The 72089-nt window shown below is 38.2% G+C and overlaps 2 protein-coding genes across 2 annotated transcripts; one reads left to right on the top strand and one right to left on the bottom strand.

The window, feature by feature from the left end:
* The first annotated feature begins 12323 nt into the window (after window positions 1–12323).
* Window positions 12324–15022, top strand: LOC111887936 (cationic peroxidase 1). The gene is made up of 4 exons (XM_023884071.3): window positions 12324–12678; window positions 13673–13864; window positions 13962–14127; window positions 14509–15022. The coding sequence occupies exons 1-4, from the start codon at window positions 12457–12459 to the stop codon at window positions 14892–14894; spliced, it is 966 nt and encodes a 321-aa protein (XP_023739839.1). The 5' UTR covers window positions 12324–12456; the 3' UTR covers window positions 14895–15022.
* Window positions 15023–40037: 25015 nt separating this feature from the next.
* On the bottom strand, window positions 40038–42426 carry LOC111887994 (cationic peroxidase 1). Its single transcript, XM_023884118.3, has 4 exons — window positions 42152–42426; window positions 40985–41176; window positions 40699–40864; window positions 40038–40622 (listed from the first exon to the last, which is right to left on the bottom strand). Exons 1-4 carry the CDS (start codon window positions 42374–42376, stop codon window positions 40240–40242), a joined length of 966 nt encoding a protein of 321 aa, XP_023739886.1. The 5' UTR covers window positions 42377–42426; the 3' UTR covers window positions 40038–40239.
* Window positions 42427–72089: the final 29663 nt, after the last annotated feature.

The raw sequence follows: 72089 nt of genomic DNA, 5'->3' as shown, positions 1-72089 counted from the left end.
AAACTTTTACGTTTTTATTTATCGTGATAAAGGTAATCTCCACACCAAATTAGGTGGGATATCATCAGTATATATAAAGCATATATTACAATAACAGAATGCAACTAAGAGCTAATTACATAAAGGTATACAAACTATCATTTGTGTCTATTTTACTCCAACATCCCCCTTCAAGCGAAACGGTGGTGGTCCTAGTCGCAACAGGGCTCGAAAATGTTCAAACTGAGATCGTGGGAGACTCTTTATAAAGATATCCGCCGCCTGAAGCTTGGTTGTAAGAAATTTAGTGTAGAGTTTCCCGGAGGAAACCAGTTCATGAATAAAATGATAGTCTAAATCAATATGCTTTGCCCGTTTGTGAGAGACCGGATTTTATGTCATGAAAAGAGCACTGCGATTATCACATAATAAGGTAGGTCGATCCGATAGTAATGTATGAAGCTCTCGTAATAAATGTGTAATCCATACAATTTCTGCTACAGTGTTTAGATCCCCCAAATCTTTAATGGCAAACTCTTAGTGTAGCTGACGAGTGAAGGAAGTAAGAACATGTTCCTGATTACCTGTTAAAATGAGATCATCGGCATAGATTAGGAGATACATAATACACGAGTCTCGTTTAAAAATAAAAAGAGATGTATCAGCTCGACTACAACTAAAGCCATTAATAGTGAGAAACGTACTAAGGCGATGAAACCACGCTCTTGGAGCTTGTTTGAGATTGTAAAGTGCCTTTTTAAGCTGACAAACATGATTTGGATACTGGGGATCTAAAGATCCAGGCGGTTGTTCCATATAGACTGTCTCACTTAAATGTCCATGCAAAAATGCATTTTTGACATCTAGTTGATGAAGTTTCCATTGATTAATTACAGCGATGGATAAGACTATACGTATCGGGGAAGCTTTGACAACAGGACTAAAAGTATACAAATAATCAAGTCCCGGTACCTGAGTAAAACCCACTTTGAACCAACTAATCCGTCCGAATGATACTTCATACGGAAAACCCACTTTGAACCAACGACATTAGCAGTGGATGGTCGAGGCACTAAAATCCAAGTGTCGTTTTGTCGGAGTGCTGTCATCTTGTCATGCATGGCTTGCATCCATTTTGGGTTTTTGGCAGCAGATTTAAATCCCTTAGGATCAGTAGCCGCAAACAATGCAAAACATAATTTATGGTGATCTAGAAAAGAAAGATTAGCTTGATGTTTGGGCATAAATATACCTGCCTTTGCTCTTGTTATCATTGGATGAGAATTAGTTTCTGGAGATGATGGGATTGAAACTGAACTAGAACTGTGCTCATTTTGAGAATCATGCTCATTTTGAGAGTCATTAGTATTATCTTGAGCTGTGGAATGGGTCTCATCATGTTGTTGTTGAGATGACCCACTAGAACCTGTGGGACAAAGTGAAGATGTAGATGGAGTTAATGGTACTGGTGGTGGAATAATTGGATTAGGCATAGGAATATCGTCCAAGAAATTGGATAGTTTTAATTTTTGTGAATCAATGGAAGAATGAGCTCATTTAAAGGGAAAATAATCCTTAGCAAACCGAGCAGGTCGGGTAATGTAAATACGAGACGTTTGTAGATCTAAACAACGATATCCCTTGTATTGAGAAGAATAACTAATGAACACACAAGGGATACTTCTTGGTGATAATTTATGTGGCCCATAATCTCGAAGATATGGGAATACACGACAACCAAAAACTCTAAAATTGCTATAATTGGGCATGCATGAGTATAATATTTCAAAGGGAGTTATAGCATTTAAAACTAAACTAGGCAAGCGGTTGAAGATATAGGTTGTGGAACTAAAAGCTTTAACCTGATAAGAAGTAGAAACATTAGAATTGAAGAGCATGGATAACCTAGTTTCCATAATAGTTCGATGTTTTCGTTTAGCTCGGCCATTCTTTTGAGGTGTATAAGAGCACGAGATGCGATGAAAAGTACCATTGTCTTCAAATAACTTCTTAAAAACATAATTTAGAAATTCTTTTCCTCCATCACTCTGAAATATTTTAACTTTTCTAGAAAATTGAGTTTGAACGAACTTGAGAAAAACGGTTGGGATGGCATAAAAACCCAACTTAGCTTTAAGTGGATAAAACGAAGTAAATCTAGAGTGATTATCAACAAACACAACATAGTAACGGTAATCATCAATAGACAATATAGGGGAAGGACCCCATAGATCACAATGTATTAAATCCAAGGGATGATCATCATGTTTAAAATTCAATTCAAATGGTAAACGTTGTCCCTTTGCTAATTGACATGAATCACAAATAATAGTTTTAGGTAAAACAGAAGTAACAAATAAACACCCTAATTTGTTCAAAACAAAAATTGTGTCAAAAGAAACATGTCCTAAGCGTTGATGCCAAATCTCATAAGAAGCCTTGACAGATGAAACTGCTACGTAAACCTGATGATCAGCAGAAATCACATAGAGCCCATTTTCACATTTGCCCCGAGCCAGTGCCTATCACGTTTTCCTGTCCTGAATAGTAAAATATGGTTGAGAAAACAAAACATCAACTGAATTATCAGTAGTAAGCTTACTGATGGATAATAAATTCTTATTAAGATGTGGAGCAACCAAGACATCATGCAACTTAATATCTTTAGAAATTTGAGTATATCCCGTATGTGAAATATTAAGAGTATAACCATTACTAACAATGACATTTGCATTACCCTTATAAGGAGAAGCATTGGAGAGATTGTTAGGAGAAGCTTTCATATAGGTAGATGCTCCTGAATCTGCAACATACCAATCTGGAGTAGCATCGGTCACATGACATTGGGCATGAAAAGCATGTGCAAGATTGGCATCCGATGAAACAGCCTTGGTCGCATATGAGGCGAGATTAGGACAATAAGATGCATAATGCCCATCGATTCGACAGAGTTGGCAATGGGGGATGCGACGACCATAGCCTCGTCCTCCTCCACGGGATGATCTACCTCGACAGCGAAAAGAGGATCGAGATTGTGAATGTTCAGTAGTAAAAGCAATGGTGGGTGTGGAATCTGAACCATGTATCAAAGAAAGAGTTCATGAGTCACCGCTAGAGAAAGAAGATCACGAAATAATGGGGGCAATTTAGATGCCCGAATTGCTGTTGAAAAAGTCTCAAAAGTAGCACCGAGACCACATAAAAACCAATGAATCTTGTCCGATTCATCTACTGGTTGTCCAATTGCTGATAACCGTTCAAATAAAGCCTTAAACTTGTGTCCAAAATCAGAAACAAAAGATGACCCTTTAACTAAAAGACGTAACTGATCACGTAAGTTGTGTACCCGCTCAACCGAAGATTAACTATAAGCATTTTTTAGGGCGTCCCAGATCTGTACAGAAGAAGAAAGACCCATAACTTCGGAGGCTGCCTCTTCAGAAAGAGAGGAGTTTAAAATAATTACAACCCGTTGCTCCTTCTCGAACTGGGTTTCATACTCAGGGTTCGGAGATGTTTTGTTGTCGGGAACAATGGTGGCAGATGGAGGCACGGCGGAACCATCTATGTGTGCAAGAAGCTTTTGATAAGAGAGACGAGGTGTCATCTGATTACGCCATACTAAGTAGTTTCTTGAATTAAGTTTGATTGAAATCATATGAAAGATGGTTGCCATGGGTAGGGTTCCATCGGAGGGGTTAGAAGAAGAAGAAGGCATGATAAGCGGAAAAGTAAATACCGAGAAAAGAGGGAAAAAATTAGCTGGCTAATACCATGTGATAAAGGTAATCTCCACACCAAATTAGGTGGGATATCATCGGTATATATAAAGCATATATTACAATAACAGAATACAACTAAGAGTTAATTACATAAAGGTATACAAACTATCATTTGTGTCTATTTTACTCCAACATTTATAGTTAGAAATTGTCTCCCTTTCTCACGTTGTGGAGTCTGTTTATATCTATTTTCTGTTTTTCTGAAAGACATAAACTATAAGCTTTTGCTATAAAGGAAATTTTACATAAGGATTTTTTTAAATAAATTACGGTAACTATTTTATAATTTATTTTCTATGTAGAGATCAAAAGTTAACATAAATTTTATAGCAAAATTCTAAAAATTATATTATAGTGAAAATTTTAATTACAAAAATATACTATTCATACATAAATTTTTTTTATTACATATAATAATTATAAAATAATGATCAATAGTTTTTTTTATAACATATAAATAGTTAATATTTTTAAATTTAATTAATAAAATAATTTTTATATTTTTGAATCTATAAAATAAAAATTTATTTATATTTTATATCTATTTTTGATATACAATATATTAAAACTATTTTTATAGAAGATATACAAGTGTTAAAATATATTCATACCTAATCATTGATATGTATTTAAGGGGTTTTTAGATTTACGAAACCTAAGTTGATTATATAATTCAAAACACAACTAAACATAGTTTCTCATGCAAATGTAGACAAGTTTTTATGTGCATTCTAATACATTGTGGTAGGAGACATTGTATTTTTCCTTTCCAAGACACGAACATATAATGGTTTTCATTTACATGGGCCATTGTAATGGGTGATTGGTCATTTTAAATGTCAGGGGTTTGCATGAGCTGCAAATGGTTAGGACTCAGAGATCCTTCGAAAAGGGAAGTCGGGGTGAAGATCGTCGCTTCAAGCAGGGATATGGCTTTAGCCCCAGCATGAGAACTTAAGGAATTGGTGTAGAATTGTGGGAAGCGATTTAGGTTATCAGACAGCTTACGATTGCAAGGGTATTTCTCAGGGTTTCAAGGAGTTGGACGATCATGGAGATTGGCTAGTAGCAGAATGCTAGTACTACGAAAGATCAGATGCTAGCAAATTGATCATTGGATGGTAAGAAGGATTGGGAATCATTTCAATCTTGTATGCTATGAAGACATAGTCGAAACTAAGTGGGGGAGAATCGATCAAGATTTAGGAGAAGAAATATACGTGAAACTAGGATGAGTTTCACATCCCCACAGGGGGGAGAGGCAGCCCAAGTGGCTGTCTGAATGAAGGATTGTGTGAGTTGGGGGTTCAGAGAACTTCCATTCATTGAGATCGTACCATCGTGCTGATTAATAGCAGGTTGAGGGAACCAGGTTGGGGATTCCAGTCAGGACATGAGATTAGTTTGGGACATGAGACCGTGCAGGTGCTCAACCTTAGGATGTGTTCGGATTGTTGAATTAGCGGTAGGATCATGGGCACAGGTTGGTTCAACAGGAAGTGTTGTAAGTCTACGGGTGTAGCCGTAGCATTCACATGGTTGTCAGAGAGTGCTAGATTGTTGTAAGTCTATAGGGAGGCCGTAGCATTCACCGGGTTTGTCTCAGCGATGAAACTTCAGTGAATCTGTGACTTGATCATGGATTTCTTCAGATGGTTTAGGCAAAGGCGGATTGTTCGCAAGATTGTAGGAGGATCACAATGTGGTTGGGATCACGGATTGATAGGTCGTGAGAGACCAGGTATGAGGTAAGACCACAGTTGGTTCCATAGCATTCAAAGTAGTACTGGGATTGGTGCTGATAGGGTTGGGTAGCTATTACCGGCCGAGGATTTCATTCCAAGGTCGTGTGGGGCGACTAGGTGGGAGTATTTTGGCTTAGCAGCTGGGCAAGAATCCGGTATTTCAGATGATTAGCAGACGAATTGAGACCATGGAGGTCTCGATAAATTTTGGAAAGCAGCCAGGAGGCAACATGTTGTTTCGGACAACCATAGTGTTTTGGGCAATATCCGGTCGAGATAGACCGAAGGGGTAGGTCGAGCACCCAGATATGCTCGGCAATATCCGGTCGGGATAGACCGAAGGGGAGGCCAACACCCAGATATGCTTAGCAATATTAGTGTCTCAGGATTTCAGGTATAGATGGGTAACTGGTTGATTGGGTAATGTTAAGACCCTCAGAGCAGGATTAAATAATATCAGAGTAATTGATTTGATTCTTTTGCGCAGATCTCGTATGAGTTTAACCGTGGCAGGGATGAATCTTCTACTCGAAAGATTATCTTGTCCATACACTGAGTTGGGTGTGCGGTATCTGGACATGGTAAGTGAAATCATTCGGTGGGTAATACCGAGATGAATAACACTGGGAGTGACTGAGGATCAATTATGTACGGAGGGTTTTACATAGTATTGTTTTGACATGAGTGGTGTGTTGGAGAGACAGATCCAGGTAAGGTTTCAGAATCCCGCAAGGAAAAGGTGGTGGTGTGTCTGGGATGAAGAATTTATCCTTTATAGAGATAGAAGAGAGTCTTGTCGATTAGGTTCAGTTTCCTTGGGAAGGCCGTTGACTGCGCAGGGTAATGGTGGTACCCTCCGAAGGTCAAGTATAAGTACTTATTGGTTATAGGACAGGTTGTCGGCTGTTGATAAGAGCATACTCAGGGCTCAGCGTGATTGAAGTGTTTTCAAGATTTCATCTCCAAGGAGTGGCATTACACTCAAGAAGTAGGATTGTAGGCCAAGTATAATGGTTCTTTCAAGGAATGGACCAGTTGGGCGAAGTTATGCGTCGTAAAGGATTGTGTGAGATTTCAGACTAGTTCATAGTGTCTTCTGTGTCCCATGAGGAGCATCGGTAGGTGTGGCGCGTGAAAAGTTTCCGAGGTAGAGGAACGCAGAGGACTTTGAGGATGAAGTCTAGTTTAAGTAGGGTAGAGTTGTAACACCCGGAATCTAGAAATCTAATCAAGAAGAATAATCTTTCATTTAAAAAGGCAACTCATCGAGTTCAAGGAGGAAAACTTGATGAGTAGGAATCATTTGGCATGCAGGTGTTTAGACACCAACTCGACGAGTTGGTCGTGGTTTGGGAAACCCTAAAATCGGGATTTTGCACGCTATTTGAATAGCTTAAGCTCTAGGGTTTGATACCATTTCCAGCCTCCTTCGACCGAAACCCTAATCTCAAGATCCTAAGGCCATTTTTGAGTGTTGTGAGTCCATGGAGTGTGTTTCTTAGGTGCTTTCTTGAAGGAATTGAAATTGGTGGTGCTTGGTTCAAGGGATAAGCTTTGGATCCAGGGATTTCTATGTTGAGGCAGCCATATTAAGGTATAAATTCTATACCTTGACTATTAATTTGCTAGATCTCTTCATGGAGTAGTTTAGGACCTTTAGTAGCTCATTTTGGAACCCTTATTGGATTTGAGCATGTCCTGAAGTTATGACTTCAGATCTAGACGTTCATGGCCTTAAGAGACTTAAAGTTTCCAGCTTTATCATGTCTTAGCCCTCCTCCATGCCCTAGACCTCTCATGAAGCTTAGTTTTGGTGTTTTTAGCTTCTTGACACCATGCATGGACGTAAAGTTAGAAACCTTATGTGATATCTCAGCCCTAGGGGACCAGATCTATGATTTAGAAGCATTGAACTCGTTTGGAAGTGATTGAATGGATTAAGACTAAAGGAACTCAACGAGTTGTTCATCCAACTTGGCGAGTTGGATCGTGGTTCCCCGATCTTTCCTGGTTACTGAGCAAACTCGACGAGTCAATGAGATGACTCAGCGAGTTGGCTAAGGTTCTCTTGGTTTCTAAAGATTGAAGAACTCGACGAGTTTAAGGAAGGACTCAATGAGTTGTATTGAAAAGTCTCGATTCTCTTATAGGAAATAACTATGAGCGTTGACTTTGACTTTGACCTCTGACTTAGGATTTTGGCCAAGTTGCCGAAATGGGTGTCAGGGTGATCTAATTCGTATTAGAGGAGAATATGGGCTTAGGGTAAGATCCACATGGGTATTAGGGCCCAATTTGGAAAATTGGGTTATTAATTGGCTTTTTTGGACCTTGGAGTTTTGGGTTTGGGCGTTAGTTATGTATCTTGTCGGACAAGGGGTAAAATGGTTATTTTACCCCAAGTATGGATTATGGATTATGGTTTGGAACCTAATTGCTAATTGGGTGATATTTTGGTATTGATAGCACGAGGAGTTGTTAGGGCAGCAACTAAGGATTCTTGCAGAAAACTTCAGCAATGCGAGGTGAATTACCTTCCAGTAGGAGTGGGTCTAAGGCACCAATGCCGGCCTACTAGTAGGTGTATAGACTAGAGATGATTGTCTTTGTAATAATTGTCTGGTTTGCCACTATCTGTTGTGATTTACATGTTTATATGCTATGATATTATGTGATAGTGGTAGGAGGGTGAGATAGACCCAGGTTACCGATCGAAAGGACCAAAGGGGTAGGCCAACACCCAGATATGCTAGGCAGTATGTGATTTATGTGTTTATATGCTAGGATATTATATGGTAGCGGTAGGGGGTGAAATAGTCCCCATAACCGGTCGAAAGGACCAAAGGGGTAGGCAAGCACCCAGGTATGCTAGGCAGTATCCGGTTGAAAGAGACTGAAGGGGTACATCGGCACCCAGATATGCTCGGTGGTTACCGGTTGAAAGAAACCAAAGGGGTAGGCCAGCACCCGGATATGCTAGGCAGTATGTTTATTGTATGGTATGTGGTTTGATGGGGGAACTCACTAAGCTTCATGCTTACGGTTTACAGTTTTAGTTTCAGGTACTTGTTTTTCAAAAGGAAAGGAGTCGACATGATCACAGCGCATCACACTATGATTTCCGCATTATGAGATCTTTAAGAGTTGTACTCTGATATTACTTTTCTATGATATGTTTGGGTTATTTGAAATACTGGCTTTTGATTATGAAATGAGTTGATACTAATGATGTTTCAGATTACTGGTTTTATAATTACTTATTTAAAAATGAAAATTTGATCTTAAATTTTGGAACGTTACAAAATTATTTATATAAAATTATTTTATATGGTTAATTATGACTAGTTTTTACTTGGCTAACTTTTTTTTTTTGTAGAAAAAGTTTGATGTATATGGGATGTCTCGGGATCCAGACGCTGCTATGCCATTAGAGAGTTTTGAAGCGGCTTTGTTAAAATGTTATCGAGACCGTAAAGCTGTTGCAAAAGAATGTTTTTTTATAAGTCTGAGGGTATGAGGCTATCCCGGAAGCATTAGCCAACCCCCCACATGATATGGAGGTTGATAATTTAAGGAAAACAATCAAGTGTTTTCAAACACCTGAACACATAGTTGCTTTAGAAAGGAACAAAAAAAGTTCGTGAAATGCAAACGACCGTGAACCGTAGGGGGTCGAGTTCATATAGCAGTACTTGCTATAAGAAGGTAATGTACGGTATTTGTAATTATTTTTTTAAATATAATTTAATTTTTAATGTTAAACAGAACCTGAAGAGAGTGGAAATGTTTCGAAAGGCTCATGTCGATAGGAATGGTGTATTTGTTAGTGTCAGGGCAACAATACATAAGTATTTAATTACAGTTTTATCATATAATTAAGTGTTTATTTATATTTAATTGTTAATCACTTTTGGAAAACACATAATCGGTTAGTGGAAGAGCTCTTAGAACAAACGCTAGGGCCAGAAGGTGAAAGAGAGTTAACATCCGCTCAAGAAAGAGATACTTTTGAGAGAGTATTAGTTGAACGACGTGGCCATATTAGATGCATCGGCCGAACACCATCTGCTATCCCGCCGATTGCACAACCATCACAGCCAACACCACAGTCATCACAAGTAAATCAAGATTATTTAATTTCGATAGATGCATGTTGATTTGGTAATTTTGGTTTGTAGTGATTATTTGCTAAAAGCTTTGGTAATTGGTTTATTGTCCCAAGTGCAAGAAATAGCAATGCATTTTGGTTTTTTGTTTTAGTTTAAAAATAACAATATACTTTGGCATCAATAAATGCATGTTGATTTAGTAATTGTTTTTTATCCAAAGTGCAATAAATAGCAATGTACTATTGGAATTTCTTGCATTTAAGTGCAAGAAATAGCAATGTACTTTGGTATTTCTTGTATTTAAGGTTCTTTAGCACAAAAAGGGCAGATTATTTAATTTCAAAGTTTCATGTATCTATTTAAAGATCAATAAATGCATATTGATTTGATAATTATGTTTGTAATTGTGTTTATGTTTTAAGTACAAAAAATAGCAATGTATTTTGGTTTTTGTCCATAATTTAAAAATAGCAATGTATTTTGGTTTTTGTCCATAATTTAAAAATAGCAATGTACTTTGGCATCAATAGGTGCATATTGATTTGGTAATTGTGTTTATGTTTTAAGTGCAAGATATAGCAATGTACTTTGGTTTTTTGTCCCTAGTTTAAAAATAGCAATGTAATTGGTAGTTTTTTTTTGTTTATGTTTGATAATTTAACTTATAAGTTTATATATGTTGTTATTTATTATGTAGTTGGAAAATCTTCGGGCAATACTCAACGATCCGACATGTAGGGATGAGCTTTGTGCGTTTTTTCAATCGAGAAAAAAGATCAATGCGGAAACGATAGGAACGAATGTGATGGTAAGTCGAATAATAGTTGTGTTTTGTATGTTAGACTTTTCGTAACACTTTAGTATTAGCTTGTTGTAATTACAAAACTTTGGTTGTTTATTTTGATATGAAAATAATTATATATAAGGTCGTTACACTATTTCGTACCTAATCCGATATTATGTAATTTTTTTTGTATTTAATGTCGTTATGTATCAGTTCTTTTGCCCCAAAATCATTGATTAAAAAAAATTTAGAAAAATGAAAAATGTTATTACTGGCGACGTTATTACGAGAGAATTAGCAGCGACAATAACATTAGCAGCGACGACCAGTGACATTTTGATTAATAGCGACGACTTTTTACCGGCAATATATCGCCGTTGTTACTTTACCGGTGATTTTTCTAACTTTTTTCGCCACTAATTCTATTTTTTCTTACAGTGAATCATGAAGTCCACTAGCAAAAAGATGATGGCATCCCGTTGCATGTCTTTTACTTTTTTTGAATTTAGGAATATTCGTATGTGACATGTCATACAAAATCTTTGAAATATGCTTAAGATGACATCAATATTAATACTAAATTAGATGCCGACAAAATATAAATGATATACGAAAGGTGTCCAAATGTGATCCAAAAAAAGTAGAAATCTCCCGACCCATAAGGAGATGGGTCTCATCCCTAGTTCAAAATAAATAATAATGCTCATTTGGATAAAGATGTGTGATGAGTACCTGATCGTCGTATACAAATAGATATATAAATACACTAAGGCAAGTATGACGTAGCATGCATCGAAACTTTGAAATCATTATATATTTTGACGAAATCATGACAAGCTTTTCAAAACATGCATGACACTTAAACACTTCGATAATATTTTGATATATTTATTGGAATTAATTGATTTCTATTAGGTCATCCGTTATACCTACCACATATTATATATGTGATAGGTGCCACATCAGCACCACATTCCCCTACCATTAACATGTGATACCTACCACTAACACACCACTCCACCTCATTTTTTTTAATTAAATTTAATTCAAAAATACATTAAATATATATATATATATATATATATATTAAAATACTAATTATAAAAATAAGTTATTTAATAAGAATAATAAGAATAATATTTTAAATAAATCATATTACTTAAATAATTAGGAAATATAAATCCAAGGTTTATTTTGTTATTTTAGAAACTATTTATGTTAAAGGATTTCTGATCAGGGGTATTTTCCATCAATTTACTATATCTCAGGGGTAAAAGTTGCCAAGACATACAAACTATGTCTTCTTCACCAACCAAAATACCCGGCTCGCATGCTCATTTTTTCTCTGTTTCAGTTCTTCAAATGAGCAATCCAACCTCATTGGTTGTTTTGATTCGTAATGCCCACCACTGAAGACCACGAGCGTAGAGAACCACGGTGGTTCGGGCTAGTGTGTATGGACCACGGTCGTGGCCAGCTAGACCACGAGACCCACCGTGGTCTGCATACCAGTAGGCTTTATTTTCTAGAAACATAGCATGTTTTCAAAGGTATGAATAGACAAAGTTTTTCTAAGTAAACCCTAATATAAGTATAAGTTTGTTGAATAATTATAGATAATATAAAGTTAGATACCACCTATTATTATTATTATTATTATTATTATTATTATTATTATTATTATTATTATTAAGTAACTTAAATTAACCCAGTCAACAATTTATTATAACGCTTGGCCTTGGGTAACTTTAAACCAAAACTTTTTATTATACTACAAAATAAATGAATAGTAAAAGAATATTTAATTTCTATTGAAGAAACATCTATAACTTTTAGTAACATTAATAAGAGACAAATTCAAAACCTTTTCTTCTATTTTCTAGGATTACAGCTGTAAATGTGTTCTACCCAGTTTGCTTGAGTTATATACAAAATCACCCTCTTCAATCGGCTCCCTATATATAGACTAACCATAAACACCGAAGAAACACAACCAATCTTCTCTCTTGTTCCTTAATCACCTTTCTAAACATTTTTTGCATGTTAGCGTTGAACTAATGGCTCAATCATCTTTTTATTTCTATAGCCTACCAACGTGTATATTCTCATTATGTGTTTTGGTTGGGACAGCAACGGGTCAACTTTCGGCCAACTTTTATGCAAGCTCATGCCCTAACTTTAGCTCCATTATATCAAGTGCTGTGAACTCTGCGGTTTCAAATGAAGCTCGAATGGGTGCTTCTTTACTTCGTCTTCATTTCCATGACTGCTTTGTTAATGCAAGTTTTCAATCACTAACTCTTCTTTGTTTGACACATTATCCATTATATCACCTGCTTTATTTGTTCATATTCTATATATTAGCATCAATTATGCTTTTACAATTTACTATACATAATGAATTTACAGCCTAGAATATGGAACATTAATGGCATATACGTTCAAACAATGAAAGTAGACCAAGCTTCGATTAAAATTTAGAATAATGTTTAATTTGTATCAAACATAAGAATTTAAATGGTTAGTCAAGCGTATATCAATCTAGTTCTTAAATGTAATTAGTTAGTTCTCATTGTTGAAGCCAGGACCACAAATGATTGGAGGGGTAGTTGTAATAAAGATGGATCTTATAATTTCCACGTAATAGGGAAGATAGCACTTCATTAGCTAAACTGCTAAAGTCTTTGGCTGGTAACCTCCTGTCCAATAAAAATTAAGCACTATTGTTTTTCATGTTATCTTTGACTTTGAAGCACAGATACAACGCGGTGTTTAGTTGTTGACTTTAACAGACCAGCCAAAATATATATGACAAATGATGTCATTTGTTTGGTTATAATAATTGTCAGCAAAAGAAGACGTAGACAGTTTTTCCTAAACATCGATATCTAGAAGTAGGATCATGATTCATGTATCATGTGTCGATGCAATATATATATATATATATATATATATATATATATATATATATATATATATATATATATATATATATATATATATATATATATATTTGCTTTTTTATGTGTGATTTAAAATCAAGAATACACATGTATAAAATCGTATTATACATATTGATATAGTATCATGTATATATCTGAAGATGTGTACATCATACAGATGGATAATTAATTATGCTTGATGTCATATGAATTGCATGTAAGCGAATTTGGAGGTCTACCATGAAAAATTACACTGCATGTTTTAAGATTACAGATTAAAAACTTTTGTCCCATACTAATTGTTTTGTATTTCATTTATAATTATATGTAGGGATGTGATGCATCGGTGCTACTCGATGATACAGCAAATTTTACGGGAGAAAAAACAGCCATACCTAATAACAATTCATTGAGAGGATTTGATGTAATTGACACCATCAAAAGTCAATTAGAAAGTTCATGCCCTGGTGTTGTCTCTTGTGCCGATATAGTAGCAAAGGCTGCTCTTGATTCTGTTGTAGCAGTAAGAACTAGGAACAATCCTTGTTAATTCAGCTTGATTATGCAAACTATATATAAACCATTGTTTAATTAATTATCTAAATTTGATTGGTTTTCAGCTTGGTGGCCCAAGTTGGAACCTCGTGTTTGGTCGGAGGGACTCAACTACGGCTAGTTTGAGTGCAGCTAATTCGAACATTCCTGCACCTACTTTGAACCTTAGTGGTCTTATCACCTCCTTTTCAAACCAAGGTTTTACTAGTAATGAAATGGTTGCTCTATCAGGTATTCAATGTCAAAATCTCTCTCTCTCTCTCTCTCTCTCTCTCTCTCTCTCTCATGAAAAATCTAACACGTGGAAAATTTTACAATCTTATAACTTACTTTAGTGGAATAACCTTGAGCCTTAATTGGTTTCTCTATGTCATAATTTGAATGCTATCATGTTGTGCCTCTTCGGGGCATTCTTGCTAGCAGTGAGCCTTAAAATTAGGAAAGGTATTGCAAAAGACATTTTATATAGACTCCTAATGGATAAGTTATGTCAACACTTCATGGTATTAGCAAAAAATAATTATTAAGAATTGTTGCTACTTTGCCATTAATTATCTTACATAATTGTTCTCATTTATTGACATATATGGCTCCGAATTTTTGGGGTTATAGGATCTCATACAATTGGGCAAGCAAGATGTACTATATTTCGAGCTCGCCTTTATAACGAGAACAACATAAACTCATCATTTGCCACATCACTAAGGGCCAATTGTCCTTCAAGTGGCGGCGACAATAACTTATCTCCCTTAGATGTTGCTTCACCTACGTCATTCGACAATGCATACTTCAATAATTTGTTGAACCAAAATGGTCTATTGCATTCGGATCAACAACTTTTCAATGGTGGTTCAACTGATGCTCAAGTGAGAACTTACAATTCGAATTCCGCAACCTTTTTGACAGACTTTGCAAATGGAATGCTCAAGATGAGTAATCTTAACCCCTTGACAGGATCAAGTGGTGAGGTTCGGACCAATTGTAGAAGAACCAATTGATTACTCTAAGCATTTGTAAGATGAAATTTATTTTTCCAAAAATAATGTTAATCTTAAATTATATTTGTCTTGTTGTACTTTATTTTGTATTGTCATATTCAATGTAGAAGCTCATAAGTTTTTCTTTGTGTTCTCTTTTGTGCCTTCAAATATGTGAAGTTGGAAAAACAGGGACGTTTACCTATTTTCTAAAAACCGTGTTTTCTCATTTTGAACACACATTCATGACCTAGTATAATATTAAAACTGATAAATGGTTATGCAGTTGTATACTCCTCTTTGATGCCTTTGCTTTTTAGTATGTTACACGTTTAAAACAAACTTTGGATAAATATATTGAAGTGAGGTAGTTGCCTAGTTGGATATCAAATAAAGAGGTTTAATGGGTTCTATGTCATCTTGCATTGGCAAGATAATGAAAACAAGTGAAAATATGAGTAAATGGATTCCTAGTCTTGTAAAACTTATAGCATCAATGCTCTTTATTGGATGTGCACGTGAGGGGGAGGGGTCACAAAAAGTGTCTTATTTGGTAGTGACGTACAGGCCTATTGGAACAAGACATTAAAGATAACTTACCTCATTCGTTGGCCTATGGAAATAAGTATACATAAACAATTAGGGATCAATGATTAAAAAAAAAGAAGTTCAATTCCCAAGGATCGTGGATCTATTTAAAGCATAATTAGATCAACAATTTACAATTCATTTAAGAACATACACTACTACAAAAAATCGCATAAAGCCTGATATATACGACACGTTTTTTAGAAAATATAGGTTATATTATAAAGAAACCGGGTTCTATAAAGGAAAATCTGATATGAGCCTGTTAAAAGTTGAGGATGAGGCTATATATATAGTCAAATGAAATAACTAGCTTACACCCATACAACCATGTCATTTAACCATACAGATATAAGACCCCTTTTATCAAATAGAACCGAATTCTATGCTTTATGCCTCACCATCCGCAAAGGGTTATAATTTATAACACAAATTATTAACATCCAATTTATTTTGGTTATTTTCAAATCACTGGTAACCACAACACTTTATTTTCAAGTGTATTAAACACAAACCTAGATTCACATGCAAGGAAACCACCATATTTAATTGATTTTATATAATTATTCATTCAAACTCTCATCATCCTTTTATACTAACATACTCTCTTTATTACATATTAAAAGTCTTATTCATCAGGTTTTTCACATTTATGAAGATATTTATTACTAATTATAAAAACTCCATTATTAATATCTACATCAATATTTGTGTCATACTTCATCGACAAGAAGCATGACTACATAGCAATGTTTGATCGATCAATTTATTGTGAAATTCTTAACTACATAGATACCATGAACGCATATGTGTCACTCTTCAACAACAAGAAGCATGACAATATAGTAATGTTTGATTGGTCAACATATTGTGAAAGTCTTAACTACAACAAAAATGACCTGCGATCATACTTTTTTATGAATCGCTTTGCAACATTTCAAAAAAAAAAAATGTGACGATTTTTTTCGAAAGTGTTGCAAATTATCATTGGTAAAATCCTGGATTATTTTCGCAATATTTTAAAATCGTAATGGTTATCGATGAGATCATTAGTATATATATTGTCACATGTAGAAATCTAATGTGGCGAAAATGTAATACCTATGGACACATGAATTGCTTTTATGATCATATGTATTATTTAGCGACACATATAGAAATCTAATGCGACTAACAGTAATATCTATGTCTACATGAATTGTTTGTATGACTATATGTATCATTTAGCGACATATAATAGACGTGAAAAACCGTGTGGCTGTAAGCATATTATGGTGATGTTTATTTTTAATTGAACGTGTGTGCAAATATATCGTTTAGCCTCAGTAAAAATAATGTGATCAAATATGACCATCTACAACATATTTGTGTTCCCTTTATCGGAAATCATGTGCAATGGATTCTAATGTGGCTAAAGGTAATATATATGGTGACATGAATTATTTATATGTTCATGTGTACCATTTAACCACATATAATAAACATGAAGAACAATTTGGCTGTAAATATTTTATGGTGACATTTTTTTTTAAAGTTTATGTGTCCATATGTATCGTTTAGCCTTAGTCGAAAAGTGTGGCTAAATACGACCATCTGCCATATATTTGAGTTCGTTTTATTAGAAATAATGTTCATTGGGTTCTAATGTGGCTAAAGGTAATACATATTGTCACATGAATTGTTTTTATGACCATATGTATCATTTAGCCACATATAATAAATGTGACAAACCATGTGGTTGTAAGCATTTTATGGTGGCATTTTTTTTAACGTTTATGTGTCCATATGTATCGTTTAGCTTAAGTCGTAAAATGTGGCCAAATATGAACATCTGCCATATATGTGTTCGTTTTATCGAAAATAATGTGCAATGGTTTCTAATGTGGCTAAATGTAATACTTATGGTCACATGAATTGTTTGTATGGCCATATGTACCATTTAGCCACACATAATAAATATGACAAACCATATGGCTGTAAACATTTTATGGTGGCAATTTCTTTTAAGTTTGTGTCTCTATATATATCGTTTAGCCTCAGTTGAACAATGGGCCAAATATGACCATCTGACCCATAAGAATTAATGTCAAAAACCCTAACTCATAAAACCTAATTAAATGACAAGCATTTTTACTATAATAAGAAAATTACCTTCATTGAAGCATTACTTAATACATATAGTTTGGTGTCTAATAACCAAACATCCAAAAAAATCCAAAAGATTGAATTTACAACAATTACCGCCTAGTGATACCATACTTATGAAAATGACGTAATGCACTGTACTCCCTATACCAACGACAAACAGGGCAATGATTCAATTCGAAACATAAACTGAAAACTATAAGCACAAAGCTTAGTGTGAGCTATCTCAAAATACCGCATACCATACATATATAACAGTCAAAACATAACTAGGTCTATTTCACCCCTTCAGTCTCTTTCAAATGGTACTAGGTATATTTCACCACCTTTAGTCTTTTTCAGCAGGTACTGGGTCTATTTCACCGCCGTTCGGTTGAATGATCATCATCTTCACATTGCCAGATGATATCATTTTTTGTTGGCTTATAAGCATGTAACATCCCAAAATTTTCAGATAAAAATTTATTTTTAAATCATTCTCAAACACCCAATAATCATATCAAACCATCCAAAAGTGTAACATAATAAAAATATGATTAGAGTAAAAATATCCCATAATCACATAATGAGGAAAACATGGGTGGCCGCGGTGTGATCATGACTGGGCCTTCCATTTCGAGCTGGAAGTACCTGAAACATAAACTGAATCTATAAGCACAAAGCTTAGTAAGCTACCTCAAAATACCCCATACCATACATATATAACAATCAAAACATAACTAGGTCTATTTCACCCCCCTTCGATCTCTTTCAACTGCTATTGCATATATTTCACCCCCTGCAGTCTTTTTTAACCGATAATGGGTCTATTTCACCCCCTTCGATCTCTTTCAATCGGTACTGGGTATATTTCACCCCATTTGGTATCTTTTAATTGGTATTGGGTCTATTTCACCCCTATAGTTATCATATAATCATAACAGCAAGAGTCACAGAGACAATAAGCATAAACATGCCCAACAACAAATTATCATGAAGACATTTTCATCCTATAAATATAAATCAGTGGGCCGACATTGGTTCCTTCAACCCACGAGTATAGTGAAAAGCCCCATACTAAATAACAAATAAAACAACCCTAATTAGTAATTAGGTCATTAACCTAAACTGAGGGTGCAAGTTCTAAGTCTCGACTCCTAGGGTAAAAAGGTTGCTTTACCCTTCTCTTATTGGGCCTAACATTTTGTTGTCAAAATCCAAACTAGCCCAAAGTCCAAAAGACACTCAAGGCCTAATATGGGATCAAATCCATAAAGGCCCAACTCAAAAAGACTTGTGGCCCAACAACGGCCCAAAACCATAAAGTCCAAGGTAGCCCAAAAACAAAACACTCAAAATGGGTGTTCTGAGAGAGTACGCCCGCGTACTCTATCCTACGCCCCGTGTACTATATATTTACAAAGGGAAGGTTACGGGCCGAGATGCAGTACGTACAGCGTACCTAGACTTATGCCCGACGTATGGATCAATGACACAATCTTTCTATTATGGTCTTAATGCTTTAAGACCCAATGTCTAACTTCATATCTAAGTCCAATAAAATGTATTAAGCCATAAAGTTTCAATCCTTATGCATTTACATGGCTTAATAAGTTTCAAAACCCAACTTAAACACTTTATCCACATGGAATGAACACCAAACTTTGCATGGATCATCATAACCTATCAAGATGCCATTTCTATGTACTAACAACATCATATATGCTAAGATCTAACACTCTAAGCTCCTGATGTAACTTATACTCATAAGGATGAATCAAGGGACCATAATATGCTCAATACAAGCTCTATACTAGATCTAACACATAGAGTCATCAAGATAGAAGCTTTATACCTCCAATAAGTTGGAAAGAGTGAATAACCTCTGGATCTATAAGCTTCCACTTGATCAATGCTCCTCTACATGGCTTCTTCTTCTTCTAAGTGTACCATACATACACCAAAACACACACAAGGGTCAATATCTTTTGAAATGGGTTGGGGTTTCGAGATATAGCACAAAAGAGTCAATGTAGGCTAATAAGGTGAAAGCTTGAGGGATATAAGGTGTTTAAATATGGTGAAAACCCTAAAAATTAAGGTTTTCCCCAAACTGACGTACGCCAAGCATACCAGGGCGCCTACCCCATCTCATTTACTCGACAAAGTACATGTAGTACGGTCTTAAGTCGAAATACAAGAAAATAAATTGCTAAGGTGTGACCTGGCATATCGGGTGTTACAACTTGTGACATCCCCAAAATCACGGCCAGAAAAGACCGATTTTGTTTATACTTTATTTCAAAATCAGAGTAATCTTTTAATAAAAGAATTGCAGAATTTGTCCCAAAACAATATTATGATAAAGATTTATCAAAAGCATTTCCTTAGAAATGTATTTCATTAAAAGACTCGGGATGTCATGTTCGATACAGTACATAAGTATAAACAATACAGTATAAGCCTTACTACATTATTTCATATCTACAGGCCTATATCCGTAATCCCTCGTCTAAAACATCACATCTATGCTCATGCGCCACTACCTGTAATACAAGAAACTGAGTGGGCCAGGCTTGGGAGCCTGGTGAGCACATAGGGTTTTCAACCCACAATAAATAAGTTTATTTATTTCATCAATCAACAATAACCCGATTACCTGTTCCCGTTATCCTCACTTTACGTCCCTAAACACCTATCATAAGGGACCTAGCCTAAGGATCATCATCGGGACGGACACTACTGCTAAGGGGATTCCTCAGCAATAAATGTCCTAAAGGCAACCATGTGGGGGATGGAGTACACCGGTGAACACATCGTTCACAAACACCTACAGGTTGCGAGCCTGCTAGTGTTCCACTGGACTGTCTAGAAGAGTCCGTGGTCGTCATCCATACTCCGCTAGATGACAGAGTCAACAACATCAACATCGAGGCCTCTCATCATTTTATCACACATCACCTATTACATCTACCCATGTTTTACCCCAACATTTTCGTAGATATAAAATACATATACAGTTTAAATTATTGAAAATATGTATAACAATGTTCATCCAGCATAGATAGCAAGTATTCAGATAATATGCACACACAACACGTAATTTATATAAAATACTTCATATCTATGTGTAAACTGAAAGTAACCATGCACTCACCTGAAAGGTGGTGACTCAGCACTCGGACAGCGCTTCGATACTCTCAAAACGATTTTCCTTCGATAAAACCTAGTATCGATACCACTAGGGTTTAGTCTAAATAACCGCGACAAATTAATTGTCTGACTATTATTATTATTATTATATAAGCGTTAATAACACTCAATATAACTCATAATAATAGCCCAAATAATTATTTTAAGGACCTAATAACATTCCTATAATTATTTGAAAGCTATATTAAAAATTGCGTAAGCGTAGCACACTTACAGCGAATTTTATCGAAAACCGGAACTTAATTGGAGCAGCGTTTCAAAACCGAAAAACTCCTTTTTCTCGGGACTCCGGGAGCCTTGGGGCTTCCCTAGGGTGCTAAGGGTTTATCTTAGGGTTTAGGGGTGGTTTGGGGTTGTAGAGAGTGAAAGAAGTTAAAGAGAGAAGTGATTTTGGTGTGAAAAATGGAGCTGCCTTCGGACCCCTTGTATAGGCGCGAAGCTCGGACATTACGCTGGGCGTCGGACAGGACTACGCTGGGCGTAGTTCGGATAAGCCTCCAACTCGCATCCAGCTGTTAGCCACTTCGGACCAGATAAGAACCGAGGGTACGCGGGGCGTACAATCTCCGGACGCGGGGCGTAAGCAAGGGGTGGCGTGTCGCAATCCAAAGCGACTTCTGAGACCATCATCGTACGGTTGTGGTGCTGCCACGTCATCGATCTCGCACCAGGTTTCACATTTTCGAGTCCCAACTTCAAAATTCTGTAACTTTCGTATACGAGCTCCGTTTTTGACGTTCTTTATATCCACGCAAAGGTGGGAACGTACTCTACAACTTTCGATTAGACTCCATTGGCTAATTTTGGCTCGATTTTAAATTTTATATTATTAACAGGCCGAGACAGGATTGGTCTGTTAAATCCTCATAACTTCTTCATCCGACGTCCGTTTTCGCCCATCTTTTTCTCGTTACGCTACTCTCAACGAGATCTTCGATTCTCGTTTAGGTCGTGTCGGCTAAAAACCGTTCGATCTAATATTCAAATTTCGGGTTGTACACTACTAACTCGAAACTTCGAAAAATCATAACTTCTTCATACGAAGTCAGATTTGGGCGTTCTTTTTATCGATCTTCTTAGTTTAACATATTCTACGACTTTTGTTTAGATCGCTTAGGCTAAATCTCGCTCTATCGTAAATTCACTATTTACGCTTTCCGGTATCGTGTCGGTTCTGTCGCGAAACTTCGACGGGTCATAACTTCTTTGTTATAACCCGGATTTTGGCGTTCTTTATATGTACGAAAACCTTGTAACATACTCTACAACTTGGTTAAGATTATTTATTCTAAATAATCTTTTGTCGAAAAGTCATTTTCGACCCCTATTGCCTCTAATTTGACTAGCCTGGATTTGCGGGCGTTACAATTATCTCCCCCTTAGGATGATTACGTCCCAGAATCATCAACGAAACAGGGTCGTATAATGACTCCATACGTCATCTCTTCATCCTAGGTAATAATTATAACTTCTACATTCCTTCAATTCTATCTCTTAAACTCATTGACTGTAAGAGTACTCGATCGTGCACCTGCTCTTTACCTCAGGTTAGACTCCAAATTATGACCTTCAAGTCACAATCTCGATCCTTGCTGGATACGGACTTGAGATAAGTTCTTTTATTACTACTATAGATCGATGTGTCATATTCTAATGACCTATCATCGTATGTTGCAACACTTAGACTTAGGTCTCTTAGAGTTAAATTCTAAAACAGACTATGCCTTCCTTCATGTTCTAATGTGATATAATCACACTTTAACATTAGGCATTTCTAGCCACCAAGTTCTTTAACAACGAGTGTGATACTTCTATTGATCGCTTTGATTTCAACCGTTTGGTTTAAGTCGGACGCTACATCAAACTTGGTTCTCTGAACCACACTAAATACTCATCGTAGTTGGACTCGATTCGATATGACCACTAGGGTCGGAATATCAACAATCTTCTTAGTCATTACCGAAACGATGGTAACAACACACTTGAATAAAACGAAATCAATTACTAGCTTCTTGGTAACCTTGTGACTTTCCCTGATCCAAGTGTGAGTCCTGTGCTTCCGGTAGGATAGGCCTCTACTACCATTCACACCTACTCATACTCGTCCCAAGTATTGTCTCGTAGTTTCCCAAGTCACCATGCAGCAAATCATACAATCATTCAACACATCAGATAACAAAACGAAGGTTTTATATTAACTCTTGAAACGATTACATAGGTGTTCAAGTTCACCCTAGACTATGCCTCTACTAGGCTACATCATACGAAACTATGGCTACTGCATAATCAATTCTTCGGGTAAGAAGTCCTCATTCTTGATTCCTCGCATGGTTCTCTGCTTCGTCAAGGATCATGTGAAATGCCCTTGGCCTTGGTGGCGTTTCTGGTCTTGCTGCTTTGTTTTTCCTTGGGCAGTCTCTGGACATGTGCCCCTTGCCTCCACATCCGTAGCATACTTTGTCATTATGTGTGCAGTCTTTGGAATAGTGACCCGTCCTCCCACATTTGTAACAAGTCACTTCTTCGTTGCACTTCCCACCATGCTTCTTCTTGCATTTATCACACCATCTTGTTTCACCTCCATCTGCTCCTCCAAGTTTTGAGAATTTGCTTTCCTTGTTCGACCTCGAAGATCCCTCAAACTTTCGCTTCTCTCCTGCCTTATCTTTTTCTAGACCCTTTTCTCTTATCTGGGCCTCTACGTTCTTAGCTGCCCTAACAACTGCTTTCAAGGTAGTTGCCATTTTGACCATTGGACCATTGTCAGTGGGCAGTCCGTTAGCAAACCTATCAATCTTGGAGAGTTCAGTAGGCACCAAGTAGGGAAATAGCTTCATCCTCTCGGTAAATGCGGTGGCATACTCATCAACACTCATCTTCCCTTTCTTCAGGTTCTGAAACTCGTTGTTTAGGTCTATCAGATCTACCTCCGAGCAGTACTGCATTTTCAACTGTTCCAAAAACTCTTCCCACGACATCCTTAAGGCTTCTCCTCGTGGCATCATATCTGCCAATAGCTTCCACCAGCTTAAGACTCCAGTTTTCAGCTGTCTTACTGCAAAGACAGTCTTTGGGCTTCTGTTTCTCATTACAGCTGCAGCTCTCAAACACCATCTCCATCTCAGAGATCCAATCCATAATCTCAACCGGATTTGGGCTTCCTGAGAGGCATGGTGGTTTCGCACCCAAGAAATTCTTGTACATCCGCCCATCCTTGTTGTTTCTCCCTTTTGGGCCATCCCTTTGCTCACCTTGAGTCCCAACTTGACTCACTTGGCGGCTGTAGTTCCCTTCCTCAGATTGCTCGGGAATCAGTTCGGGTTGCTCAATGGGCATAGTAGGTTCGTCCCTATTCAACATCCGTCTCATTTCTTCCCTTTGTTCAGCCAACATAGCCCGAATCATGGCTTGAACTCCAGCCATGGTGACTGGCTCAGGCGCAACTTCTTCTATAACATGTATTTGCTTAACCACTGGGGGTTGGTTCCTGTTCCCATTTGCATTTACGTTTTCGCTACGGGTCCTTACCATCTCGATCTATACACCGAATAAGGTGAATTTAGACCTTTACTTGACGTTTAAATCATCCTTATCACTCCGAAACATTTACATGCTAGTTCTAATACCGTAGTCGTAGGTTTAGAATCCTAAACACATAAGGTTTCCAGATCCGGTCGGCAACAGACCATAGATCCGAACAATTAACAACATATCATGCACAAAGCATTTAGCACATAAAAGCATTTTAGGCACAATTCCTAAAATAAGCTAGTGCTCACACCTCACAATCATCGCTTAGCATTCTAAGTTTAAGTCTAGAAATAAATCCATATTCCTAGTTCTCTTAAACTAATGCTCTGATACCAACTGTGACATCCCCAAAATCACGGCCAGAAAAGACCGATTTTGTTTATGCTTTATAAAAATCATAGTACTTTATTTTATAAAAAGGTTGCGGAATTTGTTCCCAGAAAAACATGGTAAATACGTTATTAAAACATTTTCGAAGAAACGTATTTATTTCATTTTAAAATGTTTGGGATGTCATCGTTAATTCCGAAACATAAGCATAAACAGAACTTACAATGATTTACACTAGTGATCTACATCTCTTTTAAATCTCTCAGTGTAATGTCACTTCACTTCGTCACCTGTGATATACATAAACTGAGTGGGTCAGGTTGGGAAACCTGGTGAGTACATAGGGTTTTCAACCCATAATAATATAATTATTATGTTCAATCAAACAATCAACCCAATTACCCATCCCCATTATCTTCTTTACTCTTTAAGGATTTAACCTAAGAGTCATCTATCATGCATTCGTTTATTCCAAAGTCCCTTACTTCCAGGGTTATAGGACTGGCACTAAATCCATAGCCGCCAATGTTCATTCATATAGCACTAATTCCATAGCTGCTATAGTCTATTCATCGGGTACTAAATCCATAGCTACCAGTCTTTATCTAATAGGTACTAAGTCCATAGCTACCAATGTTCAACAGGTACTAAGTCCATAGCTACCAATTCCTACAGGTACTAAATCCTTAGCTACCAACGTCTAACTAATAGGTACTAAGTCCATAGCTACCAATTCCCAACAGGTACTAAATCCATAGCTACCAATGTCTAAAAGGTACTAAGTTCATAGCTACCGGTGTTTGTCCCATAGGCACTAAGTCTATAGCTGCCAATGTATACTCACGTCATCTTCTATCTCTCATTATTCATCTACCCATCTCATACCCAACATCTTTGTATATATAAGATACGTATACAGTTTAAGTCCTTTAAAACATGTATAAAACGTTCAACCAGCATAGACAGCAAGTATTCAGATAATATGCACACATAGCACATAGTTTATATAAAATACTTCATATCTATGTGTAAGATGAAAGGGACTATGCACTCACCTGGTAAGGTGGTGACTCGGCACTCGGACAACTCTTCGTTACTTCTTAAAACAATTTTTCCTTGACCAAAACCTACTATTAATACCACTAGAGTTTAGTTTTAACGTTAATCGCGACTAATTAATAGTCTAGCTATTATTACTATTATATAAGCGTTAAATAACACTCAATACAACTCATAATAATAGCCCAAATAATTATTTTAAGGTCCTAATAATGTTACTATAATTTAATAAAAGCTATATTAAATATAGTATAGGCATAACTCACTTACATCGGGTTTTTATTAAAAACCGGGCTTCGCTAGAGCAGCGTTTCCGAGCCGAAAGCTTTTCTTCTCGGAGCCGTCGGGCGCTCCGGGGCTTTCTTCTCGTGATAGTGAGGTTCCCTAGACTTGGGAGGGGATTAGGGAGGTTAGAGAGAAGTTAGAGAGAGAAAGAAAGGCTTATGGTGTGAAGAAAATATGAGGAGTTCACCCTTGTATTTATAGGAAGTGTATAGTAAAGTAGTCTCCAAGCTTCATCCGTAACTTTTGTATACGAACTCCGTTTTTGTCTGTCTTTTTACTGTTGAGTTCCTATTAATGAGATCTTCAACTTTCATTTAGACCTCGTTAGCTAATTCTCATTCTATCTCGGATTTACAAAACTGTATCGAATTCGCCGCGCTCGAAAAGTAGAGACTAAGCTTCGTCCATAACTTTCGCATACGAGTTCCGTTTTTGTCTGTATTTTTACCATTGAGTTCCTATTAATGAGATCTTCAACTCTCATTTAGTCCTCGTTGGCTAATTCTCATTCTATCTCGAATTTACAAAACTGTATCGAATTCGTCGCGCTCGAAAAGTAGGGACTAAGCTTCGTCCATATCTTTCGCATACGAGCTCTATTATCGACGTTCTTTATATCCACGCGTTGGTATTTACGAGTACTACAACTTTCATTTAGATCCCGTCGGCTAAAAATCGACCGATCTAAAATTCAGATTTCGGGCTGTGTACTGCTATGCTAAATCTTAGAAAAATCATAACTTCCTCATACGCAGTCAGATTTGGGCGTTCTTTTTATCGATGTTATTAGTTTAACATATTATACGAATTTCGTTTAGATCGCTAAGGCTAAATCTCGCTCTATCGTAAATTTACTATTTATGCTTCCCGGTATCGTGCCGGTTCCGTCGCGAAACTTCAACGGGTCATAACTTCTTCGTTATAACTTGGATTTTGGTGTTCTTTATATGTACGAAAACCTTGTAACATACTCTACAACTTGGTTAAGATTATTTATTCTAAATAATCTTTTGTCGAAAAGTCGTTTTCGACCCCTATTGCCTCTAATTTGACTAACCCGGATTTGCGGGCGTTACAATTTGTGCCGTAGAGGTAATGCCTCCATATCTTTAAGGAAAATACTACCGCTGCCAACTCCAGATCATGAGTAGGGTAGTTCTTTTCATGCTCTTTCAATTGTCGAGATGCGTATGCTATCACCTTTTCTCTTTAGGTTAGAACACAACCCAACCCGACTCCAGAAGCGTCACTATAAACCGCAAAGTCTTCAACTCCATCAGGTAGAGAAAGTATCGGTGCTTCACATAACTTCTTCTTTAGCTTCTCGAATGCCTCATCGTGTTTCTCACTCCACGTATACGTAGCTCCTTTATGAGTCAAAGCTGTTAATGGAGCAGCAATCGAAGAAAAGCCTTGGATAAATCGTCGATAATATCCGGCTAATCCTAGAAAGCTTCGAATCTCCGTGGGACTCTTTGGACGTTCCCTATTCATCACAGCCTCGATTTTCGCGGGGTCAACCATTATTCCCTCCTGGTTAACAACATGACCCAAGAATTGGACTTCCCGTATCCAAAAGTCGCCTTTGGAGAACTTAGCATAAAGCTTCTCCTTCTTTAATACTTCCAACACTTCTCGTAGATGCTTGCCATGCTCCTCCTGGCTTTTTGAGTAGATGAGAATGTTGTTGATGAATACTATCATGGATTTATTGAGGAATGGTTTACAAACCCTGTTCATCAAATCCATGAATGCTGCAGGAGCATTGGTTAGTCCAAATGACATAACCAAGAACTCGTAGTGTCCATATCGTGTTCTGAATGTAGTCTTCTCAGTATCTTGCTCTCTCACATTCAGCTGATGATATCCTGACCTAAGATCGATCTTTGAGAAGTAGCTCGAACCTTGCAGCTGATCGAATAGGTCGTCAATCCTTGGCAATGGATACCTGTTCTTCACCGTTGCCTTATTTAGCTCTCGGTAGTCTATACACATTCTCATGCTTCCGTCCTTCTTCTTCACGAATAACACCAGAGCTCCCCAGGGTGATGAACTAGGTCGAATGAAACCGTTGTCCAACAGCTCCTGAAGTTGCGTCATAAGTTCCTTCATCTCCGTCGGTGCTAATCGGTATGGTGCTTTCGCTATCGGTGTTGTTCCTGGTAACAAGTCTATACGAAACTCCACTTGTCTATTAGGTGGTAATCCGGGAAGATATTCGGGAAAGACTTCCGGATAATCACACACAACCGGTATATTCTGCACCTCTTTCTTCTCCTTCTTAGCATCGATTACGAATGCCAAGTACGATGCACATCCTTTGGACAAACATTTCCTGGCTTTCATCAGGGAGATGATTCCAGAATTCACTCTGCATTTGTCCCCGTACACCATAAATGATTCCTTTCCGGGTGGGTTTACCCTTACTATTTTCTTTCGGCATTGAATCTCAGCATCGTTGGCGCTAAGCCAATCAATACCCAAAACAATGTCGAAACCGTTTAACTCTATGGGTAATAGCTCTTCGTGGAATTTGTTTCCGTTTAGGTCAATGACGATGTTCCTAATACGATTACTAACAGGTATGAATTTTCCACTGGCAACTTCTACAATCAGGGCATTATCTAGTTTTTCTACAGGCAATGCTAATTTCCCACCAAATTTATGCGACACAAAGGAGTAGTTGGCTCCGGAATCAAATAGTATATTTACAGGCAAACCATTTTACAAGAAAGGTACCTAAAGCAACGTCTGCTGCCTCCTTTGCAGCCTCGAGCATCATCTGGAAGGCTCTCGCCTTCGGCTTCGGTGGTATGTTGGGTCTTCCTGCCTCCTTCTTTTTCGGGCAGTCCTTCAAAATGTGCCCTTCTTCATTACACCCATAACAGGCTTTCTGGTTGTGGGTGGATTCATTGGCATAGTGCCCAGGCTTTCCGTATTTGAAACAAGTGACCCCTCCGTCACACTTCCCAGAGTGCTTACTCTTGCATTTGTCATACCACTTTGCTTCTGATCCTCCTCCTCTCAAACCGGACTTCGAGAATCTACTCTTCTTGTTGGACTTCGAGGATCCATCGAACTTCCATTTCTCACCAACCTCAGCCCTCTCCAGACCTCTTTCCTTTTGTTGGGTCTCCACGTTCTTAGCTTCTCGAACAGCTGATTTCAGAGTGGTTGCCATCTTTACTGTTGGGCCAAAGTCAGCCGGCAGTCCGTTTGCGAATTTCTCAATTTTGGAAAGTTCGGTTGGCACTAGGTATGGAAAAAACTTCATATTTTCCGTAAATACAGCAGCATAGTCATCGATGCTCATTCTCCCCTTCTTCAAATTTTGAAACTCATTGTTCAGATCTATCAGATCTATCTCTGAACAGTACTGCGCCTTCAATTGTTCCAAGAACTCATCCCATGACATTTTCAGAGCTTCTCCTCGTGGCATTGTATCTGCCAATAGCTTCCACCAGCTCAAGACTCCAGTTTTCAATTGTCTCACCGCGAAGATAGTCTTCTGCTTCTCGCTGCAGTCGCAGCTCTCAAACACCATCTCCATTTCGGAGATCCAGTCCATAATCTCAACAGGCTTTGGGCTTCCGGAGAGACTTGGTGGTTTCGCACCCAAGAAATTTTTGTACATCCGCCCATCCTTGTTGTTTCTCCTTTCCGGGCCATCCCTTTGCTCACCTTGAGTCCCTACTTGACTCACTTGGCGGCTGTAGCTCCCCTCCTCAGATGGCTCGGGAACTGGCTCCGTCGATTCGACATGTATGGTAGGTTCGTCCCTATTCTCGTGGAGCATCCGTCTCATTTCTTCCCTTTGTTCAGCTAGCATAGCCTGAATCATGGCTTGAACTCCAGCCATGGTAACTGGCTCAGGTGTAACTTCTTCAACAACAGGTAATTGCTAAACCACTAGGGGTTGGTTCCTATCTCCATTTACGTTTACGTTTCCGCTACGGGTCCTTGCCATCTTGATCTATACACCGAATAAGGTGAATTTAGATCTTTATTTTGGATAGACGTTTAAATCGTCCATATCACTCCGAAACGTTTACATGCTAGTCATAATATATAAGCGTTAATAACACTCAATATAACTCATAATAATAGCCCAAATAATTATTTTAAGGACCTAATAACATTCCTATAATTATTTGAAAGCTATATTAAAAATTGCGTAAGCGTAGCACACTTATAGCGAATTTTATCGAAAATCGGAACTTAATTGGAGCAGCGTTTTCGAAACTGAAAAACTCCTTTTTCTCGGGACTCCGGGAGCCTTGGCGCTTTCCTAGGGTGCTAGGGGGTTTATCCTAGGGTTTAGGGGTGGTTTGGGGTTGTAGAGAGAGAAAGAAGTTAAAGAGAGAAGTGATTTTGGTGTGAAAAATGGAGCTGCCTTTGGACCCCTTTTATAGGCGCGAAGCTCGGACATTACGTTGGGCGTCGGACAGGACTACGCTGGGCGTAGTTTGGATAAGCCTCCAGCTCGCATCCAGCTGTTAGCCACTTCGGACCAGATAAGAACCGAGGGTACGCGGGGCGTAAGCGACGGGTGGCGTGTCGCAATCCGAAGCGACTTCTGAGACCATCATCGGACGGTTGTGGTGCTGCCACGTCATCGATCTCGCACCAGGTTTCACATTTTCGAGTCCCAACTTCAAAAATTCGTAACTTTTGCATACGAGCTCCGTTTTTGACATTCTTTATATCCACGCGAAGGTGGAAACGTACTCTACAACTTTCGTTTAGACTCCATCGGCTAATTTTGGCTCGATTTTAAATTTTATATTATTAACAGGCCGAGACAGGATTGGTCCGTTAAATCCTCATAACTTCTTCATCCGACGTCCGTTTTCGCCCATCTTTTTCTCGTTACGCTACTCTCAACGAGATCTTCGATTCTCGTTTAGGTCGTGTTGGCTGAAAACCGCTCGATCTAATATTCGAATTTCGGGTTGTACACTGCTAACTCGAAACTTCGAAAAATCATAACTTCTTCATACGAAGTCAGATTTGGGCGTTCTTTTTATCGATGTTCTTAGTTTAACATATTCTAAGACTTTTGTTTAGATCGCTAAGGCTAAATCTCGCTCTATCGTAAATTCACTATTTACGCTTTCAGGTATCGTGCCGGTTCTGTCGCGAAACTTCGACGGGTCATAACTTCTTTGTTATAACTCGGATTTTGGCGTTCCTTATATCCCCAGAATCCTTGTTTCGACCACTACAACTTTATGTAAAAATATCGGGCTTATCTCACACTTTAATTTTGACGCTTATTTTTATTCTTTATTAATTATACATTTATAATTAAATAATAAGCACATAAACACACATAATTCACATAGTACTCAAATATTTCATCTTTATTACTTCTAAAAGAGTTACAAGAGTTGACCTAGACTATTACATTAATAAAATGCTTAGCCCTGAAACCTGGGCGTTACACAACTCTCTCCTACTTGAACCAGACTTTGTCCTTGAAGTCCGCCTCTACAAACAACTATGGGTAATGCTCTCTTATCTAGTCTTCAGGATCCTATGTCAATTCTGACCCCTTCCGGTGCTGCGACTACACCTTTATCAATTCTACCACCTTTTTTTTGAAGAGTTTTCATCTTCCTATCGAGGATCGCTACTGGTCTCTCTATATAGTCAAACGATCATCCACCTGAATGTCCTCCAATGCAACCACTGTGGAATCATCGACTAAACATTTATGCAACTAAGAGACATGAAAATTGGTATGAATCTGACTGATATCTTATGGAAGATCCAAACGATATGTAATCTTTCCCTCCCGAGTTATCGCCATGAAAGGAACGATATACATGCGACCTAGCTTACCTCGATTCCTTAATCGGATGACACATTTCCAAGGTGACACCTTTTGGAGTACCATGTCCATAACCTGGAACTCTAAGTCTGATCGACGTCTATCTGTATAGGTGTTCTGATGACTCTGTGTTGTCTGAAGTCTGTCACAAACTTGTTGAATCAACGCAATCGTATGAAGTACCGATTCCGTACTCCCCATAACCCGCAGACCGACCTCACCCTAATATATCGGGGTCCTACACATCCTTCCATAGAGTATCTCAAAAGGAGGTCGATTAATTCTAGCATCATAACTATTGTTATACGAAAACTCAACCAAGGGAATATACTTATCCCAAAACCCGTCAAACTCCATTACACATGCCCGTAGCATGTCCTCCAATTTTTAGATAGTCTGCTCACTCTGAACATCAATTTTCATGTGAAAAGTCGTGTTGAAGTGAAGACATGTACCCAACTCCTCATGGAATCTCTTCCAAAACCTAGAAGTAAACGGAACATCCCTATCAGAAACCATGGAGATTGGCACCCCATGGCATGCCACCACCTCCCGAATGTAGATGTCGGCCATCTTCTCATCCGAAATTGTCACACACCCAAACCAGAATGGCAGAAACGTCGGGGGGGGGGGGGGGGGGAGGCAGATGGAGTGACTTCATGTATAGTATCATAACAATTGAATATAAATGAAACATAGAAACACAAACATTCATACATTGAGAATTTAAATATTACATTGTTTACAAATCTCCGTTTGTTCATAAGTGAATACAAATGACTGAAAAGTAGTAAAACATGAAACGACAACGCCGACCCTCAAGAAGGGTTGAATACCTCTCTACTGGTTTTCCTAAGAATACAAGTGATTTTGAAAAGTGTCAACGATTACGTTGGTGAGTTCATAAGCATTTCGTATGAAACGGATTTATAACGTTTTCGAGAAACCGATTTTTGTATACCTCTAGAAAATTCGATATTTTCTTTAAAAACAAGCTATAAGTCTTATACCCAATACCAAAATGTATGTGTTTTCTTTGTATCTTTTCCTTGTAACATGATAATGTATGTTTCTAGAAAATCCAATATTTTTCTTATGTATAAATTGTAGACGTATGTATTTCCTTTGTATACTTTCCTTGTAATTGTAAAATGTATGTTCCCAGAAAATCCAATATTTTCTGATGTATGAAAACTGTAGTCTTAAACCCTAAGACCAAAAATGTATGAATGTTGTTCTACTGAACAATAGTATGTAGTTATATCTATTTAGAAAAACTAATGAAGTGTAAGCTTCCTGTAAACCGAGATAGTATGTAATCCCTATGTGCGTTCTTATAACCATGCTAATGTGACTGTTATGCTTGAATACAACATTCATCAGGCGTCAGAAAACGTAAGACATTTGTCACTCTAGACTTGTCGGTCTAATGTAGCAAAAAACTGAGGTGTGGGGTTGTCAATCCCGTATAAATCTATGTACAACGGTCTCGCTCTCCCTCAAGGACACTTTGGTTATAATGCAAGACTTAAGGTGTACACTAGGTAGGTACGGTGAGAAGAATGTCTCAAAAGAGCATCAACTGATTTACATGAACTATGACTCATTTTGCTTGTAAAATGAAATATGTATATCTATGAAACTATTTATATAATATTTTATATAAATATGAAAGTGTATTTTTTCCTAATATGAAAGTATGAAATCAGATGATAATATTTTTGGGTTAAACCCCACTAAATTAGTAAGTGACTATAATGTAACCACTTTTGCTATAAAAGCTATCTTTTAGTAAAAGTTTCCAAAAAAACCATGTAGTTTTATAATCATAAATTTTCTTAGGGTTTTATGTCATAGATTATGTTTATTTCTAACAATATGTATATTACAAATATTTATACCGAAAACTAATATAAACCATGACTTACGCAAATAATATTTTACCTTTAACTTAAAGATGTAAACATGAAATTATTTGTGGGAGAAACAAAATTTTACTTGTATTCCCCCCTTAAAACATGAAAAAGCTAGAAAATGTGGGGGTATGAACTCACCTTCGTGGTTTTTTTGGGTTTTTGGAAAGAAGATGAAGATGATGTCGAGCCTAAGATGAAGAGGATGAACTTGACGAATTTTTGGATGCTAGTATCCTAGTGATTCTAACACACAAAAATTAGTGTGTAAACGATATGAAACTAGCAAAATAATGTGTGAAAACATTAGGAGTTAAAATTACTTACCAAAAGTCCAAGGACCACCTAAATGATGAAGATTTTTGGAAAGAACCAAGCTTGTTCTTGAGAGTATTTGAAAACTTGAAACTGGAATATCAAAGGAAATGAAGGAAGGAAAGATTAAAGGATGTTAGTAACTGGAAAAGGGGTCTTTTGTCGTCGATTAAATGGAATGAGTGAGTATGAATATATGTTAGTTATTTGGGTGTTGTGTATAGTAGTCTGCTGGGTAATCTATGTAAAGCTGAGGTATCATCTTTTGAGGTTGGTACCCTATTATTTTAAGTAGTCAGTTTTCTTGTCTTATCCTCATCTTATGACTGCAAACCCTCTTGGAAATATCCTAGTGTGACTGAAATCACATGTGATTTCGGTCTTAGGCTTAGCTTTACTTTATGTTTTTGGTCCTAAGTCTTTTCCCTTAGAGTTTTCGGCCAAAACATGATCCATTAAGGGTGATTACGGCCAAGGGATGGCCCATTTGAAGTGATTTCAGTCTTGAATGATTCTCATGGTTATGTTTTCGGTTTTAGTTGATAGAAAATTTTTTCTTAATAAAGGATTTTCTATTACTCCATATCAAATCCCAAATAAACGAAAACCTAACGTCAAATTCTTTCATGTTTTTGGTTTAAGGTTGTTCATTTACAACCGGAAGGAATATCACAACAAGTGTGATGTTAAAGTAAATGAAGGAATTTTTTTTCGAACACTCCTTAACTCGAAAGCTTTCTGTGTTCTTAATAAGAAATCCAAAAGGATTGAAGAAAGCTATTACATTACTTTTGATGATAAATTTATCAAAAATTCTCAACAACATACAAAAGTTCTATCTGATGAGATTTTGCCATCTTCTAATACTCAAACTTTGTCTTCATATGACTCTTTTTGAAGATTTTTAAAATTTTTTGATGAGCCAAAAAAATGTCATTTCTTCCAAAGAGAATGCAAAATATAATAAAGAAAATGAATTGTTCAAGCTAGTTGAGGATGCAATTGAAAATATTGAAATTCTTGATAAAAATCAGAATCTTACATCTGAGGAGAATGTTTTAGAATTTTTTTTTCCTTTTTCACATGAAGAAGTTTTCATGTTAAATTCGAACGCCAGTTTTGATTTAAATAATAATGATTTTGTGCAGGGGGAGAATTCAAATATGAACAAAAATGTCCAGGGGGAGAGTTCATTTAACGATGAAACAGATGTGCAATCGGAAGTTGAAGAAATAATTGTTGAAATCGATCCAGAATATGATCAAAATTATCCACCTTTGACTAAATTGACAAAAGATCATCTAAAAGCTCAAATCATTGGTGATACTTTTTCAAGAATATTAACTCGTGCTCAACAAAAAGAAAAACAGACTGCTTTATTTTCAAAAATGGAATTTTGCATGATTAATTCTTTTATTTCAAAAATTGAACATAAAAATGTTAAAGTTTCTCTTGATCATGTAGATTGGGTCAAAGAAATGCAAGTCGAACTGAATAAGTTTGAGAGAAACAAAGTCTGGAGACTGATTCCAATTTTGAAAGATGCTTCCGTTATAGGTCTAAAATGGGAATGCAAGAATAAAATAGACAAAGAAGGAAATGTTGTTCAAAACAAAGCATGTCTGGTGGTCAAAGGATATTGCCATGAGGAAGGAATTGATTACAAAGAAACATTTTCTCCTGTTGCTCGACTCGAACAGGTTCATATTTTTCTGGCATATGTAACTCATAAAAACTTTGAAGTATATTAAATGGTTGTGAAATGTGTGTTCTGAATAGAGAGCTTGAAGAGACCGTTTATGTTGAAAAACCACCAGGTTTTGTAAATGACAAATATCCAGATAATTATTCTGTTCTTGATAAAGTTGTTTATGGTTTGAAACAAGCTCCCCGTGCCTTGTATGAAACTCTAACTAAATTTATTAAACAATCTAAGGTTTTGTAAATGACAAATATCCAGATAATTATGGTTCTATTGATCATACTTTCTTTTATAGGAATGAAGATGAATATCTTATGATTGTTCAGATTTATGTTGATGATATTATTTTCGGATCCACTAATCCAAGTTGACTAATAATTTCCAACAAATGATGAAAACTAAATTTGAAATGAGTTCGTTGGGACCAATAAATTTCTTTCTTGGATTTAACATAAAACAGAGTAAAGAAAGTATTTTCATTAATCAGGAAGGTTACACAAAATCATTACTTACAAAATTCGGAATGACAAATGATTGAAAAGTGAAAGTTCCCATGACATTCAGAACAAAATTATATCCATCTGTTGATAAACCTGTTGTAGATCTTACACAACACTGTGAAATGATTGGATCGTTTTTATATCTCATAGCAAGTAGGTCAAATATTATGTTTGCATTGTGTTATTGTGCACATTATTAAGCTAATCCTCGAGAGCCACGTATGCAAGTACTGAAAAACATTTTTAAATATTTAAAGCGAACAACATCCATTGGTTTATGGTATCCTTATAATTCTTAAATTTTCATATAGGCTTTTTCAGGTGCTGATCTCGGTGGTTATGGGCTTATGTTGGAATAGTTTCTAAGGTCATTAACTGTTGATAATATTTCTAATATTAACAGGGTCCTTTTGGGTTGCCCTCAAGACCCAAATTGAGTAGAATAAATAAAGGAGAAATTGGTTTATTAGTTATCATGGATAATAATTAATTAGAAACTAATTGGAAATATAATTTAGGAATTAATTAATAGTTTAATTAATTAAAGGTTTGAATTTTCATTAATCAATAGTTGGTTAATCATGAATTTTCTAGAACCCTTATGGAATTTGGGTTGGATGAAAATCATTCCATCCCACATGGGAATGGAGTGAAATTTCGTGGTTATGCCTCCATCCCAAATGGGAAGGAGTACTAAACTTAGGGAGGCATCCAAGGCTATAAATAGGGCCTTAGAGATTTCATTCCACTTTGCACCTTGGCTTGAAGTTTCGCCAACTCTTTTTTCATCCTCCCATAGGGACGATTTCTAACCCCTTTGGGTGTAGGAAATCAACCATTTTCCTAGTTATTTTCATTCCACTCTTTGGTGTCATTTGGTGTGATACCATTAAAAGGGATTCTGGTTTGGTTCCTTTCATCCAAGCAACCTCATGGAGGATCAGATCTCAAGCATGGAGATGAAGGGCTACATAAGAGGTATGTTTTCTTCTTTGTTTTTATGTTTTTTAGGGTTGATGTAATTAGCATGAAGCCATAGATCCATAGGATGCATGCACGCTTAGGTATATCGTAGTTTCGATTCTTCCGCTGCCTAATTTAGAGTGTATTTGATGCATAGAAAACCCAACAGCTTGATCATAAGAGTACTATAGGTGGATGTCAGGTTTTGGATGGAACACTCATTAGTTGGCAATCAAAGAAACAGACGCGTGTTTCACCTTCAACTGCTAAAGCTGAATATATTGTAGTTGCTTCATGTACATCTCAAATAATTTGGATATAAAGTCAATTAAGAACTATGAAATAAGCATGAAGAAGATCCCACTTTATTGTGACAAAGAAAATGCAATGCGTATTTTTCACAATCCAATTCAACACTCTAAAACAAAAGATATCTCCATAACATATCATTTTATAAAATATCCTGTTGAAGATGGAAACATTGAAGTTCCTTTTGTTTGGTCAACAGATCAATTGGTGGATATATTTACAAAGGCTCTACCAGAAGTTACCTTTAATCGAATTCTGCAAAGGACATAGAGTGATTGATGCTGAATCAGTTCTAAAGTCATTTGTGCAATTAGGAAATGTTCCAAACGTCAGAAGCTATCAAATTTCATTATTCATCTCATAATTCATATTGTTCATTCCGAAATGTTCCGATTATCGGAAGCAATCAGGATTTACTGTTCATTTTTGAATTTTCTTTATTTTCTTTTTTTGTAGTTACTTCTTAGTTGCGAGAGGGTACATTTGCTTTTAGGCCTGTGCACTAAATTATTTTCTCTTTGATTTTTCAATATTCTCAAAAATCCGAAAAACATTTCTTTATTTTTTTCTTTAAATTTCAAAAATTCTCAAAAATCCGGTGTACTAAAAGCTCTTGAAAAACTAGGTTAGTGTTTCATGACCATAACGAACACGACTATGAGGATACGACCTTGTCAGAAAGAGCCTTGGGTGAATTATATAATCGTCTAAATAAATGGAAGATCAGTTCAAGGACATCCTGTTTAGTGATAGATATGAGACTAAGTATAATTCTCAAGGGAGGGTTCTAAGGGTACCACTCACCTATCCAATTTAGGATTCAATTGTTGGAGATTTCGTATGAAAGTTTTTGTGCAAAGATTGATCTATATTTATGTGGAGGATTGTTGGAAATTTTAAACTTTAGACACACACACACACACACACACACACACACACACACACACATATATATATATATATATATATATATAGGTTCAAATGTTTTCACTATCTATTGTGTGCATGTATGATTGATTCTGGACCAATCATTTTAGTTATTTTAAGAAAGTAATTAATGCATATTAAATGTTTTTAACATGTAATATGCATTAATTACTTTCTTAAAATAACTAAAATGATTGGTTCAGAATCAATCATACATGCACATAATAGATAGTGAAAACAAAATAACCTAACCCTATATATATATATATATATATATATATATATATATATATATATATATATATATATATATAGAGAGAGAGAGAGAGAGAGAGAGAGTTAATCCTTAGTGGGCTATGTTCTCCTCAATGAGAGCTTCGAAATGATATATGTTGAAATCATATATGTTGTCTCCAAAAAGGAAAATGAGTGAATGAGATATCAATGTTCAAAAATGAGTATTTGAAAATCAAGGTAGCAAATAAAGTGGTTGTGGGAATGAGTCATACAAATGAAAAAGTGCAAACTCTTAGTGAGTTTATAAATACAGATGTGTAGTGAGTTTACAAGTTTCTATGTATAGTTTTATTCTATCACCTATGCGCCATGATTAGTGCGAATTATGTATTTTGTAGTCAAAATTCATCTAACTTGTGTGTGGGCACGACCTGGCGGACACAAATGCATCTCCGAAATTCGGGCCTACGTGTCCATGATATAATTTTTGTAATTGATCCATTTAATGTGAGCTAATTGACAATTTAGTCACTAACTACGAATTAATAAGTGCGGTTACAAATTTTGGTATATAAAGTAACTATGCCTTGTCATTCATACACAGCTTGGTCGAATACTCTCTTCCCTTTCTGTTTGTGTTCAAATTTTGGTAAACTTTTTAGACAAGTGGTCAGATCCAGCAATACTTACTGTTTCAGCTATTGTATCATCGGAACAGACGTTAGATCTTTTTAAAGGAACCATGTCAAGCACGAGTCTCAATCAATTGACGTTATAATTCACTATTTATTTATTTTGTAGATTTGTTATCCAGAACTAAGAAAAAATAGCATGTTGTGTGCATCCATATATTATAATAATGGAGTCACGTTTCTTTATTATTATTGTTAATATAATTATTATTTTGTATCTTTGTAATTCTTAAATAACCTTTTTATATATTATATATTATATATATTTATGTTTATGTTTTTTTAAAACTTTTTTGTTATTTATTATTTTTTGATGTTTCTTTAATTACATATTTTTTAATTCTTTTTATTTGAATTATTATTATTTTTGTTTTTATTTTGTTAATTTTTAAATTATTTAGAATATTTTTTGATATTGATTTTTGATTTATTTATTTTCTTTGTACGGTGGATTAGTGTTAGAATGCATTAGGGTACACGAAAGCATTAGTATCATTAGGAAGTCGTCAACGCCTGACATAGAACTCGAGACCTCAAATTTAAGAGGCAAAGTCTCTACCAAGCAGGCTAGCTCCTGAACTTTAAAAATTGCAACCTCAAGTTTTATACGGAATATTCAGGAGAAAACATCAACGAGACAACATTTTAGAGAATAAAACATGCATTATTTATTAATGAATTCATCATATCTCAGTTTCTTACAAGTACAGGTCGATAGATTTTTTTTTTAAGGTTTAGAAATTATTTAAAGAAGCAAGTCTGCGAGTGGATAGGAAAAAGAAATGTAAGATGGTGTTACACCACTGGTTGATGGATATTTTCCTGCTGTGCAATAAAAGAGGTTATTAATTGGTTCTTCTGCAGTTGGTCCTAACTTGACCACTGGAGCCGGTTAGAGGGCTAAGATTGCCCATCTTCACCATAGCAGCTGCAAAGTCACGAAAGAAAACAGAAGGACTCGATCCATAGGTCCTCACTTGTGCATCAGCGGAACCCCCGTTAGATAGTTCTTGATCTGAATGCAGCAATCCCCTCTGGCTAATCAAATCATTATAGTATCTATTATCGAAAGATGTAGCTGAAGCATCTAGTGGAGAAAGATTATTGTCACCACCACTTGAAGGACAGTTTGCTCTCAAGGATGTCGCAAATGATGAGTTTATGTTATTCTCGTTATAAAGACGATTACGAAATACGGAGCACCTTGCTTGACCAATTGTATGAGCTCCTACAGGATACATACATATATATTTAAGTCATCTGTTTATTACAAAATATGATTGTTGAGTTGCAAAGTAACTCACCAGAGAGAGCTACCATTTCGTTAGCAGTAAATCCTTTGTTTGAAAAGGATGAGATGAGACTACTAAGACTTGAAGCTGGTGAAGGGAGGTTCGAATTTGCGGCACTTTGGCTTGCAGTTGTGGAGTCCCTTCTTCCGAATACAGTGCTCCAACCAGGTCCACCAAGCTGAAATAAAACGAAATCACTGTTCTTAAATTGATGACATAAGTAAACTGATAACCTCTAGAGTAACCGGAGGTTGTAGAGAAAGAACTTATTTTCGCTGAACTTTAGTTTTCTACTTACAGCCACAACCGAATCTCGAGCAGCAGCAGATAGTATATCTGCGCAAGAAACAACACCTGGACATTGTCGCTCTAATTGCGTTTTAATGGTATCAATGACATTGAATCCTCTGATCGAATTGCTATTTGGACCCGCATTCTTTTCTCCGGTAAAGTTTGCAGTGTCGTCCAATAACACAGATGCATCACATCCCTATATATATTTCAAAGCATGTTAATTAACGGAAGAATATTTGTTTTCTTCAAGTAATGATAAAGCCTATTTCTTAAGAAAATAAAACCAACGACTTTTTGTCGTTTTCGTTGGCTACATAAAGAATGAAGAATAGTTTTGGCATTTTCTGTTCATAAGCATCTGTGTAATCAGAAAGAGTATTGATGTGAAGGTCAACTATTAAAGTATACATTTTGAAGTCAACAAGTAAACACCGTGTGAGAAGCCACTATGAATGGAACTCAAATTAAACAAACGTATCAAGTCAATTGTGGCCAGGGGATTTAAGCAACTAGAAAAGGACACAACAACGAGAATAAGTTGTTGGTCAATATTTCACACACACAATATACAAAGATACAAACCCCCCATGATGGATGATCTATTTCAAATAGATAATGTGTTTTTTTTTTCAAATCAAACGCTTTTGATAATGACATGTGCAAATGTTTTTATTTATTTCTAAATATCATAAGGATATAGAATCGTAGAGCATTCACGATGTATAGTTGAATGGAATTATGACTCCAAGATTCGGTGGGGTAAACACACCGAGTTGGCACACGACTGAATTAAAAAATTTATTGCACAATGTGTAGTTGAACGGAAAAATGACTACCTAACAAAGAAATGATATATACGTTCCATTGAACTTAATATATAGGTTCAATGGATTCGTAGGATTAAATCATGCACAAAGTTATATGAAAACGGGATGTAGATTTTGCAATGCATTAGGCCTTATAGAGTTGAATGCATTAGTGATCCTCTTATTTGAAATCAAGACTCTCAAAGAAGCTAAATCCTAGATGTTAGTTTGGTTATATATGCATTAAATGGTGAAAGATAAAATCATATAACTTGAGAAAGACAGCTACCAACTTGACTGTAATTAAGCAAAGCTAATTATGTGTGGACAAGGCCAAGAGATGCATTAGAAATTAGGATACTTGCATTAACAAAGCAATCATGGAAATGGAGGCGAAGCAATGAAGCTCCCATGCGAGCTTCACTAGCAACAGCTGAATTCACGGCTCTTGTTATAACCGAACGAAAATTAGGACATGTTCTAGCATAGAAATTTGCAGATAGCTGACCCGAAGTAGTTCCAAACAGAACCCATAAACATAAAATGAAGGTTGAAAGCTTAAACAAAGAAGAAAAGGTTGAAGAAGCCATGATTATGACAATTTCACCAAGTAGAAGATATTCGAGAGAAAGAAGGTTCTGTTGTGGTAGATTAAGGGCTTATGCAATGTCTATATATAAGGAAGGGTGCGTAGGGTGGTGGGTGGGTTGGTGGATGTGTGTGTGTGGTGGGGGTGGGAGAGGGGGGGGGGGGGGGGGGTGTTCTAAAATATTAAGTCAACGATGAAGAGAGCATCAGCAATGTCTAATTATTAATTAATTACCTACTCCTGCATTACTTGGTCTCATATTCACGGGAGGATTTCTTTGCAACATCCGAAGTAGCGGATTTAATATTAAGATGAAGAAGATTTTTGGTGAGGTCTCCCGTATCCAAGTTAATTTATTTGGAATAAGGGAACCGATCTCTGTAATTTAGACTTCTCTTATTTGAACCATAATAAAATTTTCTTGTTCGTTTACTTTTCTAATATTACTTTTCTAATAATCACATGGTTTTATTTTAGAGAAGTATAATTCAGGTTTGAAAACGTGTTTGTAACTTTTTAGAATAGGGTGTAAATGAGCCGAGCCGAGCTCAAGCATGATCAAGCTCGAGCTCGGCTCGTTTAGTTTGAGGAAGCTCGACCTTGATTCGTGAACAATTTAGCACGCTCACAAGCCTAAATGAGTCTCTCTCTCTCTCTCTCTCTCTCTCTCTCTCTATATATATATATATATATATATATATATATATATATATATATATATATATATATATATATATATATATATATATATATATATATATATATATATATATATATATATATATATATATATATATATATATATATATATATATATATATATATATATATATATATATATAGAGAGAGGAAGGTTCAATTGAGAAAAAAAAATTGAAAACGAGGGAATGAATCTAGGCCATTGATTTTGAATCTGCCACTTAAGAGCTCCAGCGTATTGGGACGACTGAACAAATTATATTCATGTATGAATTTGTATATTCATATATGAATACGTATAACGGAAATGATTATTCATATACGAATATGGCGACGATGGGTGGTGGTGGAGGTGGCGGTTGTTGTTGGTGTTTTGTTGTGGAGATGGTGGATGTTAGTGGAGGTGGTGGTGGTGGTGGTCGGTGGCGGAGGGAGATGGTGTAATCATATATGAATACACATATATTTATATTCAAATATGAACATTAATCAACCTCCGTCGGTCCAGGGCCGAAATATTTTGCAGCAAAAATAAATGATTGGCTGAAAATTATTCATCCGTTCTTAATCTTTTTTATTTTCTCAATTTAACTTACCCTTCTCTCTCTCTCTCTCTCCCTCTCTCTCTCTTTATATATATATATATATATATATATATATATATATATATATATATATATATATATATATATATATATATATATATATATATATATATATATATATATATATATATGCTCGTTTAAGCTCATTTTGGCTCGTGAGCCCACTAATTGAAGCTTGACTCGAGCTCATTTAGGTGTTGTTTGTTTTTTTGAAGCAAAAATTAATGAAATTTTCGGACCACCTCTACAACCCTCTGCTTTGAGTCCATTTTTGTGATTTTGGTTGGAGTACAAGGAAGAAATCTAGATAAAGTTTGGACTTGTTTTGGTGTCGTGTATGGGTTCAATGTCATACTTTCACCATTTTTGACCTAGAAGGGTGTAGGACATGCATGTCCATAAAGTTTCGGTTTTTATGAGTCCTTTTTAGTATTTAGACTTCTAAAAAGTTTAGGATTTTGGATCAACAGATTAAGAGCTTAACCAAAAACTTAGTTATGTGAACAGTGTATAATGAGCGTAGCATTATGCTATGATAAGCGCATGGATGAATAAATTCAACTATTTTGTCATTTAGTGTTATGTTGAGCATAGATGAGTTACGATAAGCATATGCCTATAGGTATGTGCTACGCTACGCATAGTGCCAGTCAGTTGACTTTCGACTATTTTGACTTTTTGGTCAAACTTGATAGGATATAAGTTTTGGACTAAGGATTAGACTTCGATTGCTAATAGATGGTAAATGCTTGTGGTTCTCTAGTGTTGAGTCGTGTTTGAGGCATGTGGAGTATCAGTTCTATTTAATGGTAATTAGAGGTGCAGAGAAATAAGAATATGTGAACTGAAACACAATAGGTTATCAACCTCAAGTTGCGTGCTAGTGATAGTTAGAAGGTTCATTTTCGGTTAACTCTTGCAACTCTCAAGATGAACAAGACTCCCACTGACTTTTTCACATATAAGTTTCTCTCTCAAAGAACATTCCTTGATAACTTAAAACAAATATTAAAAATTTTGTGTTGATTCCCAACAAAAAACGTCACTCCGTAGAATAGGACTCGGTGAATCTTTTGTTTCTCGATCAACAAAAACATCACAACTCCAACTCTAAATGTGCTAGAGTAAGAAAACATTATTACTCCACATATTACGAGTTGTTATCAACCTTCTTAGTTTGAAATGATTTTCAATATATGATTTATAGTTACCAGAGCACAACTATAAAACTTGATTGGTACAAAGTATGACTCATCTATGATCGAACCATTTCAAAAAATGTTCGATTCCTCTTCTTTGTGATACAATTGCACTAAGATGTTCTTTGATGATTAATTTTGATAAAATTCCATAATTACTAGGATGATCATTGAACATGATACTATATTACTCCTCTTTCTTTTCAGATTGGAGAATCATTTATCTTTCTGCTTATCAAATTCTTCTATTTGTTATACTACTCTTTGTGTAACATCTTGATTCCAGGTATTTTACATTATGACCCTTGATATGAGAATTGTATGCATTTTGGTCCCAATGGCATTTTTCTAATTTTTAGAAGTTGCTTTTGTACGTTGGACGTACCCAAGCGTATGTTGGGCGTACATGGCTAGGGGAAGAACCCTAATTCATAGGGTTTGGACCCTATTTAAACATCCTTAACTCTTGAAACCCTCCTCATTCATCAGCCTCCAGCTCCTTATTCAACCTTAGCAAACCCTAATCAATTTTTTAGCATTCTTGAGCCATTAGTGTCTGTTTTGGTGTTCATCGAGGAAGGTGAAGGAAAGAAGAAAATCTTGGAAGCTTGGAGCAACATTGGATCTGGACATTTTGATGTTGTTATGTGCTTTTGTCCCCCAACAATGGGGGTTCTTGAGTACTACATGCTTTAGATCAAATGGATTGCCTTTTCAAACATTTTGGAGTGTCTAAGGTCATATAAAGGCAATCTTAGTCACTAGTTTCCTTCCATGCATTGGCTATGATGTTTTAATGAGTTAAAAAGTTACGGTTTTTTGTATTAGGCACTTTATAGCCATGCAAGATCAAAATTTTGGAAATTTTATGTTTAAGAACATCATCTGAGGACTAGATCTAGATTTTGGACAAAAGTGCTTAATGGAATAAGTACTTATTAGAAAAGGTGGATGGTAGATGCATACATTGGGCGTACCAAATGGTACGCTATGTGTACGCAGTCAACAACCCACAATTTGGTCGAGGCTCTAGTATTCCCTGTGTACAAGCTGAGTACGCCCAACGTACTCAGCTGAGTTGACTCGATTGACTTCTTTGAATTTTGACTTTAACCAAGATTTTGACCAAGTTTGACCTAAGGGTATTTTGGGTATTTTGAAATGTATTTAGACTAGCCAGTATTTGGTGTTCATGTGATTTGTTGAGCTGATATTCAGAGCAGGGTCTTGTTTAACTATATTTTCTGACTAAGAAGTCAGTCTTCACTACTGTACTTGTAGGTTGAAGGCACTAAGGCCGACCCATTGGATTTCATATCTTGCGATATAGGATTGACATTATGCTGAGTATGCGTTAGATTGGTAGTTCTGTATGATTTCCTATGTTCATTGAGTATGCTTTAGATTGGTAGATTTGTATGCTTAACTATTTTTGGTTATTGATTGTTATGGTATATGTCGACATGATATGGTTTGTTGGGTTGAGGAGGTCCAACTTTTTGCTGAAGGTCTAGATACCCAGGCAGTCCGAATAGGATATAGGCCCTATGCGGCGGTCCAGTCAGGACGAAGGCCGGTAGAGCGGTCTAAATAGGCTGTAGGCCTTGCACGGCTCGTCTAGTCAGGCTGATGGCTTGTGTATACATGCAATTATATGTTTGGTTGTGTGTGGTACTTTAGGGGAACTCACTAAGCTTTGGCTTACGATTTCAGTTTATTATTTCAGGTACTTCATACGATCGTGGGAAAGTGAAGGCGTGATCATGCACACATCCTCTTGATTCTATAATTCTGGATTTTGGGGTACTCTGATTTTTATTATTACTCTTGGGATGTTACAAGTTAGTATCAAAGCCCTGGTTTGAGCGAATTGGATGAACATTCATGTGAATTATAGACTAAAACTAAGGATCTGCAAAAAAATTCAGATTGTTTCCAAAATGATTTTCAATATTTTTTTCAAAAGTAATCAAGGAAGGATGAGACGTGTACGACCAGTCGGAGCAAGAAAGTATACCGTAAGTTACCCGCACTGTTATTTATTATTAATGAGTATAATAGTACTGCATGCTAGTGATAGGCTAGGGATGTTCAGGAATTAAATGATAGAATTGCCTGGTGTATGATGCCTGATAGCCTAGGAAGATTTCTTGTATGTTAGATGAAAATGACATTATTAATATAGTTGCTTAGTGTGTGCATCATAGTTGTACATAATTAATATTCTATATCCTGAGAATGTTTGATTTAGCCATTTCTCTTGTTCTTGTCTGAAAAAGGTCTCTAGGGTTAAATATTCGACTATCTATAGGATCCAACGTTATGTATGATTAGCATGCATGAGTGGCTATAGGATTCATGGAATTTTCATGAGTGAGTATGTGGATGTAGCAGACATGTTGAGCATTGATTAGCCACTCTCAAGAGAGTGAGATAGGATGTATGTGTATCCTATTTGTGGGTTTGATTTGGGATAGTTTGTGATGATCTTTAAGACAAATACGGGTACGTGTGGAAAGTAGTATGGGCCCGTACTATTGGAAGCACATGACCCGTACACGTAATAAGGAAGTCACAAACCTTGAGGATTTAGCCTCTTTGTGATAATTGTATGGTATGGATCGTGGCATTTTTTAATGTATTTTTGGGTTCATTTTCAGTATGTTTTACATGAGAGGATCCGGTTCCGAAGCTGGTGGTCAGGATAGGCCAAGATTGACAGATGATGACATACGTGAGTTGATTGCTATTGAGGTAGCTGTTGCTGTCTGGGGTGCCATCCCCGAGGTCTTTGGCTCTATCAAGACCATTCTGATTGAGCTATTTGGTGAGCAGTACGCTGCCGTGACTAAGGCTGCTGCTGATTTAGCCACTACAGCTGTCGCTGCTACAGGAGGTCGAGGAGGAGGTTCATTTCAGTACCATGACTTTAGTAACATGAAGCCCGCAGAGTTTGATGGGGGTGAAGGACCCGATCTTGGCGATGAGATGGTTTTATGATGTGGAGGGCTAATTTTTCACATGTTCACGCCCAGATGACCAAAACTTCAAGTGCACCCAGAACCTTCTCCAATTAGGGGCGAAGGATTGGTGGAATTTGGTAACTCACTCATACACCCCTGAGCAGAAGGCTGTTGTTACTTGGGAGCAGTTCTCAGAGATGTTTTACGAGAGGTTTGTTCCCCTGGTGGAGAGGGAGAGATTGGCCCAGAAGTACTTGGATCTGAGGCAGATGTCTGAGATGGTGATGAAGATCACCAAGATGTTCACAGAGAGGGCTCTTTTCTGCCTTAAGTGTGCAGCTACTGAGCAGGCCCAGATGAACCTGTAGTTGATCATGTTCAAGACAGATATAATATTATTTTTGTATACCCGAAGATATAATACCCTTGCTCAGCTTCAGGACGTCGCATGGAGGCAATAGATTGAGATATAGACCAAGGTGAAGGAGCATTGTCATTCCGGTTCAGTCCAGCCTGCAGTGAAGCGGTTCAATCCCATTGATTCTTAATTAGGAGGTCAGAAAGGCCCCACTTGTGGCAAGTGCGGCAAATTTCATGATGGAGTATGTCGATGTTCTTCTTTGGGATGCCACAAATATGGTAAAGAGGGGCACTATATGAGGGAATGTTGCCAGTAGACCCCAATACCGAGTACTAAGATTTGTTACCAATGTCATCAGGTGGGCCACGTGAAGGCCCAGTGTCCCTTGCTTACTGCTAGGATGGTGTAATCTCCAGCCTCAGCTACTTTGAGGATCACGGATGCATGCCAAGGTAGGGCAGAGCCCTCGAGGGCTCGTGGTCGTGCTTTCCAGCTCGCCACAGAGGAGGTCGGGGTGGGATCGGATGTTGTTACTGGTATGTTTTCATTTATTATTTTGTCGATTATTTTATGGTATGCTTATATTTATGATTTTATTAGATACCTTCTTAGTGAACGCCTTACCTACTCTAGTGCTTTTTGACTCGAGTTCGGGTCGGTCTTTTGTATTTAAGTCTTTTAGCAAGAATTTTGATATGCTTCTAGGAGAGTTGCAGTGTCCATTGCGGGTTTCAGTTGCAAACGAACACGAGGTTTCTGCATCAAGCATTTATTAGGGATGTGTCTTGGAGATTTTCGAGGTACCTTATCCAATTGATCTGATCCCAATACCCATGGAGGATGTATGTGTGATTATAGGGATGGACTGGGTAAGTAGGTTTGGTGCAATGATTAACTACGAGAGGTAACGGGTGATAGTTCGAACCCCAAGTGGAGGAGAACTGGTTATTTATGTAGAGGGTACCAAGATTGGATCAACCTTTTGTTTTGCTGCTAGGGCTCGTCCATATTTACACTATGGGTGTCTAGGTTATCTCACGTATGTGGTTGACACTCAGGTCGGGAAGGAGGCTTCGGTCTCAGATGTGACTTTAGTTAGAGAGTTCCTTGATGTGTTTCTAAAGGAATTACCCGGTGTGCCTCCTGAGAGGCAAGTGATGTTAAAGAGCGATTTGGTCCCTAGTGCAGCCCCGATTGCTAAAGCGTCGTACCGTTTGGCACCACCAGAGATGCAGGAGTTATTCTCTTGGATTTAGGAGTTGTTGGGAAAGCAGTTTATTAGATCGAGCAGTTCACCTTGGGGAGCACCAATCTTGTTCATGAAGAAGAAGGGTGGGTCTCGTCACATGTGTATTGATTGCTAGGTGTTTGAACAAGTTGATAGTAAAGAACAGTTATCAACTTCCATAGATTTATGACCTCTTCGATCAGTTGCAGGGTGCATCTTTGTTTTCCAAGATCAATTTGAGGTCGGGGTATTATCAGATGAGGGTTGGTGAGGAGGACGTGGAGAAGACCACATTTCAGAATCGTTATGGTCATTATGAGTTTGTGGTGATGTCGTTTGGGCTCACCAATTCCCTGGAAGCATTCATTGATTTGATGAATCAAGTGTGCAGGCTGATTCTCAATTGTTCAGTTAGTGTTGGTCTAATCCAAGACTAGACAGCAACACAAGGAGCACCTTCGAGAGCTTTTGGGAGCTTTGAGGAGGGAACGATTGTATGGTAAGTTCTCAAAGTGTGAGTTTTGGTTACGCGAGGTCTAGTTCTTAGGACACCTTGTTAAACATAATAGGATTTTGGTCGACCCGACCAAGATCGAGGCGGTTATGTAGTGGGACTTTCCGAAGTTTCCCTCGGAGATCAAGAGTTTCTTGGATTAGTCAGGTATTAGCAGAGATTTATTCAGAATTTCTCCAACATGGTTGTACCCCTCACACGTTTGACGAGGAAGGGCATGGATTTTCATTGGGGCCCTAATCGGAAGGCTACATTCGAGAGTCTGAGGTGGAAGTTACGTGTAACACCTGATTCCTAGTATGCATTTAATTATAATTTATTTATTTTTGTAGAGCTACTCGACGAGTATGGAGCCCAGACTCGTCGAGTAGATATGAGTTTGGACATGGGGGTTTAAGCAGTCTACTTGACGAGTTGAGAGCACTTAACTCGGCGAGTAGGTATGCCAAAGTGAGACCCTAATTTTGGGGTTTTGCACCCTATTTAAGCATCTTAATTCCCACCTTATGGCCTCATTTCCAGCCTCTAAGTCTTAAACCCTAATCCACGAAATGCTAGAGCATTTTGGGAGTGTGTGAGCCATTCTTGAATAATTTTGTCTGTTCTTGTAGCTAGAACAAGAAGAAGGAGCTAGAAGTTTCATGTAACACCCTGAGATTCAGGTGCGTTTCTTTTACCCTTATTCTTTGTCAATTAGTCATGATTAGCCCTTGTGTGGAGAAAACTTAGCAAGTGAGTACGCTGGGCGTACCAAAGGGGTACGCTGTGTGTACTCGTGTGCTTAGTTTGGACGCGGAGTCGCCAAGGTATGCTGGGCGTACCCAGAGTTACGCCGGGCGTACCCGGCCCAGGTGCAAAACCCTAATCCGTCTTGTGCACTATTTAAAGGGTGTTAAGGCTCATTTCTCAGCCTCCATATCAGTGAATGAAACCCTAAAAGAGAGCTTCCCACCGTCCTTAGTGTGTGTGAGTGTTATTGGAGCTAATTGTGCTTTGGTGACTTAGTGAAGAAGAAGGAAAGGAGTTCTTGGAAGCTAAAGCTTGAGGTGCCATTTTGGATCTGAGATCTACATAGCAAGGGGCTACACTTAGAGGTATAAAGTTCAAAACTTTCCTCTTCTTTTGATTTTTTGTTGCATGTGCCATTTCTAGGGTTAGAGGATGGAATATTATGGGAGTTGGTGGCTTGTTCAGCCATGCAAAGGCATAAAGTCATCAACTTTATGGATTAAGAGGCTTAGATGTGGTCAGATCTAGAAATTGGACGTGATTCTTAACTGTTTAAGACCTCAAGAGCTAAAGGGCTGAAGCTGGGGAGTACGCCGGGCGTAATCCCAATACGCGCCGCGTACTGGGTGGCGTTCCCCGTTTCTGAGATGCAACCGGGTACGCTCAGCGTACACTTCTGGTACGCGCAGCGTAACCCGGAAAGTTGACTTTGGGTTGACTTATAGGGTATGGCCTATTGTGGGGCCTTTTGAGTTATGAGAAGGGTAAAATGGTCTTTTTCCCTTCTAAGAGTGTCATAAGAGGACATAGTCTAGCCTTGAGAGTTATAATAATTAGGGTATTTATTTTATATGATTAGGCGGAGGCTAGACCAGCGTTTACCGAGATACCCGAGGTGAGTCTTCTCACTATACTTTACCTAGTGTGGTAACAGAGTTATGTGATAGAGTATTTTAGAGTTATATGCCTGTGTAATTGCATGTTATTTATGTGTTGTGATTTATTGTGATATGTGATATGCATGATTAAGAGTTACAGAGTTAGGACCTTCGGGTCCATAGAGTTAGGGCCAGAGGGCCCACAGAGAGTTGGGGCTGGAGGGCCCCACTAAGACACATTGACCCGAGGGTCAACAAAGTTACAGCCTCGAGTGGCTATTATGTGTTAGAGTGGTATTTTGGGGAACTCACTAAGTATTTATGCTTACAGTGTTATGTGTTATGTGTTTCAGGTACCAGTGATGATCGCGGGAAGGCGTCGGCATGATTCGTACACACGCACACCGGAGTTTATGTATTTGGATCTTGGGTTTTGTACTGATACAATGTTGGCACAATGTTTTTAGTTATGATTACAAATGATATTTTATGGATTTTAAAAGTGAAAAATTGTTCAAATTTTTACGGTGTTACATTTCAAGGAGAAGATAGTAGATCCAAAGACTTCCTTCCATCCTCATCATATTCTGGTATCAAGTTTCTAACTTGGCTATTCGTTCATTAGATCTTCTTATTTCCATTTTATGAGGTTTTTGGATCAAGAACCTTGATATTTGGAACATGTACATCCCAAGTGGCTTACCTTTCACATCTGGGATCTAGAAGGGGTTTCATGGCATAAAGGTGCATACTTTATGCCCATGGAATCCCCATGCAAGCTTAAAGACGTTAGTATGGCCTTTTAAGCCCTAAAAGGCCATGTATGGAAGTAAAGTCTGAGACTTTACGTGTTTATTTGGTGTCTAGGACCTAGATCTCGGTTTTCATGCTTTGGGTTGGAGTAATAAGGCTTTTGGACAAAGATCTATGTCCTAAGGAGCTAGGGTTTTAGCTAAACCCATTAAGAAGGATTATTAGTGGGTAAAGTTGGAAACATTACCCTTAAAAGGGCATTTCCAGTGTGTAGATGAAGTATGGACCTTGGATCCGGATAGTAGAGGCTTAATCTGTTAAGATGGCCCAAACAGACAGAAGAACTGGTCGAGTCCATAAAGGAACTCGACGAGTTGAGTCGTGTTGTCCCGGTTCAGCTTAAGATAGAACTCGACGAGTTAATTTGCCCAATCACGACTACAAGCAGCCAGGGAACTCGGCGAGTCAGGGGGATGACTCGACGAGTTGGATCGCGATTTCAGGATTTTTGAGTTATAGAATTCGACGAGTTGATGGAGCAACTCGGCGAATTGGGCCAAACCAGAATGTGGACTTTGAACAGAGATAAAATGGTCATTTTACCTGTAGAAGGATTCTCAATTTTTAACTAAGTGTTTGTTGTGAAAATTATAGTCGGGGAGTTGTTGGAGCAGCCATAAGAGATTCCTCACTTGAGATTTCAGCAACCAGCTTGTGAGGTGCGTTTTCCTCAAGTAGGAACGGGTCGAAGGCACCAATGTCGACCCGTTTATGTATGTTAGCATATGTCGGACTTAGGTCTGATGCTAGGGCTAGCCTGATATAGATTATATGTTTCCAGGCTTCGGTCTGATGTCGGGGCAAGCCCGAGGAATGTTTATATGCTTTATATTAGGGAGTAAATGGTGAAGTTCTTTCTTGTTTGATTCCATTCTCTTCACATAATGTGTCAAACTCTTAGTTGAAATATTCTCCTCCTCTGTCCGAGCGGAGAATTTTGATGTGTCTTTCAAGTTGATTTTCAACTTCATACTTATACCGTTTAAATTTATTAAAAGCTTCATCTTTTGATCTCAGCAGATGAACATGTAGATATCGAATGGAGCCATCATAGAATGTGATGAGATACCTTTTTTCTCCTTGAGTAAGTATTTAATTTAATTCACATATATCAGAGTGAATCATCTCAAGTAATCATGTATTTCATTGTAAACTTTAATTTCACACAAGTTTCACATTTTTAAGAATCTTTTGTGTCATATTTTAACATTCCATTAGATTGCATTTTTTCAATGTTTTTAACATTAATGCGTGCCAAACGTTTATGCCATAAACAAATTTAAAAATAACAAAATAACCTAAAAAGTTCACTTCATTCACATTAATAACCAATAAACAAATTACACCATTGCTAGCAACACTAGACACACTCGCAACATTACTATCAACACCTAGTCCAATCATACTACCCTCATCACTAAGGAACAAATGATACATCCCTGAGCAATTGTTTTCCCTCCCAACATATCTTCTGCCCTTAGTGATCATAATTCTACCTTTCTCAAGCTCCATCTTGAACCCACCTTTGTTAAACTTCTCCATAGAAACCAATCCCTTCGAGGTGGTACGAACATGAAGAACATCTTGAAGGGTAACCCATTCACCACGTGTGAACTTTAAACGAACATCACCTTTTCTTTGAACATCTTCTTTTTCACCAACAACACAGACGACTACGGTTCCTAGTCGCATTGGATGGTAAGTACGGAAGCTCTCTCGTTACCTACAAATATGCACAGTTGCTCTAGTGTCCACGAACCTTCCTCGAGCACAAATTTCCCAGGTAAGGGAAGAGATCATGAAAATCTCTCCAAGGTTCATATTTCACACCATATCAATAACCTGATTGACTGCATGTGCTACAGGTCCTGATTTGTGATCTTTACATTCTCTTGCATAGTGCCCAATCTCTCCTTAGATGTGGAAATGGTCGTCCCTCTTAGGCTTTGAGTTAGGATTCTGATGATCAGAATTTTTACAGATTTGTTTCTTGGGTCCAAAGTTCTTCTTGTTTTGTCCACCAGAATTGGCCTTGTGAACAAAACTCCCAGCTGACACGTGATGCACATTCGATCTGAATTTACCATGCTTGTCCCTAATATGAGTTTCCTCCTCAATACGTAGGTGTTTCATTAGATCATCCACAGAGTAGTCCTCAAATTTGTGCATCATTCTCTTAGAGAGGTCTTTCTACAAGGGTGGCAGTTTTGCGATGATCGCACCAACCTGAAAGAGCTTTGGTATCACGACAGAGAGTGTGTTCAGCTGTTTGACCATGACTTGGAGTTCATGCACTCGCTCCATACTTAGACACATGGTACTTTTTAGTACCTTACTCATGTGACTTGTACTTAAGTTTCAAAGAACTCCATACCTCTCTTGGATCTTTGACCGGCGTGTAAAGATCATAGAGCCGATCAGATAGTGAGTTCTTGATGTGAACCACACTTTGTTCCTCAGACTCTCTACGTAGAGCCCTTTGCGTTTCTATATCAGAGATGATCCTTGGGTCCAAATTTTTCCCTTTCTCGGGAATTAAGGTCTATTTTGGGTCCAAAACATAGACGAGCTTCAACACATGAAGCATGAACTTGACTTTGTCAGCCCAGTAGGTGTAGTTCTGACTATCGAATCGGTCAAGCTTGGAAAACTATTGGTTCATGTACTGGAGACTAGCATTTGGGATTCGGGTGTCCATTAGTTTGTTGATTCATAAACACAACAAAAAAACTTTAAAAATGTTGAAAATACAGAACCAATAGACATGCAAGGAAACCGAACAATAATATTAAGACATACAGGTCAATTAGTTATGAATAATAAATCATTTTATTATTATTATTATTATTATTATTATTATTATTATTATTATTATTATTACCAAGTTTCATCCAGAAACCAGGTCAATCCTTATGGATTAGATATGATTATAAGAAAGGTAGAAGAAGAGTGTTCTATTATTGGACGAAAGTGAACATGCGACAAAAAGGTAAAACCGACATGTTGACAGCTGATCTTGATCTTAGAGAACTGCACGGATTGGACGCCTGTCCTTAAAGATTTTTACTTTGCTTCTATTGCATGTAAGCAATAGAGTAAAATCCAAGGATTTAATTCAGACTTATTGTAACACTCCAAATCATGTATTACCTTTCTAGCCCTTGAAAATTTTAAATGTTGTATAATAAGTCCCTAAAATAAGTTGGGCGTACTCATGGGTACGCTTAGCGTACTTTGCAACAATGATCGTGGAGGTACAACACGTACGCTGGGCATACGTAACGGATGTCCAAACCCTAATTTCCTGACTTAAGGCCTATATAAGAATCCTTATCTCATTTGATCCTCACTCTAATCAACCTCTTTCACCTTCAAACGTCTCTAAAAACCCTAATACCATTTGAGAGTGTGCTTTGAGCTTAAGGAGTGCATTTGTGGCCATTTTAGTGTCCATTCAAGAAGAAGGAGTTGTGAAGCAAGCTTGGAGTGACATTGGGCTTCAAGAATCTGTATCTAGTTCACCTTGAGGAGCTTCTGGAGGTATAAATCTTTGACCTTGAGTTCTTATTCATTAGATCTAGTTAGGGTTTTCTTTATGGTCCCTGTTGTTGGTTTTGGACCTTCTATTGAGAGTTGAGCAACTCTAGAGGTTAAAATGGTTATATCTGAGCCTTGTGAGTGTGATAGATGCATAAAGGTGCTAGCTTGGGGAGCGTCTAGACTCCATGCAACAGTTTGGAGCCTTATGAGAAGTCCTAATGTGAAGAATGAAGTTTTTAAGTCCCATAGAGCATGCAATGGCATAAAGTTTCCAACTTTATGCTCTAGGACGTCTTAATGAGCTCAGATATGGTTTTAGACGTTAGAACATCGAGTATTAAACACTTAATGGAAGGAAGTGCTTAATCTGCTTGTACATTGGGCGTAAGTTAGTGTACGTCGTACGTACTGCTCAAGGACTCAGTAGCTTATGCGTACCAGGGTGGTACACCAGGCGTACGTACAAGAGTTACACTTGGATTTGTTTTGGGCCTTTGAGCTTTTGGGCCTCAATTAGTCATTGGGTCTGGTCACGTTTTGGGGTTAGTGGGCCAGTTTATCTGTTTTCGGCCATGCATGTTATGGTTGGGATTTATTGGGCCACGAGGCCCATTAATGATTTTGGATATGGACTTTGGGCGCATTAACTAAGGAAGACTATTTGGGCCATTGCGAAAGGAGTTGGGGATTTCGATTCTACACTTAGATGGCGTTTGATCCTAACATTAAGTAATGCTATTATTGTTCAACACCGGTGGTTACAGACTGTTAGGAGAGCAGTTTTCGGATTCTTCAGACAGAGGTGAGTCTTTTCACCATACCAATGGGTCTAAGGCACCAAGGTCAGCCCATTTTATGATATGTGGATTGTTGGTTGATTATGTGTTATGTTAGTATGGTATTGTAGGCCAAGACCACGTTGGGGTTCCCGTGACATTTGGTATAAGACCTTGGAGGGTTTCCATGGAATCCTTGTATATTTGCATGATTCGTTGTATGATATTTGCTTGTTAGAAAGACCATGTGGGGTTTTCCATAGCAGGAAGACCATGTGGGGGTTCCACTGGCAGAAAGACCATGTGGGGGTTCCCATGGTAGGAGGACCATGTGGGGGTTCCTATGGCAGATAGGAAGACCATGTCGGGTGTTCCCATGGCAGATAGTAAGACCACATGGGGGTGGTTCCAGTGGCACTAGGTGTAAGACCCTAGAGGGTTTCCATGGCTTCCATATATGTTGTATGCATGGCTTATGTGGTAAATGTAGCTTTTATAGTTAATATGATATGTATTATGTAAATTGTGTGTGGTATGCTCTGGGAGACTCACTAAGCATTAGATTACAGTTTGTGGATTTGTTTTAGGTACATCCGAGCCCAAGGGCAAGGGTAAGACTTAATGGCACGGCATGCACTCTCTCATGCATTTTATGGGACACTATGATGTTTTGTAATAAAACTTGTAATTGATATGAGTTTAGAAAACAATTATATTTGGATTTCATGATTTATGGAGATGTGTTTGGTTAATCAAAAATGAAAATTTTCTTTTGAAAAATCGGGTCGTTACTGTTGGATTAGTGTCTAAGTCCACAACTATTTTGGTATGTACTTGACCCGATGGTGCATGGTCCTTTTGGGTTGCCTTCACCAAAGCAACTTGATTGGAGAAATAAATAAAGAGAGAGAGGTTATTATGATTTATTAATATGTTATAAGAATAATATATTAAAGGAGAAATCATATTTGTTTAATTAATATTGGTCAATAATTAATTAAGAATTAATTTTGTGATCAAGTGTAATTAATTAAACTAGAGGGGCTGAATTGTAATTATGTGATAGTTACAAAATAAGGTAAGGATTATCTTATATATATGGTGAACGAATTTGAGGTGTAAATCTCTTAGAATTCGAGTATGATAAGGATTCAAGGATTATCTTATTGGTTGCTTAATGGATAATCAACTAGATAAGGATAATGACTGAAACCCTATCTCTACACCTATATAAACAACCCCAAGGTCATGAAATCGTGTATCCCTTCCCAAGAAGTCTTAGAGACGAATTCTAACCTCCCTCCTCTCTCTTTATACCTTCTCCACTTGCTTATGGTGTTTGTAAGCCATTAGAGGAGTGACACTTGTGACTCTCTACTTTCCAAGGTCAATTCAAGGAGGAATTGGATTGTTATTGCTATATAACAATCAAGGTATGTTCTTAAACCTATTTACATGTGAATTCTGATTTCCATATGCTAGTATTAGGGTTTATAGTCTTGGATTCAAAGTATGTACAATAGAGAAACCTAGATCCGAGCTTTAGGGTTTGTATGAGCACATAGGATGTCTTATGACCAAAACCCATCAGTTACAAGTTGGTATTAGAGCCTTGGTTTGTGGTATTCGGGCACACTCTCGGGTGTGTCAGGACTCAAACTAAGGAAATGGTAAAATAGTTTTAAAACTTGTATACAGTTAGGAGCTTATCGCCTTAGAATGATTGATTTGGCCTTATTTCCTGTTTCCTATCTATTGTGGTCCTAGGGTAGAATCTTTTATTCGAAAGTTTATTTGATCCTTTTCTGTGTATAATTTGTATGCATAAAGGCAACCTATTATGATTGGTCTGATTGATGTGAGTTGATCAAATCTTAGGACAACCTGGGATTTGATGTATGCAGTAGTTCGTGGGATATGTTTTATTTTGGGACAAGTTGGAGTTTCCAGGTAGAGCCTTGGGGAAAGGTACAGGTAGGTGTGGAAGGTAGTATTGGACTCGTACTACTGAAAGCACATGACTTGTACTCGAACCAATGTTAGACCTGGGAGCTTTAAGGAGGACCGGTGGGGGAAGGTCCCTGTTATGGAAATCCCGATCATTATGTTTTATGGTATTGCAGTACAGTATGGTGGTGACACCGCATGGAGCTGGGGGATCAGGATCGGGATCTGGATCTGGGTCGGGCGATGGTACCAAGCCCATCGACGAGAGGTCGCGTGAGCTCATCGCAGCCAAGGTTACGAGAGGAATTCTTGATGCTACCCCAGTTATCTTTGGGACAGTCAAGGAGGGCATGATGGTGATCATAAAGGAGAGGCTCAGGGCATTTCGAGCCGAGATTGCTACGTGTCAGGTTGGGGCCTGAACTCCCTCATTCCGGGAATTCAAGACATGTGGGGTGTTGAAGTTCTTCGGAGTCAAGGACCCCATTGTTAGCCGACACTGGGTAGCATATATTGAGAACGCCCAGCGCACGAGTTCTTGCCCGGATGCAGCAAAGGTGGGTTTTGCATAATGCATGCTGAGAGACAAAGCCCGAGACTGGTGGGGCGAGGGGACTAGTCATGTGGCAGCAGTCGGTCTGGCTAAGATGACATGAGCCGAGTTTGTTCAGCGATTTGACTTGGAGTTTGCACCAGCCATTGAGGTGAAACGGATGGAGAGGGAGTTCCAGGAGCTCCAGCAGACCACCGAGACTGTGGCGGAGATCACCACCAAGTTTCGGGAGCGAGCATTGTTGATCCCATAGTATGCTACTGATGAGGACATGCGGAGGACGAGATATCATTCCATGCTGAGGGATAATATCCGGGAGTTTGTGATCTTTACAGGGTGCATAACCCTGAATGAGATGATAGAGAAGGCCCGTGAGAGGGAGATAGAGTTCAACTTCTACACCAAGCAGAAATTAGAGCAGGAAAATGCAACGGTGGGCAGGCTAAGAAGGCTAAGACCTCAGACACTTCCAGCAGGGTCCAGTAGGGCCGTGGCCGGTGTGCCATGTGTGGGAGGTTTCATGGGGGAGCTTTCCGGGGGATGAGCCCGGTATGTTATACGTGTGGTCAGTCGGGCCACATGTGTAGGGACTGCCCCAAGAAGGCCCTATATGTTTCTACTGCAACTAGACTATCCATAAATACGGGGACCCTCCGAGGTTGTAGGGAGGGGGAGGAGCAGTGGTGGCGCCTGCGCCAGCCATGATGAGGATTAATGATGGCTTCCCTGCTAAGGTGGATGTTCTAATGGTGAAGAGCCGCGCATTTCAGCTAACTACCGAGGAGGCTTGGGCAGCGCCAGACGTTGTGGATGGTACGTATTTATTCTTCTCTGCTCTATGTTTATCTGTATTACTTATGTATACATTGTGCTTGTATAGGGACCTTTTTGGTCAATGGTATGTTGGCTCATGTTTTGTTTGATTCGGGTGTTACCCGATCGTTTGTGTCTCTTGCGCTTAGCAAGAAGTTTCGGGACGCACCGGGAACTTTGGATTCCTCGCTCGAGGTAGATATTGTAGATGACTGCACTGTGAATGCTGCGAGGGCGTATCAGGACTATGTCCTGAATGTACTTAGCAAGAGGTTTCGCGTTGATCTAGTCCCAATACCGTTACGAGGGTTGAAGATGATTGTCGGGATGGACTGGTTAGGGGCCAATGGGGCCATGATTGATTGCGAGCGCCAGTTGGTGAGGGTTCGAACCCCAAGTGGGGGAGAACTAGTTATACATGGTGAGAGGGCCTCGCAGGGTCCAACTCTACGTTTGGCTGCGAGGGCTAAGAGATTTCTGCAGCAGGGATGTACGAGATTTCTAGCTTATATCTCAGATACGAGAATTGAGACCACGACGGATGTGGCTAGTGTGTCGGTTGTACAGGAATTTCAGGATGTCTTTCCCGAAGAGTTACCAAGAGTGCCTCCGGAGAGGCAGGTAGAGTTTCACATTGATTTGGTGTCGGGTGCCGCTCCGATAGCGAAGGCACCATACCGGTTAGCACCGCCCGAGATGCAGGAATTATCTACGTAGCTTTAGGAGCTACTAGACCGAAGGTTCATCCGTCCGAGCAGTTCCCCATGGGGAGCACCGATCCTGTTCAAGAAAAAGAAGGATGGATCACACATGATGTGCATTGATTACCGAGAGCTGAACAAAATAACGATGAAGAATCATTATCCATTGTTGAGGATCGATGATTTGTTTGATTAATTGTAGGGTGCGTCTTGGTTTTCAAAGATTGATCTTCGGTCGGGGTACCATCATATGATGATTCGGGATGAGGATATATCGAAGACGGCTTTCAGGACTCGGTATGGGCATTACGAGTTTGTGTTGATGTTGTTTGGGCTCACCAATGCCCCAACAACATTCATGGATCTCATGAACAGGGTGTGTAGACCGATGCTGGACCGGTCGGTGATCATTTTTATTGATGATATCCTGATCTATTCTAAGACCAGGGAGCAGCATGAGCAGCATCTGAGAGAGGTACTGGAGACCCCGAGGGCGGAGAGGTTGTATGCCAAGTTCTCCAAGTGTGATTTTTGGCTGCGAGAGGTACCGTTTTTATGGCACATCATCAACCAGGAGGGCATTTCGGTTGATCCAGCCAAGGTTGAGGCAATGATGTGGTCGAAAGTACCGAAGAATGCGTCTAAGATCCATAGCTTCTGGGGTTTAGCGAACTATAATCGAAGATTTATCCAGGATTTCTCCAAGATTGTTGTGCCCTTGACCCGCTTAACCATGAAGTATGTTACATTTCGGTGGGACACAGATCAACAGTTGGCTTTTGAGACCTTGAGATGGAGGTTATGCGAGGCTCCGATCCTAGTACTACCCAAGGGGTTAGACGATTTGGTGGTGTACTATGATGCATCGATTTCAAGGATAGGTGCGGTACTGATGCAGAGGGAGAACATGATAGCTTACGCCTCGAGGCAGTTGAAGCCTCATGAGGCGAACTACCCCACTCATGACTTGGAATTGGGGGCAGTGGTGTTTGCCCTCAAGATTTGGAGGCATTACTTGTATGGAGTGAGGTGCACCATCTATACTGATCACAAAAGCTTGAAGTATTTGATGGATCAGCAGAACCTCAATATGCGATAGAGGAGGTGGTTGGACGTGATGAAGGACTATGATTGTGAGATTCTATACCATCCTGGGACGGCCAACGTGGTGGTTGATGCTTTGAGCCACAAGGCGGCAAGTTCCCTTATTGGGAACGTTTGTTTGAAGATGACCATGATCTATCCACTGTTGGATATGATCATGGAGGCTCAGTTCGTGGGGGTGAAGAAGGATAATTGGAAGATAGAGCGGATTCGGGGATAATATCCCTTGTTTGTTAAGGATAGCTATGGCCTTTTGACACAGTGTGGCCGGGTGTGGGTACCGGCGACCGGAGGTGAGACAGAGGATATTATAGGAGGAACACAATTCCAAGTTCTCTAAACATCCAGGGGCTACAAAAATGTATAGAGACTTGAGACTAAGTTATTGGTGGCCTGGCATGATGCGGGGGATCGCCTGGTTTGTGTAGTGGTGCTTGACCTGCAAGAAGGTCAAGGCCGAGCATCAGCGGCCTCATGGAAAGGTTAAGTCGATACCCATTCCTATGTGGAAATAGAAAGAGATCACTATGGAATTCATCACGAAAATACCGAGGACGGCAAGAGGTGTGGACGCCATATGGGTGATCATGAACAGATTGAAGAAGAGTGCCCATTTCATTCTGATTTCTGAGAGTATATCTGCTGAAAGCTTGGCAGATAGTTATGTACGGGAGGTGGTGGCGAGGCACGGGGTGCCCGTGTCGGTAGTCTCTAACAAGGATGTTCGATTTACATCTAGGTTATGTAAGAAGTTCCACAAGGAATTGGGCACCCAGCTGGATATTAGTACGACGTACCACCCCCAGACAGACGGCCAAAGTGAGAGGACGATCCAAACACTTAAGGATATGCTACGAGCATGTGTGATAGAGTTTGGAGGGAGTTGGGAGACGTGCCTCCCATTGGCAGAGTTTTTGTACAATAACAGTTATCATGCCAGTATCGACTGAGATCCATTTGAGATGTTGTATGGTCGGAGGTACAAGACCCCAGTTTGTTGGGACGAGGTTGGACACCAGGTCATGGGGAGCACCGAGGTAGTGAATAAGACTACTAGGCTGATTCAACTAGTGTGCGACCGGCTACGGGTCGCGCAAAGCCATCAGAAAAGTTATGCTGACCGGCGGCGATCGGAACTTGAGTTCCAGGTGGGGGACTTTGTGTTACAAAAAGTGTCGGCACGGAAGGGGGTTATCAGGTTTCGAAAGAGGGGCAAGTTAGGACCTCGATATATAGGCTCGTTCAGGATTACAGCATGGGTGGGCAAGGTGGCATATCACTTGGAATTGCCGAATGAGCTTAGCCAGATTCACAACACCTTCCATGTGTCTCAGCTTCGGAAGTGTGTCACTGATGAGCCCGCAGTCGTTTCTCTGGACGACATTCAGGTAGACGAGATCTTAAACTACATTGAGAGACCCGTTGTGATTTTGGATTGCAAGACGACCAAGGGTCTTCGGAAAAAGGAAGTGAAGCTTGTAAAGGTGCAATGACAGAACCTAAGGGGCTCCGAATGGACATGGGAGCCGGAGGAGGAGATGCGGGAGCATTACCCCGATCTATTCAAATCTATGGACTTCGAGGACTAAGTCTAGTTCAAGTAGGGGAGAGTTGTAACACTCCAAATCAGGTATTACCTTTGTAGCCCTTGAAAATTTTAAATGTTTCATAATATATCCCTTAAGTACATTGGGCGTACTCATGGGTAAGCTTAGCGTACTTTGCAAGAATGATCACAGAGGGACAACACGTATGCTGGGCGTACCAAGAGTACGTTGGGCGTACTTAATGGATGTCCAAACCCTAATTTCCGGACTTGAGGCCTATATAAGCATCCTTATCTCATTTGAGCCTCACCCTAATCAGTCTCTTTCACCTTCAAACGCCTCTAAAAACCCTAATACCATTAGAGAATGTGCTTTGAGCTTAAAGAGTGAATTTGTGGCCATTTTAGTGTCCATTCAAGATGAAGAAGTTTTTAAGCAAGCTTGGAGTGGCATTGGGCTTCGAGAATCTGTTTCTAGTTCACCTTGAGGAACTTCTGGAGGTATAAAGCTTTGATCTTGCCTTCTTATTCTTTAGATCTAGTTATGGTTTTCTTTATCGCCCATTTTGTTGGTTTTGGACCTTCTCTTGAGAGTTTAGCAACTCCAAAGGTTGAAATGGTTAGATCTGAGCCTTGTGACCATGCTAGATGCACAAAGGTGCTAGCTTGGGGAGTATCTAGACTCCATGCAAGAGTTTGGAGCCTTATATGAAGTCCTAATGTGAAGAATGAAGTTTTTAAGTCCCATAGAGCATGCAAGGGCGTAAAGTTGCCAACTTTATGCCCTAGGACGTCTTAATGAGCTAAGATCTGGTTTTGGAGGTTAGAACATCGAGTATTAAGCACTTAATGGAAGGAAGTGCTTAATTTGCTTGTACGTTGGGCGTAAGTTAGTGTACGCCGCACGTACTGCTCAAGGATTCAATAAGCTGTGTGTACCAGGGTGGTACGCCAGGCGTACTCATAGCAGTTGGACTTGGATTTGTTTTGGGCCTTTGAGCTTTTGGGCCTCAATTAGTCATTAGGCCTGGTCACGCTGTAGGGTTAGTGGTCCAATTTATTTGTTCTGGGCCATGGATGTCATGGTTGGGCTTTATTAGCCCATGAGGCCCATTAATGATTTTGGATAAAGACATTAGGCCCATTAACTAAGGAAGACTTTTTGGGCCACTATAAAAAGACTTTGGGATTTGGGTTCTCCACTTAGATGGGTTTGATCCTAACATTAAGTAATGCTATTATTGTTCAGCGTGGGTGGTTACAACCTTTTAGGAGAGCTGCTTTTGGATTCTTCAAACGGAGGTGAGTCTTCTCACCATACCAATGGGTCTAAGGCACGAAGGCTAGCCCATTTTATGATATGTGGATTGTTGGTTGATTATGTGCTATGTTAGTATGGTATTGTAGGTTAATACCACGTGAGGGTTCCCGTGGCATTTGGTATAAGACCTTGGAGGGTTTCCATGGCATCCTAGTATATTTGCATGATTAGTTGTATGATATTTACATGGTAGAAAGACCATGTGGGGGTTCCCATGGTAGGAAGACCATGTGGGGGTTCCCGTGGCAAAAAGACCATGTAGGGGTTTCCATGGCAGGAGGACCATGTGGGGGTTCCCATGGCAGATAGGAAGACCATGTGAGGGGTTCCCATGGCAGATAGTAAGACCACGTGGGGGTACCAGTGGCACTAAGTGTAAGACCCTGGAGGGTTTCCATGGCTTCCATATATGTTGTATGCATGGATTATGTGGTATATGTAGCTTTTATAGCTAATATGATATGTGTTATGTGGATTGTGTGTGGCGTATGCTCTGGGGGACTCACTAAGCATTAACTTACAGTTTGTGGATTTGTTTTAGGTACATCCAAGCCCAAGGGCAAGGGCAAGGCTTAATGGCGCGGCGTGCACTCTCTCAGGTGTTTTATGGGACACTCTGATGTTTTGTAATTAAATTTGTAATTGATATGAGTTTTGAAAATAATTATATTTGGATTTCTTGATTTATGGAGATGTGTTTGGTTAATCAAAAATGAAAATTTTCTTTTGAAAAATTGGGTCGTTACACTTATCAGTTTTCCAACAGCGCCGGAAAGCAATAAACGCAAAGTGAATACTCTAAAAGCTAGAAGAAATCATCAAGAGAGGGAGATAGCTTAAAAATTCGTGTGTGGAATACAACACCTAGGGAGCTTTATTTATAGGTATCAAAACCTTAGAAGGAAATAAAGGGCCCTCATAGGCGGACCCAAGAAACCCTATGGAAACACCTTGCTCTCCAAACAATCTATTTTCTGTTCCTTCTAGAATATTTCGTCAACTTATCCACAAAGTCAAATCTAGTCAACCGTTTGACCGAATTAGTCAAACCGACTTGACCTGAACTCTCCAAAAATAATAGCCAGCTCCCTATGACCGATGCCAATTATGCCTAAATCTAGTCATTTCGTGCACTTGCAGCGTCAACTGATGCTAGCCTAGGCTAGTTGTGTGAGTGTCATTTTGGCTCATCCCTTGATTCACTAAAAGCCTTTGAATGTCTATCTAGAGAAACACATTATAAACCCACTAAATGTTTCCTCCCTCACCAATGTGGGATAATGAAAACTAGCCAACTTGCTTATTCCATTAAAATTTCCAACATATCTTATGGCATCCTAGAGGATATGAGGTTCTCTACTCAGTTTCACTTTCTAGGTGTCTAGGGTTTGGATTTGGTTGGTGGTTACATGTCTCTCATCTTTTTCTTCCATCCGTTCGTTCGGTTTTTCTAATATACATGTCTTCTTATAGTGGGATGGTCATACCTTAAGTAAGGTGCTCGTCTTTATTAGTGTGGTTTCGAGTTTGGTGTGCTTCATTCAACACTACAAAAAAACTAACCTTTAGCGGCGACAAAAATTGTCGCAATTGATCACGCGTGTCGTCGCTAAAGCGACGCCGCAATTGGTTCGTAGTTAATAGCCGCTTGTCGTCTCTAATACTGTCGTCTCTAATACATGTCATCCCTAATACACGATTGCCGTCGCAAATAACGTCGTCTCTATTAATATTCCGGCAACCGGCCGGAGTTTTTCCGGCAAACCTCCCCGGAGGTCTGGGCCGTCGCAATTGATCGTAGTCGTCCCTAAAGGTGTCGCTGCTAATGTTTTTTTTTTTGAGAAAAAACATATTTTTTATACTATTGATTTATATATATATTATAAAAGGTAGTATTGATAAAAAAAAAATACATAAATAAATACATACCACATTATATAAAAACATCAAAACATACCATATTCCATAAAATATCTAATAAATCTCAAACAAACATCTAATATATATCATACATAAACTGTTTTCAAAATCCAAAATAACATCTTCGATATCATAAAACAAGAAATACTAGTTGTCTTCATCTTCCCCATCGTTGTTTTCCTCGTTGATTTCGTTTTTAAACAAGCGAATAATGTCTCTAATGGCCGTCACAAATGCCCGGTTTTGAAGAAAAGCATTCACATCAACATCCTACAATTAAGTCACAAACACATTAAGTCATGAACAATTCAACACACTATCAAACCATCAAAGCACCAAATGAATTAAGTCGTTAACAATTTACCAAACTATTAAACGGCCAAATCAATTAAGTCTTTAACAATTTAACAAACTATCGAGCTACCAAAAATTACTACAAATACATTAAGTTCTTAACAATATAACAAAGCTACCAAATTCTTTAAGAATTTAACAAGTACCCGTGTGTTGGTTGCGGCGCTTGTGATTGTGACTAACATTGGGATGGATCACTAGTACCCGCAGCTGAAGAAGTTTTAGGCCCAATGTCTCTCATATGCCCCCTTCGTGTACCCAACACCTTCTCAAATATTGTGATCCAATCAATGGTGTCTGGATCACCACCAGCGTCGGCTGTGTGATAAGTCTGTAGAGCAACCTCAGCAACTAAGGAATTATGTATTTCACAAAGATTGTTAATATACGTTAAAGCTAACACAAAAAATCAAAAATCTACTTCATTTTTAAGTAATAATAACTTACATATTGCTCTTCAACCAAAGGATCAACAAATTCCCCTTTTTTATATACATGTGCACGATGAAATACTTCAAGTCTATTCAAATTCTGTTTAACATTACAAAATATGTTATATTTGAATAAACATTAAAAAATATGTTATAACTGAATAAACATTAATTATTGTAACTTGCTTTCTTGAAACAAGCATTACCGTAGTTGCACGTCCCTCCACGATTATTCACTACTTGCTTCTTCTGGCATTCTTTGTTTCCAGCGGATCGTTTTTGATGTTTTTCTGTTAAGAAATGGTCAATAGCAGCATTCCAACGCTGCTGATCCATACCCATAGGGGCTCGAGCCCTTGCTGCCTCCACATCCCCCGCAAAATCAATAAAACAGTTTTTTGCAATATTTTTGCGACCTCTATTCCGCGCAAATATCCGATTGTTCAGTGACACCCAATAAGTTAAAGCCATGGGATGATTTTAATCGCGTCAAAATCAAACCATCTCTACAAAAAATAGAGAAATTAAAAATAAATCAAAATTAAAAATATATGAAATATATAACTTTATACGAAAGATACTGCAACATTCCAACCCTTTTGGCTTCAGAAACCTCTGTCCATGTGTCTTTATCAAAACCGATTTCCCGCCACATATAGCTCCCAACCTCCCGAATAAAACATTCGTACACCTCCCCAATCGGCATGTTAGTATTTATGTCGAATACTATCTTAAGAGGCCATTCACCGTTAGCTTTAAATAGTTTGTACATTTTTTTATTTACCGCCATGCCTCTTCGTTTCGGAGGCACCACTACATAAAAAAATATTAGTAAGAATAACTTTTTATATACATACAATATGAAATACAATGAATTAGAATAAATCTTAATTACCATCGTTTTGGTGATCACCAATACCTCCACCGAATGGATGTGATGGCTCGTCACCACCATCGCCTCCAAGACCCATCACAACAGCTATGAGATGGAGCAATGCAATCCAAAAAAATGACATCCTGAAAAATTATAACATAATATGAATATATATATATATATATATATATATATATATATATATATATATATATATATATATATATATATATATATAAAATATGATATGATATGATTACAAAGAATACAAACCTTATTTTACTAATTAAATGTAAAGATTTTTTTTAATCATTCTCACCCCCAGACACTTCAGTGTCTGCCGACACATCACTATGATAATCAGACGCTTCCTCATCATAATCAGTCTCGCATTCAAACGTATTATTGATGATACTCGTTGGTGGGTCAACTTCAATATCATCTTCAACCGATTGAGTATTTTGAAAGTACTGGCTAAAGTCAATTGAGTGAGAGAAATTAGAAGAAGCATTACTAAGAACGACATCGGTTGAATTATTGTCGACATTTTCAATGGGATCATGGTTAACATCATTCATCGGTAGATCCTAAATTCTTCTATGATTAACATTTTCAAGAAACCACCGTAGGGTGTCATTTTCGTCACTTGGAGAAGTTTCTTGGATGTAAAATACTTGCTTGGCCTGCGTAGCAAATATGAGTTGATATTCGCTGCTCAATTCGTGTTGTGGGTCGATACTTGTGAAATTATTATTAGATTTAGCTACTGCAGTATTGAACCACTTGCAACGAAAAAGTACGGTGGAATATTTATAAGGATAATGCAACTCGATAATCTCTTCTAGCTGACCATAATATTTCAGCTTATTCTCTCCCTTAGTTAGAACCCCTGACTTTTGTGTTGATCGTTGGGCGTCACGCATAAGTACCATAATCCTAACACCATTCACTATGCAAGCGGTGTAAGTAAAGGCATTCACATGCACACAGATTGAAAGAGCCGATAACTCCTTATTAAATTCTGAAGATTTTTGTTGTTGCATATCATAGACCTTATGAAGGAACCATTTACGGAATTCGGTTTTTTCATCACTTTCAGGATGTAATGATTTGAATTCACTACATTGATGAAATATATATATATATATATATATATATATATATATATATATATATATATATATAGTAAAAATGAGAAATTAAAAATAGACAATGAATTAAAAGATAAGAACACTTACGCAATATACTTTCTAACTTCCTCACAATTATCAAGCACAAACCAATGTAGACGTTTTCTCTCCTCTAGACTGAGATTTTTCATTTTCTTTGCGCTAGTCGGTTGACACTAAGACTGAAACAACCATAACTTTGTTTCTTCTATGACAACATCCTCGTTTCTTTCGAGGCGATTGAATCGAGTCTCAACATCTTCAAGGTACATCAAACAAAATGGTAATGCCTCTTCAGCGACATAACCGTCAGCTATAGAACCTTCCGGCCTCGCCTTGTTTCAAACATAGTGTTTTAGTTTTTTCATATAACTTTCAAGGGATACATCCATCTCATACATACTGGGCCTCCAGAAATAGCTTCATCAGGAAAATGCAAAACTAAATGAACCATAATGTCAAAAAACGCAGGTGGATAGATCACTTCTAATTTGCACAATATTTTAATAATGGCTGGTTTCGCTTCTTTCATATCCTCCACCGACAATGTTCTTGAGCAAAGTTGATTAAAACACATACAAAGCCCTATTATTGGTGTATAAACACCTTTCCCAAAAGACCGTTAACTCCAATGGGTAACAAACGTTGCATAAGAAAGTGATAATCATGCGATTTCAACCCAATAATGGTAGTATTGGTTTCATTTACTTTCTTACCGATGCTAGATCCAAACCCATTTGGCAGTTTCACATTTCTTATAAACTTACAAAAACGAATGCGGTCAGGTTTCGTGAACGAGTAAGGTGGATGGGGTTTATGGAAATTGTTGCCACTCTTTTTCAACCATAGATTTTTCCGAATGTTCAGTTTTTTCAAGTCCGCCCGAGCATTTGATGTGTCTTTAGACTTATCATTCATTAGAGAAGTACCCACAAGACTCTCAGCCACATTTTTTTCAATATGCATAAGATCGAAGTTGTGCTTTAGCTCTAGAGAAGACCAATACTCAAGCTCAAAGAATATGCTCTTTTTAGACCAATTCAACTCGAAATCCTCACGATCTCTCTTAATACCAGCTCGTTGAACAACTACTTTACCCGGTGGATGAAACAATAGACGAGCGTGTTGCGCTTGTATTTCTTCCTCACTAAACTGTCTTAGAGGACCTCTTGTCTCATGTTCGCCATTATAGTCCAAAATTTTTCTCCATGGATGGTCAGCATCTAAGAACCGGCGATGACCAACATATACGACTTTATTTGATTCTCGGTATGACGGAGTGTCTTCTTTGCAAGTCAGACAAACTTTGTACCCTTGTTCGGTCCAACCGGATAAACTACTACGAGTGGGAAAGTCGTTTATTGTCCATAACAACATCGCTTTCATATTGAAGAATGTATGTGTCGCTGCATCTTTAGTACGTACTCCAAAACTCCATAACTACTTCAACTCATCCACCAACGACCTAAGGAACCCATCCAATCCTTCCCGAGTGCTTTGGGCCGGTAATCAACTAGATCAACATGAAAGATGACTCTTTCATGCATAGCCATGGTGGAAGATTATAAGTGGTGAGTATGACAGGCCACGTGCTATGAGGATTACACATGTTACCAAACGGATTAAAACCATCAGAAGCAAGCCCTAAGCGTACGTTTCGAGATTCCCTCGAGAAGTCAGGATACTTCATATCAAATTTTTTCCATGAAGTACCATCAACGGGATGAATCATCGTACCATCTTTGTATTGTATGGTACTATGACAAATCATATCTTTAGTTGTGTGTCTTGAACAGTATAAACATTGTAGTCTGGGGGTCACGAGAAAGTATCGTAAAACCTTATAAGCCACATTCTTACCCTTTGTATTTTCATCAACCCACTGACTCTCATTAAAACTGGACATTTTTGCAACAACTCGTGTTCTTTCCAGAAAAGAAAGCAGTCATTTTTACATACGTGTATTGACTCATAACCTTAGTTGATCTTTTTAAGTGTCTTTTTAGCTTCGTAATGTGACGGGGGGACCCTGTTTCCTTCAGGAAATGCAGTTTGCAACAACTCAAGAAGCTGGTCGAATGAACTATCAGTCTATTTGTTGATCACCTTGATTTGCATCAGCTTTGCTAAAAAGTCAAAGGACGAAAACGAACATCGAGGATATAATTTGAATTGGACTTCCTCTAACAGCTTTTGAAATCCATCGTCAACACCACTACCGTCTGTATCTGGGTTCCCTTTGTTGCGGTTGGTATCATTTTTAATCACACCCCCCATAACATCATCAATAACATCGGCCATCTCGTTACTACGCGGTATGTCTTCGACAACCGGGTGAGTTGTATATACGCCGTGATACTTCCATATAATATAATGTGGACCAAAACCATGTTGAAGTATATGGAATTTCATTATGGCTAGTAGTATAAATTTATTAACATTACATTTGTTACACGGGCATCTAATTTGACCTTTGCTATCAACATGTGGTTTGGACCTCTCGAGAAAAGATTCGAGTCCTTGTTGGAACAAGGTAGAGTTACTGTTTTCAATAGTACTCTATGTTTTATCAATAGACATGTTGCAACTGAAACATAAGTTAGGTTTTAGTGTTTACTCTACAAGAAGTAGAATTTGGATTGAATATTTATAAGGATAGAGTAACCGCTCAATCAA

The sequence above is a fragment of the Lactuca sativa genome, chromosome 5 (genome assembly GCF_002870075.4).
Source record: "Lactuca sativa cultivar Salinas chromosome 5, Lsat_Salinas_v11, whole genome shotgun sequence".
NCBI lineage: Eukaryota > Viridiplantae > Streptophyta > Magnoliopsida > Asterales > Asteraceae > Lactuca > Lactuca sativa.
Note: the sequence above shows the minus strand (reverse complement) of the source record. Positions and strands in the feature narration are given on the sequence as shown.

Coding starts and splice junctions, on each gene's coding strand:
- LOC111887994 (XM_023884118.3), bottom strand. CDS start 42,376: ATGGCTTCTTCAACCTTTTCTTCTTTGTTTAAGCTTTCAACCTTCATT. Junction 40,865..40,984: donor CTCGAGATTCGGTTGTGGCT/GTAAGTAGAAAA, acceptor GTTTTATTTCAG/CTTGGTGGACCTGGTTGGAG. Junction 40,623..40,698: donor CGAAATGGTAGCTCTCTCTG/GTGAGTTACTTT, acceptor TGTATCCTGTAG/GAGCTCATACAATTGGTCAA.
- LOC111887936 (XM_023884071.3), top strand. CDS start 12,457: ATGGCTCAATCATCTTTTTATTTCTATAGCCTACCAACGTGTATATTC. Junction 12,679..13,672: donor TCCATGACTGCTTTGTTAAT/GCAAGTTTTCAA, acceptor AATTATATGTAG/GGATGTGATGCATCGGTGCT. Junction 14,128..14,508: donor TGAAATGGTTGCTCTATCAG/GTATTCAATGTC, acceptor TTGGGGTTATAG/GATCTCATACAATTGGGCAA.